The sequence below is a fragment of the Helianthus annuus genome, chromosome 15 (genome assembly GCF_002127325.2).
Source record: "Helianthus annuus cultivar XRQ/B chromosome 15, HanXRQr2.0-SUNRISE, whole genome shotgun sequence".
NCBI classification, from domain to species: Eukaryota; Viridiplantae; Streptophyta; class Magnoliopsida; order Asterales; family Asteraceae; genus Helianthus; species Helianthus annuus.
The window spans coordinates 103,209,370-103,281,458 of record NC_035447.2 but is presented as its reverse complement, the minus strand read 5'-3'; the positions used below and the strand labels follow the sequence as shown (position 1 = coordinate 103,281,458).

The following is a 72,089-nucleotide window of genomic DNA, read 5'->3' as shown; positions in this document are numbered from 1 at the left end:
TTTTTTTTGTTTAGTATGAGTGTATTAGTATAAGTATAATATTTAACATACATGATACTTTTAACACTTTCAATACGTAGTGATCAATCAGTCTTATTACTGGGTCGTTTATTTGATCACTAAATCATTTTTATTCTTAATTAATGGATTAATATGCGTTGGTGATGAGTCAAATCGATTAATATTTTAGAACCAGCCAAATTTTGTAATATACTAATATGTATATGATGTTCATATATGTGCAGGGTAGTGATTAGTGAATGAACAGCTTAGTTAAAGGTATTTTTTGCATTTTTAAGAGAGATATCTATCTTAAATTCCATTATATGCATTCAAACTATATTTTTTAATTTTTGTGTCATGCTAATGAATGTATGATATTTAGTGTCTTTGTTCGATGGTTGCGAATTTTGGCCAAATATCGAAGACATGGATGCACAAGAGGTAGGGATGCCAGAACCAGTGTCTGATTGTAGGTTCAGTTGTAACACCCCGTGTTTTCAAATGTCAAAGTCAAAGTCCACGTCAACTTTGACTTTCTTTGACTGTAGATAGTCGATTTTGTGTTTTAGTTGTATTATGTGGAGTAAGTGTTGTAATCAGCAAGAACCGAAGTAATCGAATGTGTTTTAACGCGAACCGATCTACGACTGTGAATGATAGGGAGTAACAATGCGATAAAGATAACCAATCAGTAATCAAACCGATCTAACAATCAATCGAACTCGAGACTCGAATTCTGCGAATTGTGGTATTATTATACGTGTGTGTGTGCCTTATGTGTTACTTGTGCGTGCGTACTTTATGTTTGGTGTGGTATTCAAGCAAATCAATCGAAAATCGAATCGAAACTCGAAAAGCAATCGAACTCAATCGAAACCGACATCGAAACGTGACTTATAGAAGATTGTATGTTAGATATAGTGGTTGGGATTAAAAGTAATTTGACTAGGAACTCTATCGTATCCGTATCATCGTCCATCGAAATCGAAACGTCGAAAATCGTCGCAAAATACTCGAAGTGCGTGGCGGATCGAACAGGAAGCATCCTGATCGAACAGGCCAGCCGATCGGCTAGCACCTTGCCAGCCGATCGAGCAGCCCACTCGATCGGAGCTCCCAGCCGATCGGCTGCCACTTTCCTCTTTTGGAAGCCTATAAATAGGGCTGTCATTGTCATACTTTCCATTTTTGGAAAGCTCTGACCGAACCAGCTATCTTCTTCACCTTTTCTCAGATTTCTCTCAATCCCGGTAAGTTTTCACTCTAATTCTTGTACGTTTTTGATCATTACTTGATTCTACACATTTCTATCTTTCAAAACTTGAATTCTAACCGTGAAATCACCAAGATCTAAGTGTTCTTGGGTGATGTCATCATGGTGTTCTTGAAGAACTTCAAACTTTGGCATCATTCAACCATGAATAGCTTAGATCTAACCGATTTCCACATAAACAAGTTAAGATCCATCATAGATCTAAACATCTTCATGATGTGAAGGATTGAAAGAAGGATTTCCAACTTTCTTTCAACTCTTTTACACTCAATGCTTTCAAACCGATAGAAACGGAGCTTGCACCGGCTAACTAATCATTCAAATAGTTAAAAGGTTCAAGATTCGGGTCCTATAAACAAGGTTCACCGATTTCGGGTTAAACTCTAAACCAACACTCCAAACCGTTCACCGGACGGACTTGGGTGATTCCTGTTCGAGCCAAGGGAACAAGTAGGAACGAGGGTTATCATAGTTCAACACGTTGTCAAGATACCTTAGAAGAATGACAAATAAACAAACAGCCAAGTGTTAGACGAAAGGCCGACCAGGTCGGAAATGCTGGCCGAACGGCTAGGCTGTTCGAACAGCCCAGCCGATCGGACATGCCAGCCGATCGACCGGGCCAGCCGATCGGCTAGCACAGGGTCCCACACTTTCAAGATTTCATGAGGTATAGTATTGACGAAGTAGTGTTCGATCGAACATGTCACTCGATTGGTAAACATTACTGTTCGGATCATGAGATACTATGCTTCAACACTTAATCGTTTTTACAACTCGTTCGTAGTAGAGAATGTCAGCCGATCGAACAGACTGTTCGATCGAGTGACATCCAGCGGAGGACCACTCCTGAAGTTCCTAGCCGATCGAGTGAGCTAGCCGATCGAGCGAAACGCTCGATCGACCGACTTGATCAACAGATTAGAATGATAAAATCACTATCTGCGTACGTGCCTGGTTATGCGTAAACTATTCGAACTCTATATGTTATTACTAAACTTGTGTGCTCACCTTTACATTTTATGTATTGACAATATTCTAACGTATGTGACAGGTAATTAGGATGCTTATCTGCTAGGGAAGCGAGGCTAGAATAAAGCTCTAGAGGCCAACGAATAGATGTAGGTCGTGGTCTACCTAGGGGTCTCTAGAAGCAAATAAACAATTGCCATGGAACCGTTGGAGTTGTCCGATCCGGGGTCTATGGCATTAGCTGTCTGTAGATCTTGTCCGGATAAGTCTTAATGACTTCAAGCAATACTTTTATTCAATTGGTTTGTAATAATTAAATCTGAGTTGTCGGAACGGAATTTATTTGCCTAGTTGCTTCTATGATAACTTGTTTATTTATTTGGGATACGGTATGGGACGTATCATTAAACTGAATTTGTAATAATAGTTGTTGTGGAAACTTCTGGACAATCTGTTTCGCTCAGTGCCGCGCACCGATGATTCCGCCATCGGTTGGGGTGTGACAGATTGGTATCAGAGCCATAACTATAGGGAATTAGGCAGACACGACCTAGTCCGGGTCACTGTCTTAGAGACCTAGACTATAGTTAGGAACCATCAGACCCAATTTATGTGCCTTATTCTGTAATTCTTCACTATCACTGCGCTCAGATTTTCAACTAACGTCAGGCGATTCAGTCAGGAAGAGGTGTGAAAACCGCAAACTCCCGACTAAATTTCCTGACTTATGGGGATTTTATTCCTTCATCTCGATATTTTCGTCAATAAACGAGGAGAATTATACCAAATCAAGTGTGAAACCCCCATTTTGAAGAAAGTTCTTCTCGATTTTACTAAAAACAAGGAAGAAATTGCTAAGCCAAGGGGTGAAACCCTAACCTTAGCAGTTTGTTCTGTATTTTATTCATCTCACCAAGGCTTCGATGGACTCCAACGACCTGAACTCACAAGTATGACCTAGGAGGCGCGTGTGGAATGCCCAAGAATCGAGGCAGAAACACAACCTCTAGAGTCGGAAGTGATGACAAGTCTACTGTGAATAGTCGAGTTGCCTTGGTTAGTCGATGTCTAGTAGCCGCAGACAATCTATCTCTCGATTTTATATGTTTCGAATTTGACAAGTCATCAGGTACACTTGTTGATTTTATGTGTTTATGTGTGCTTTCTCTGTTTTGTGTTTATATTTGCTTTCTCTGTTTTATTTTGGGATGATATTCGATTCTGCTATCATTTTAATCAACAACACACGACTCGTACTGTTATTCTATCCCTAATCGACACCCAGCTATCGCAAATCTAGACGGTATCATACTATGATATGCTATACGACTAAGTTAGACTATACCATACGGTGCTATCAGATACAATATCCGAACGACACGCGAACTTTGAAGGATAGGTTTCTGTTTTCTGACTGCTTCAGTAATTAAGTGCCTAGGTATTTGCGTGTTTCCGTATTTTATGCTCCAAGTATTTATGTGCTTCTGTGACCTACGTGTTCTATGTGCTTCTGTGCTTATGTGTATCTGTGATTATGTGATTATGTGATATGTGATTCGACGTGATTCTATGCTTTAGATAGTGGTAGGCGTGTGAGGTGAGATTCGATTACGTTGTGATGAGTCCTGTGACGATGTCTATTGCAGACCATGTCGTCGTCTGGATCACGTCACCGTCTGACTTGCCAAGAAAAGAGAGACCGACGTCTCGCTGCTATCATCTCCAAACAAGTGGCGAAAGCCGTGAGTGAGGTGTATGAAAATGCCAGCAAAACGTCTGAGGAATCCCGAGCTGAGAACCCTAAGGATTCAAGCAAGACCGCTTTTAGCTTAAAGCAGTTTAAGGCATGCGGGCCGAAGGAGTTCACCGGTGAGGATGGCCCTACCGCCATGTTTCATTGGTTCGACTCAGTTGAAGTCACCCTGCGACAAAGCGGATGCCCCGAAAATCTCCGCACTCTCAATGCTACTGGCGTCTTCCAGTCCCGTGCTCTAGACTGGTGGACTGCTGAACGAAACAAGCGTGGGAATGATGCAGCTTACGAGCTGACATGGGAGGAACTGAAGGCAATTATGATCGATGAATTCTGCCCTCCTCATGAACGCCAAAAGCTGGAGGATGAATTTTGGGTCATCAAGCAGAAAGACGGAGACAACGCTGCCCTCACTGCTCGCTTCAAGCAGCTCAGTATCATATGTCCCGATCAGGTCAAGACTCCAGAGATGACCATCAAGAAGTATATCCGAGCTCTGCCAGACTGTGTAGCAGATTTTGTTCACGCCTCCAAGCCAGCAACGACCGAAGAAACCTACCTACTCGCCGCTGAGATCAACGATAAGCGAGTCAAGTCTGGTTTCTGGGATGAGCAAACCAAGTCTCTGCATCAAGCCACTACGACACCCACCGACTCATCTGCTCAATCCTCCAAGTCTTCAAGAAGGAAGAAGAAGAACAACAACAACAGCTCCAGCAACAAGAGCTGTGCTGCCGCGACAAACGCCACTCCCCTGCAAGCGGTACCAGCTCAACAGCAACACCACCAGCGCTCAGCTCCAGTGATCAATGCACCGCCAGCGAAGCGTGCATACACAGGCCCTCACCCACTCTGCCCGACATGTTCGTATCATCATCCAGTGGGTCTAGCTTGTCGTTTTTGCGCTCACTGCAATCTGTACGGTCATTTCACTACGAACTGTCGCTATGGTCCTCGTCAAGCCCCAGTTCAAGCTACTGTCAACCAAGCTCTACTCCCTGCCCCTCAAGGCCAGCAAGCAGCTCAAGCACCAGCGGTCAATGCTCGAGTCTGCTTTGCATGTGGTGACCCTAACCACTTTTCCAACAGATGCCCGAACAGGGTGGTCAAGCAAGAGCCCCAGCAGCAACAGCAGCCTCAGCACCAGCAGCAAGCAGCCCGTGCCAGAACCTTTAACATCAATGCCCGCCAGGCTCAGGCGGATAACAACATGGTTAATGGTACGTTCCTTGTGAATGGTATTTATGCATCATGTTTGTTTGATACTGGAGCCGATAACTGCTTTGTGTCATTTGAATTCGAGAAGCTCCTTAGTCGTAAGCGCTCTTATCTGTCCTCGTCATTCGAAGTCGAAGTCGTTACAGGAAGAACTATTGCCGTTAATTCAATACTCCGTGATTGTACTCTCGAACTCAACAATCACATCTTCCCAATCGACCTCATTCTGATGCAACTCGGAAGCTTTGACGTCATAATAGGCATGGACTTTCTTCGTGAAAACCATGCTGAAGTTGTGTGCTTTGAAAAGATGATTCGATTCTCGCTCGCGAATGGTGATCTTCTATGTGTATATGGTGAAACAGCATCGAAGGGTCTCAAGCTTATGTCATGTATTCAAGCCAGCAAGTATCTTCGCAAGGAATACCGAGCCTTCTTGGCCAACATTGTAGTAGCGGAGAAGGGAAAGAAAAAGAAAGTTGAAGTCAAAGACGTTCCAGTGGTTCGTGAATTTCCTCAGGTGTTCCCTGATGATCTTCCCGGACTACCACCAAGTCATGATATCGACTTTCGTATCGACCTCATTCCTGGAGCTAACCCCGTTGCCAAAGCCCCTTATCGACTCGCTCCATCCGAAATGCGGGAACTCTCGAATCAACTCCAGGAATTACTCGAAAAAGGCTTTATTCGCCCAAGCACCTCTCCTTGGGGCGCGCCAGTCCTTTTTGTCAAAAAGAAGGATGGATCGTTCCGGATGTGCATCGACTATCGGGAATTGAACAAGCTAACCATCAAGAACCGATACCCCTTGCCGTGAATTGACGATTTGTTTGATCAGCTACAAGGTGCAGCATGCTTCTCTAAGATCGATCTGCGTTCAGGATACCATCAGCTATGGATTCAAGAGGAAGACATTCCTAAAACTGCTTTTCGGACCCGTTATGGCCACTACGAATTTGTTGTTATGCCCTTTGGTCTAACCAACGCACACACGGTTTTTATGGACCTCATGAATCGTGTGTGTAAGCCTTATCTTGACCGTTTCATCATCGTGTTCATCGACGATGTCTTGATCTATTCCAAATCAAAAGCCGAACACGCGCAACATCTACGTTTGGTTCTCGAGTTACTTCAGGGAAACCAACTCTACGCCAAGTTTTCCAAGTGCGAATTCTGGTTGGAAGAGGTTCAATTTCTGGGTCACATAGTGAATAGTCGAGGTATCCATGTCGATCCTGCGAAGATTGAAGCTGTCAAAAGCTGGATTACGCCTAAGAACCCATCAGAAGTTCGTTCTTTTCTCGGACTAGCGGGCTATTATCGACGATTCATTGAAGGCTTCTCCAAGATCGATGTGCCGCTCACCGCTCTTACCCATAAGGACAAGCCTTTTGTGTGGGGAAACGCACAAGAGACTGCCTTTCAAACCCTTAAACATATGCTGTGCAACGCACCGATTCTTACACTGCCCGACGAAAGCGACAACTTCATTGTCTACTGTGATGCTTCTAACCTTGGTCTCGGCTGTGTTCTCATGCAGCGAGACAAGGTTATAGCCTACGCATCTCGTCAGCTCAAGATCCACGAGAAGAACTATACAACCCATGACCTCGAGCTAGGCGCGGTTGTCTTTGCATTGAAGATTTGGCGACACTACCTGTATGGCACTAAGTGTACGATCTACACCGATCACAGGAGTTTACAACACATCTTCAATCAGAGAGAGCTTAATATGCGTCAACGCCGATGGGTAGAACTTCTCAGCGATTACGATTGTGAGATTCGTTATCACCCAGGCAAGGCGAATGTGGTTGCTGACGCGCTCAGCAGAAAGAGTTACGTGCTCAGTACCCGAAACATCCAAGCCCAGCACAACCTCGAAACCCTCATCCGAGAAGCTCAACATGCTTGCTTTAACGAGCGTACATTGAAAAGAGAGAGAATCTATCACGACGGAGCTCAGTTAGTAAGCAAATCAGATGGGATATTCTATTATCTGGACCGAATTTGGATCCCTAAGCGGACCGATTTGCGAAAGATTATCATGAACGAAGCCCACAAGTCCCGATATTCTATTCATCCCGGTGCAGACAAGATGTACTAGGACCTGCGTTATAAGTACTGAGGGATATCGCTCTGTACGTTGGAAGCTGTTTAACTTGTGCAAGAGTCAAGGCTGAACATCAAAGACCTTCTGGCTTACTCGAACAACCGCCGATACCTATATGGAAGTGGGAGAGTATAGCTATGGATTTCATAACGAAGCTCCCGCCCACGCCATCAGGTCACGACAGTATTTGGGTCATAGTTGATCGTCTAACGAAGTCAGCCCACTTTTTGCCTATACGAGAAGACTACAAGGTGGAGCGACTAGCCCAAATCTACACCGACGAGATCATTCGTAATCATGGTACGCCTCGTGACATCATTTCAGACCGTGACGCTCGGTTCACTTCGCGATTGTGGGAAATGTTTCAAGCGGCCCTTGGTACGTCGCTTAATCTGAGTACTGCATTCCACCCTCAAACCGACGGACAGACTGAAAGAACGATCCGTACTCTTGAAGACATGCTCCGAGCATGTGTTATAGATTTTGGTGGTAGCTGGAACAAACACCTGCCATTGGTGGAATTCTCGTACAATAACAGCTATCATGCCAGCATCCAAATGGCACCTTTCGAGGCTTTGTATGGTAGAAGATGTCGATCGCCTATTGTGTGGCACGAGATCGGTCACTCGCAACTAACCGGTCCTGAGATTCTACAAGAAACGACTGACAAAATCCACCAGATAAGAGACAACTTGGTAAAAGCTCGGAACAGACAGAAAAGTTACGCCGATAAAAGACGCAAGCCCCTTGAATTTGAAGTTGGTGACTACGTACTCCTAAAGGTATCACCTTGGAAGGGTGTAGTCCGATTCGGCAAGAAAGGGAAACTCGCGCCTCGATATGTTAGACCTTTTAGGATTCTGGAAAGAATCGGAAAGGTCGCCTACAGACTCGAATTACCGGAGGAACTCAGTAACGTCCACCCGACTTTCCACGTCTCTAACCTCCGAAAATGCCTCACTGATCATGATCTAATCGTACCACTCGACGATCTTCCGGTCAACGAAACGTTACACTTCGTGGAAAAGCCTGTCGAAATCATGGATCGCCAAACCAAGCAGCTCAGGCGCTCTCGCATCCCGATCATGAAGGTCCGATAGGAAGGCAAACGAGGCGCGGAGTTCACTTGGGAACTCGAAAGCGACATGAAGGCCAAGTACCCGCAGTTGTTTAAATAAATAGATCTGAAGCATCAAATTGGTAAATCACGGTGTCGTGTAGCCTTCGAGCCTAATTTCGGGACGAAATTCCCTAAACAAGGGGAGGCTGTAACACCCCGTGTTTTCAAATGTCAAAGTCAAAGTCCAAGTCAACTTTGACTTTCTTTGACTGTAGATAGTCGATTTTGTGTTTTAGTTGTATTATGTGGAGTAAGTGTTGTAATCAGCAAGAACCGAAGTAATCGAATGTGTTTTAACGCGAACCGATCTACGACTGTGAATGATAGGGAGTAACAATGCGATAAAGATAACCAATCAGTAATCAAACCGGTCTAACAATCAATCAAACTCGAGACTCGAATTATGTGAATTGTGGTATTATTATACGTGTGTGTGTGCCTTATGTGTTACTTGTGCGTGCGTACTTTATGTTTGGGGTGGTATTCAAGCAAATCAATCGAAAATCGAATCGAAACTCGAAAAGCAATCGAACTCAATCGAAACCGATATCGAAACGTGACTTATAGAAAATTGTATGTTAGATATAGTGGTTGGGATTAAAAGTAATTTGACTAGGAACTCTATCGTATCCGTATCATCGTCCATCGAAATCGAAACGTCGAAAATCGTCGCAAAATACTCGAAGTGCGTGGCGAATCGAACAGGAAGCATCCTGATCGAACAGGCCAGCCGATCGGCTAGCACCTTGCCAGCCGATCGAGCAGCCCACTCGATCGGAGCTCCCAGCCGATCGGCTGCCACTTTCCTCTTTTGGAAGCCTATAAATAGGGCTGTCATTGTCATACTTTCCATTTCTGGAAAGCTCTGACCGAACCAGCTATCTTCTTCACCTTTTCTCAGATTTCTCTCAATCCCGGTAAGTTTTCACTCTAATTCTTGTACGTTTTTTATCATTACTTGATTCTACACCTTTCTATCTTTCAAAACTTGAATTCTAACCGTGAAATCACCAAGATCTAAGTGTTCTTGGGTGATGTCATCATGGTGTTCTTGAAGAACTTCAAACTTTGGCATCATTCAACCATGAATAGCTTAGATCTAACCGATTTCCACATAAACAAGTTAAGATCCATCATAGATCTAAACATTTTCATGATGTGAAGGATTGAAAGAAGGATTTCCAACTTTCTTTCAACTCTTTTACACTCAATGCTTTCAAACCGATAGAAACGGAGCTTGCACCGGCTAACTAATCATTCAAATAGTTAAAAGGTTCAAGATTCGGGTCCTATAAACAAGGTTCACCGATTTCGGGTTAAACTCTAAACCAACACTCCAAACCGTTCACCGGACGGACTTGGGTGATTCCTGTTCGAGCCAAGGGAACAAGTAGGAACGAGGGTTATCATAGTTCAACACGTTGTCAAGATACCTTAGAAGAACGACAAATAAACAAACAGCCAAGTGTTAGACGAAAGGCCGACCAGGTCGGAAATGCTGGCCGAACGGCTAGGCTGTTCGAACAGCCCAGCCGATCGGACATGCCAGCCGATCGACCGGGCCAGCCGATCGGCTAGCACAGGGTCCCACACTTTCAAGATTTCATGAGGTATACTATTGACGAAGTAGTGTTCGATTGAACATGTCACTCGATTGGTAAACATTACTGTTCGGATCATGAGATATTATGCTTCAACACTTAATCGTTTTTACAACTCGTTCGTAGTAGAGAATGTCAGCCGATCGAACAGACTGTTCGATCGAGTGACATCCAGCGGAGGACCACTCCTGAAGTTCCTAGCCGATCGAGTGAGCTAGCCGATCGAGCGAAACGCTCGATCGACCGACTTGAAAGTTAGGAACACTTCAGTGTTCTCAAATGCTGCAATGAAAACTTCAAAAGTTCAAATCCTCAAACACAAACACACCAGAGGAAGAAACAATCCACTCGAATGGTCCAGCCGATCGAGCCAACCGGCCGATCGAACAGGACTGTCCAAACAGATATACCAGCCGATCGAACGGGCCGTCCGATCGAACCTGCCGTTCGATCGACCAGCCCATTCGATCCATCCATACTTGTTTACTTTTCCGCGTTACTTATCGTTATGCTATCGAACTATTCAGGCTAATCTTACTCTCGGCGCTCCCTTCAATCCACAATCAATCACTGTGAGTATACTCGATCCCTTTTTGCTTTTAGCACTTTTGGGTGTTACATACGTTACCTATCAAATCACAATCAAACACAAACTATTTGAACGCTGACCATTTGCATGTGCTACTTGACTAAATGAATGCTGTTTATTATGTTTACACGTGGAATGCTATCTACCTGCCTTAGCAACATAGTACTATAGTTTGGACTCAGCACCCGTTCACACGGGGGTTGTTAAGGACAAATACTTGCATGGATTACGGTGGTAATCATGTATTGCGAACCGTCTCGGACGGTCAACCCGCAGTCGTTGGTATCGATGGTCCCATGTCGATAATTAACATGCATCGTTTTCCTCTGCGTACGCGCCTGGTTATGCGTAAACTATTCGAACTCTATATGCTATTACTAAACTTGTGTGCTCACCTTTACATTTTATGTATTGACAATATTCTAACGTATGTGACAGGTAATTATGATGCTTATCTGCTAGGGAAGCGAGGCTAGAATAAAGCTCTAGAGGCCAACGAATAGATGTAGGTCGTGGTCTACCTAGGGGTCTCTAGAAGCAAATAAACAATTGCCTTGGAGCCGTTGGAGTTGTCCGATCCGGGGTCTATGGCATTAGCTGTCTGTAGATCTTGTCCGGATAAGTCTTAATGACTTCAAGCAATAATTTTATTCAATTGGTTTGTAATAATTAAATCTGAGTTGTCGGAACGGAATTTATTTGCCTAGTTGCTTCTATGATAACTTGTTTATTTATTTGGGATACGGTATGGGACGTATCATTAAACTGAATTTGTAATAGTAGTTGTTGTGGAAACTTCTGGACAATCTGTTTCGCTCAGTGCCGCGCCCCGATGATTCCGCCATCGGTTGGGGTGTGACATCAGTGACGGCGATACGACAATGTTTTATAGATCTGTATCGTTGAGTGGATTTTGGTCGAAGCATCGCGATGGCGTTGGCTGCAATTAACTCCAGAAGGTTTGTTGTGAGATTTAATTTTATTTTGTTTAGTATGAGTGTATTAGTATAAGTATAATATTTAACATACATGATACGTTTAACACTTTCAAGACGTAGTGACCAATCAGTCTTATTACTGGGTCGTTTATTTGATCACTAAATCATTTTTATTCTTAATTAATGGATTAATATGCGTTGGTGATGAGTCAAATCGATTAATATTTTAGAACCAGCCAAATTTTGTAATATACTAATATGCATATGATGTTCATATATGTGCAGGGTAGTGATAAGTGAATGAAAAACTTAGTTAAAGGTATTTTTTGCATTTTTAAGAGAGATATCTATCTTAAATTCCATTATATGCATTCAAACTATATTTTATAAGTTTTGTGTCATGCTAATGGAAGTATGATATTTAATGTCTTTGTAAGTTTGTTTCAGCTCCGGGTATCAAGTCATCAGACTTTGTAAGTTTGTAACCAATATCAATCGAATACTGATTGATATCATTGCACATCTGTTTTGCATCTTATCAGAGTTTTGTTTCCAAATTCTTTAGCTATCAACATCTTTAATTATTTTAGATGTTATGCCTTACTGATCCTGATAACTTATTATCTTGGTTCATGTCATTTTTCGTATTTGAGTTTTGAGATCAAACAAATTTTCTTTGGTTTGATAGTTGATTTTAGTTCTTTGAATTTTATAAAAGAGTAATGTAGAGAATTAACTCAAAAAGTTATACCTCCCGGAAAAAAGAAATATGAGCCTGCCAAGATAAAGTATAAATTTGAAATGGTATTCATCCCTAGGGTTTGTTTGTTGTTTTCTTCCCCCATTGCAAACCGTAGTTATTTACAGGAGACATCTGGAAGTTTTAGGTTTGGTCTGTGTGTTGGCGATCAACACTTACCTGGGAGACATAAGGCAGCACTGGTTTGGGTGGTTGTCATTTCGTTGGCTACCTTATTTGCACCTTACTCCCAAACCAAAACCCTTAGGATTTAGAAACCGGTTGTGTCCTATTAACCGGTGGTTTTTGTGTTCTTATGGGGATCTGGTTGTTGAGGGTTGGGATAATTTTTACAGGTTGACATCTCCAATTGGGCAAATCCTTATGTTATGGTGGTCTCCTCTGTTCTGTATGATAGAAATGAGGTTACTGGATCTTGGTTTATCGTTCGGTTCTAAGGCTTTGACTGCTAAGAGCTGGGTTCATCAACTGTGGAAGCAGGGCAGCTATAAAGACCATTATGCCCTCCACTGGCTAAGTAAATGGGTTGTGTATGTTTATAAAAGTAAAGACAGGAAGAATGGTTTACTGTCCCATGTGCGTGTGACTGGTAACTGTCTCAAGCCTCTTGGGGTGCTGTTTCAGAAGTTGGAATGTTCGAATATGGATATTGGTAACCTGGTTCTTAAATGCTATAATGGGATTTGGATAAATTCACTGATGTCGCCTCTCGATCATATATGGCTGCTGCTGTTAGCTGGTTGTATTGGGATGATCAGTCAGTTTTCAGCCCCTAAGCGAGGAACTTTTGAGTGCGGGTGGCATCATACAGTGCAGTCGGACTGAATAGACAAAAACAGCAGGCTTAGCTGCAACATCAGGGGTATTGCGGTCTTTTTGCAGCTGTCTGTTGCTATTACCGTTGTATGGCTGATGACATAGCTGTTGAAGACCAAACACAGGACTTTTGTGCCTACTAATTGGGCCAGGGGTAATTCAGTCATTTGGGGTTGGGTGGGCTTGCTGCAGGTTTTGAGAATTGTAGGATCGGTTTTGGCACCGTTCGATTGCGTAACGAACGTTTCACGTGCGGAATCCGTGAACGAACGTGACCGAACACACGATAACGTACTACTAATGTGATTCCATTGCTAAACTTGACGTGTACGGTACAAGAATCACAAATACAATACTTTCTCTCTCTACTTTCTCTCTCTAGAAGTCTTCTCCAAGTCTCCTCTCTAAATCTCTTCTAAAAGTCTCCCCCTTGGATATTGCCGTAGTCAATCTCGTAGTGAAAACTCATAACGACTTGTCTTTCTCTCTCTCTCTAAGACTCGAACAAAGATGTAGTCGACAGACATCTGCACTAACAGACTCCCCCTTGAATGTTGACGGAATCTTCAGTGAGAGTCTTCAACAAGACATTCTCGGATATAGTTCGGTCTTCTTCAAGAATTCTGCCTGGATCTATCTTTCTTTGGCTATAACTTTCATCAGACTCCCCCTATCACTCTGCTAGGATAGTTGTCTGGGATTTTGTTACCACCATCGAAATTATCTCCTGGCTTCTCTCTGTTCAGCTCATCATCTCTGGTTCTGATATATCTCCTGGCTATCTGTAGCAACAGAATCAGAAACCTGCAAAACTCAACCACTCTATCACAAAACAGAATAATTGTGATTCAACTTAATGAATCAACTTAATTATGTGATACTGTTTTCAATAAACCACTGCTTCACAAATTTGAAACATTTCAATTTCTGATTCAATCTACTGAATCATTTTAAACATTTCAAACGACTTAACCAACCTGTCTGTTCATCAAGTTTAGCCTTTGAGATTTCGAAAATCAGCTCTTCACCATTAGTTGTCGAAAATCTTTTTGGATTTTTGAAAATATGAAACATAAATGCAAAGACAGAAAATTTAAATGCAAAACAAACATATTTTTGTGAGTTTGTGCAAGAGGATCATATCAGTTTTTGAGACATAACACAAGCACCGTTAAGCTTTTAATCGTTTTAAGTTCTAAACGATTCACGTAGATTGACGATATAATTGTCCTCTTAAATTTTCATACAATTTTCAATCTATTCAGGATACTATTTAGGTATTTTATGAACTTAGTTCAATTCATGTGTCCCACCTCTTGAATATACTCCCGTATCCAGAATCCCAATATTCAGTCTTACAGGTATGAACACTACAATGATGTCTGTACATAAATTAGGGGAAAAATGCGAGAACTGAGGGATCTCAGGTCAGAACTTCCGTTCAGCAGAGAGATATCAGCTTCGACTTAGCAGTGTGTCCCCTTTAGAGGATCTTTTCAGCTACAACAGATGATTATCAATTTTATTGTCTAATCAACTGAGGGCTTTATGCTATATTTCAAGCATTTTGTGGAAAGTATTAGCCAAGGACTAGGTCAGAACTACCGTTCAGCAGAAGTCCCGGAATAATACCCCAGACATCATAGAGTATAAACACCTAGTATATCAGAATACGAGACCTTTCAAACGAGATTTCAGGGGTTACCTATATATCCAAGTAGTGTTCCCCACGAATGTCATAAGTTTGAAATTTTAGGTTTATATCCCGAATAAATCTACTAAATGTACAAAAACCTATCGTCACATCATCAGTGAGACCGTTTATCACATTTACATTACATTTCTTTAGCATGCTGTGATAGTCCACTGATTTACTATCATTTCCTCTTTTTCACAACAAAACTCATTTTTAAATTTTTAATGTTTTTGACATTTTCAAATTTTCTAATTTTTTAAAAATTTTTCTCCCCCTAAAATCAAAATATGTTTCAATTTTGATTTTCTGGGAAAATTTGAAACAAACTGTACAAACTTGACAACCTGATGAGAATCACTTCAATTCTCTATCCACCTGGCATAAACAATCAGAACTCCCCCTCACAACAAACTATTTTCCCATTGTGATTTCAAAACACTTAAGTTTGTTTTAATCAAAATGGTTTTTCCGGAAAACTTAGTTTGTTTACCAAACAGTTTAGGTACGGGGTTACTTCATCATCTTGTTTTCTACACAAAAATAGGAAAATCCAAGTACAAGTTAATGTCCTTGATTTACCATATGCAGTCCAGAATCCTCTGTACCACTTGTAAAACATTCACAAACACAACCAAACCTCTTTACCGTTTGCATGATTGACGTTACCGAATAAAATTCAAGAAAGATGCCGATTCATGCTCCACGCTTACCAACCTGGGAGCTCCGGCAATTCCTGCAAAATCTTCAAACACAGATTTTTAAAAAAATGCCGATTCATGCTCCACGCTTACAAACCTGGGAGCTCCGGCAAGTCAGGTTTTTTCTATTTGAATAGTTTCACCCAAGCCTGACCAGCCTTGGGTGATTTTGAATTCTTATTCAACAATGGTGGAAAATTTTTCTCATCCATTGTTAAACTAGAATTCTCGACCTTTACCTCAACACATGGCTCTTCTGGCTTTACCATTCCAGAATCATTGCCTGAATGTGGCTTGTCTGACTGTAATGAATCAGATTCATCGCCGACATGTGGCTCCTTTGTTTCCGAAGAAACAGATTCATCGCTAGGAAGTGAAAACTTCACTTTCTTCTTCTTCTTATCCTCTTTTGTCCTCAGATTTGCATCTGATGAATTCGACTTGCTTGACTTTGTAGTGGAGGGAGTTGATTCATCAGAACTTTTCTTCAATCTGTCGGGTGAACCCGAGGACAAAATCTTTTCGAGATATTCTCTCGCTTTCTTTCTCTTCTTTCTCAGTCGGTCTTTCTGCCCCTGAGAAAGCTTCACTTTTGTTTCTTGAACTTTAGGTTCTTTGACCTTCTGTTCTCTGACGTTTTGACCCGAAGCTTTCAATTCTTTGGGCTTGACAACGACTGGTATCTTCTTTGCCATTTTCTGAGAATTGGCCCTCAATCTTTCATGCGATCTCCTTGGGCAATCTCGGGCAATGTGACCTTTGATATTGCAATTATAGCACCTCCTGGTCTCATAACTCCAGTATTGGCAGTTAACAGCAATATGCCCCTGATATCCACAGCTGTAGCACACCCTGTTATCATACCAGTTACCACCTTTTTCACACCAAATGCTCAGATCATAGCATTGTCTGGCTTGGTGATATTCCTTCCTCAAATGTGCTGGTTTTGACGCTTTTGCACTGTGGTTTGTTCTGCACACAACAAATTTTGAATTTTCATTTTCAATTTTTTGTAATTTTTTCTTTTGATTGGATGATCGTACTGATGAGTTTTTTCCTTCATTTTTAAAGTTTTGATTCTGTTTTACAATCTTCTTCACAGGTTTTTGCTTAGAGCATTCACCTTTTTCAGTTGATTGCAGAACAGTTTTCTGAAATTTTTCTTTCAACTTTAAAAACAATTTTTGTTTTTCTTTCTTAACATTTTCATCATCAGACTCTGTCACAGACTCATCTGCTGAATAAAAATTCTCAGTTTCCTCATCAGTTTTATCATCACAATCTTTGACTTTGACTTTGTCAACGTTTGTAGCCTTTTCACTCATCGGAACTGAATTGATCGGTTTTGGACAAGGAATATTCAACTTGTCAGACTTAGTCGCAAAACTAATCAATTTCTTCTCAAGTTTATCTATCTTGGTCCTGGAATTCTTAGCTTCTTCCTCAAGCTGAGATATTCTCTCAAGATGAGACTTGATGGAATTGTCATTCTCAACCTTCAAACTTTCAAGAACAGACTTTTCATTTATCAAAATTTTGATCTGTTCCTGAAATTTTGATTCATTTGCTTTTAGATTCTTGTTTTCAAGCTTTATCCAGAAATCCTCATCTTCTGACGATTTCTTTTTGCTTTCAAGCTCTTTTTCTAACTCTTTGATTCTCTTTTGAGCGCTTTCACCTTCTTTTTCAAGTTCGACAATTTTCTGAATATGGGAATTTATCATCTTTTGTTTTTCAATGTTGTTTTTACTAAACACATTTTTCCCATCTTCAAGAATTTTCACTTGCCCCTCAAATTCTTGATATTTCAAAGTCAAACTGTTAAAATCAATCAACAGTTTGTCATTTTCTGCTTTCAACTTCTCACAATCTTTTTCCAGAGAAAGAATCTGGTTTTCAGCAACGTGCTTCTCGTCTTTCAACTTTTTGACTTCAAATGCCAAACATTCTATGTCTCTCACAAGTTTGTCATTGTCAGTCTTAAAGTTATCGCATGTTGAGCACATTGTTTCATTCTTCACCGATTCTTCAGCTTTTGAAGTTTCTTCTTCCTTTGCTATTAATGTACCTGCACAAAACAATTTAACGAAATCAAAAGGATTTCCATTATTATCAATATAACAACCTCGTTTGAAATCGTATTTCAGCACATGTTTTGCCCTGATACATTTAGTAACCCTTTGGTGCATCTCTTCAATCACATCTAAACTTAGATCTAGCACATTATATTCCAAAACCTTGATCAAATCTTTCTTTTTCTTTCTGGTTTCAAGTTCATGAGTTTGAAGTTTGCTGATGAATTGATTTAGAGGTAATTTTGAAAAATTTGAGTTCTCCCTTAAATTCTTCAAACATTCACCCATTCAATCGGTAATGCATCTGCAAATTTCTCCAATTTTTCAGCATTTGACGGGTATATCTCATGATCTTTCATATAACTCAATAAAACACTATATTTGTCTTTAAGATCATCCAACGTTTCGTCTTTCAGACACACGAAATATTTGAACCTTTTTGCCCATCCATCTTTGCTCACTTTTCTATAACCCTCATCTAGAAATCCGTGATGCCAATCATTAAATCTTTCGAAATAATGATTCTCTTGTTCATCAAACACCATTGTCATGTTTCTTTTTCGGATATTCGATGTTAAAAAAATAACCTCCTTTAATCTTGATTGGGTCACTTGGGCGATACATTGGCTATAATTGGGCCAAAAACAGTATTAACGGATTGTTGGCCTGTCAACAATTAACTAACAACTAAAATGGACGGTGGTTAAAAGGGCGGTGCACTTGGGTTTAGTGGGCCGATAATGGGTTGGGCGGCAAGATTTGATTGGCCTTTAAAACAGTTGTGGGCTAGTAGTGGGGCGGTGGACAAAAGTGTAGGTTGGGCGGTGGGCTAGTAAACAACAACAACAGGCCAGTCAAAATGATTGGGTAGGTGGAATCTTTGGACGACAGTGTTTAATGGGCGGTAGAACTGTTCTTTTCACATGTACTTGAACCCTATTCCAATAACCACTTTAGCCGACAACCTTTTGCAAATGTCAACAACCTGTATTTCCTTTTCAGAACCTCATGTGAAGAAGACGACACATAAGCGATCCACGATCTGACACATAAGCGGTTCAGATGTTTACCAATAAGCGATTCAGAAGTTTAAGGTGATGACATATGAGCGGTTCAGAAGATTAATTACGAGCGATCCAGACATCAATTTCGAGCGGTTCACATGAAGATTTGGAGCGATCCTGGAAAAATGTCACAAAAGCGATCCAGCTGTTCAAAAAGCGATCCACAGCTGCGAATTCGGACCGAAAAATCGAGATTTCTCCAAAACGGCTTGGAGTTTCGAGCTGAAACTTGGTAGGGTTGTAGATCGGGTCTAAACGCACATCATATTCAAAAATCAGACGAAACGGACCGTATTTACCTGTTCAATTTGACGTTTTTCAGTAAAAAACGTAAGAAACAAGTAGAAAGTGAAGAAATCGACGAAATTGGATCTGAATCAGCTCAAATCTGTACGAGAACGACGTGTTTGATCAAGCAATCGAGCTCCTAGCTCTGATACCACTTGTAGGATCGGTTTTGGCACCGTTCGATTGCGTAACGAACGTTTCACGTGCGGAATCCGTGAACGAACGTGACCGAACACACGATAACGTACTACTAATGTGATTCCATTGCTAAACTTGACGTGTACGGTACAAGAATCACAAATACAATACTTTCTCTCTCTAGAAGTCTTCTCCAAGTCTCCTCTCTAAATCTCTTCTAAAAGTCTCCCCCTTGGATATTGCCGTAGTCAATCTCGTAGTGAAAACTCATAACGACTTGTCTTTCTCTCTCTCTCTAAGACTCGAACAAAGATGTAGTCGACAGACATCTGCACTAACAAGAATTAAATACTTGGTGCACCGAATAAGTGACCTGCTGTGTGTGCTGCTACAAAGTTTGAGCTTAAAGTTTAGAGCTGATATTATGATGCTGCTGGGTCTTAATGCAACCTCAAACTACATGTATACGGCTGTTAAGAGCTTGCCGCATTAGAATATCATCGAATTCTGCAGTAAGAATGTCTGATGCTTTTAAGTGTAACTGTCAGGTTGGATCAAAATTGCAAGTTTTATTTATTTTTTTTTTTTGTAATATGTATGCGTTGGTATTTTGTGTTCTTTTACTTATTTTTTGAGTTGATTTCAAAATTTTCGACAGAACAAGACATACCAAGGCTGGAAGTTTCAGCATATCTTCAACATTTTGGACATGACTTACATCAGGTTACAATTTTTGCATCACCCATGTCTTCAGTTCTGCTAATATTTGATTTAAAGGATTATATTTAGTTCTTAATTGAGGTTTCTGCGAAAAAGGTTGAAACTTTATCCAATAATATTGATTATATTCACTTAAAAATCTTCATCACCAGCACATGTGTTTAATTGATAGGTGTTTAGGGGCTGCGTGGATGGTTAAACAATCTCAAAAGGTAAGCGGTAATGGGCTGTCAAAATTGGACAGCAAGGTCACACATTCGGGTGTGATTTCGAGACCAAATTATGTGGTACAATGCAGCAGCGAGTTAGGATTTTTTGCATTTATTTGAGAGGTGTTTCAGGGCTGAGAACTCTGTATAAACAACCACGGTAAGTGTCAGTAAGGGCTGCCAAAACAGATCATGAACGGGAAGACAACAATGAGTGTTTCGGGGCTGAATTGAGGTGTATGAATCATTGAACCATGGGTCTGTAAGTGAAGTTTGGTGTTCTATCAAGGATAGCAAGATGATATATAGCGGTGGCTTGCGATGGTCGATCAACTAGAGAGATAAAGAGTTTGTTTTGCATAAGATGTATACTTCATCTGAGTTTAATGGGATTGTAGCAGTAGAACTTGGAGCTGGCACAAGTAATCTTGATACATATTTGGCTTTTTATGATTTTATTTGTCATAGATGTTCTACCACATCAAGTGTCTGTATAAGTTATGTGTGGACCCCATGATGCTACTTGCATTCATAGAGGCTAACTAATAAGCTAAAATTGGATAAGAAACTGCAATAACGTAGATGTACAAGATAGTGATTGGATATGCTTATGTTGTTTAAACTTTAAAGGCTAAATATGTAATATTATTTTACCAAATATATAAAACGTTTTTTGGCTATGATTGAATTTGCTTCAGGTAAAAAGAGCTAGCAGTTAATAGAATTAAACCTATAACTTTAGACCATCCCCTTCAGTTCTGCAGTTGTTTGAATCTGAGACGTCAATATTTACATATTTACATGACGATAGTTCATTTATTTCTGAATCTTTACCAGGCTTGGTCGGGATGCTGCTTGCACGCATTGCTAAAACAGTCTTTCTGATGGGTATTCATGCATACACACATAGCATTTCTCCCCCCTCCCCTTTTTTCCGGTAGAGGTGGTAATATGGGTTTTAAAATGCGCTATCACAAGCGCATAATGCGCGATTACATGATGCAATGATGATGCGCTCTAAATCGCATAATGCGCTCCTGATGCGCTCATATGATGCGCACATTTTTCTGAAATCGACCACTATAGAGTAAAATTGTACAATGAGCTTAATAAGTTTGTACAATGAGATGATGAAGTTGTTAAGATAGTTCCTAGGTAGATTACTTGTACCTTTTGCATAAATAGCTTTACTATGATTTATTTCATTGATTATTGATTATATGTGTTCTGCTCAATATATGTTAAGGTCAAAATAGGTTCGGGTCAGTCAAAACGGGTTTTGCTCAAAATAGGTTAATGTCAATATGTGTTCTGCTCAATATACGTTAAGGTCAAAACTGGTTAAAAATGCTTTATTTAAGAAAATATATATCAAATAACCAAAGTTATAAAAAAATAATTAAAAAAATGAAATCTATCCGGGTTCTAAAAATTGCTATAAAATCCTTTGTACAATAACATCTCAATATCTATAAAAAATGAATCAAAACATATTTACCTAAGTGAGAAAAATCATATTTTTTATACGTTTATATTGAAAACTTCTTACATTACAAAGTTCATCTCATTGCCAGTATATATTATATGTTTGTGTTAAGCCACCCGCGAAGCTCGCGGGATCTTAGGCTAGTATAAACATATGATAAAAGAAATGATGGATTCAAATGGGAAGAAATTTTTTGTAAGAATAAAATTGACAAGTGTAGGAAACCCTTGGAATTCGTCGTGGGCGATGGTGTTTTATTGAAAGTCTCACCCTGGAAGGGTGTGATTCGTTTTGGGAAATGAGGCAAACTCAATCCGCGTTATGTTGGGTCGTTCAAGATTCTAGAAAGAATCAGTGCAGTGGCTTATAGATTTGAGTTGTCTGATGAACTCAGTAGCGTACACAACGTTTTTCATGTCTCTAACTTAAAGAAGTGTTTGTCTGATGAAACGCTTATGGTTCCTTTCAAAGAACTCAAATCGATGACAAGTTGCAATTTATCGAGGAACCTGTTGAAATCATGGACCGGGAAGTCAAGGTCCGTAAACACAGTCGAATACCTATCGTGAGAGTTCGTTGGAACTCAAAGCGTGGACCGGAGTTCACGTGGGAACGCGAGGATCAGATGATGCTCAAGTATCCTCATTTATTCAAAACCGATGAACCTAACACTGATACGACTAGTGAATTTCGGGATGAAATTCCCTTTCAACTTGGGGATGATATAGTACCCGAGGAAAATCCACAGTCATCTTAACTTATCCTTTTCAATCTTCTGTGACGGCTTACCAAATTTTGGGACAAAATTTCTTTCAACTTGGGGATGATGTGACAATCCGCAATTTCAGGTTAATACTTTAACCTAACCACGGTTAGTTTAGACATACATTTATAGCATTGCATTTAACTAGGGTTAGTTAAATGAGTCTACTTTGGTAATTCGGGGAATTACCGGAACACACACACAAGTTAATTCTCGAACGTTGGTGACTAATACGAATAATTAATATAAACGGACACGTTGCATGACAAATACGTGAATTATATGTTGTAACTGCAAACTGCAAGATGTTATGTGCTACCGTATAAAAGTTATATAGTTAAGGGTGTTTATGGTTATTAGGGAAACTATAATAAAACACTGCAACCCTAAACACTCCCCATAATCTCAATCATACGACAGTTGCATTCTCTAATCGTTTTGGCTACACAAATCTCACACACAATCATCTACTCTCTGATCTTTCAATCCATCAAGAATAAACACTAGATTGAATCTAAGGTAAGTGTTTCACGTTATATGTTGATATCTTTGTTCTTTTGATTTCATGCAAAACCCTAGACATCCAAACAATCTGTGATCAGTTGATTATGCCTGATGAATGTGTAATTATCGTTAGATTGAATGAATGGGTAATTGCTACTTGATGTTAGTAATGTTATTGACATGTTAGAACTGCTAAACTGTTGTTTTGGTTCGTAAAACATTGTTGATTGTTGAGATTAGGGTTTGATCGTAGAACTGTTACATTGAAAACTGTGATTTTGCGTTGTTAATCTGAGAATGATTGATAGTCCAACTTTGTGAAGTCACGAAGTCTGGATTATTGAAATATGTTCGAATTTATGAATGTACATATGTTCCGAGGTTATTTGTGAATCCGAGTTTATATGGGATTCATGATTAATTCCGAGTTTATGAATGATATAGGGTTGTTCTGAATATAGGTTGTTCGTTCCGAATATGTGATGTGTATCCTAGTTTGTTTATAAATGAAAGGGGATCTGAGTTTGTGTGGCAATATAATGAATCCAAGTTTATTAAATAAAAGAAGAGGATTCCGAGTTTACTATATTGTCCGAGCTTATATATGAGATAATCGGGCTGTCCAAGTTTATTGTTAAGCATTCTGAATTTATATGTTGTTGAACTATCCGATTTATGTATACACTTGATAATTCCGAGTTTATGTACACACTTGATAATTCCGAGTTTATGTATACACATGTTATTTCTGAGTTTAGGTAAAAATATCTATGTGGGTCTGAGTTTATGTATACACATGTTAATTCCGAGTTTACGCCCCGCTTGCGGTATGCACATATAATGTATATATGTGATGCGTGTCGAGTGTGATATGATTTTGTTTATATTTTAAGCCCTTTTAACACTTTAGTCAAGTTTTAAATTTATAAAACATGATTTTCTACTAACACTAAACACACATATGGGCAAGTGCACCCATCGTGAGCGTAGTATAGCGTTGGTAAGATACCGAGGTCGTCCAAGGACACAAGAGCTTTTAGTACCGGTTTATCCTCAACATCTAATCAAATCAAAAGTTTTAGAAAAGGTTTTAAACATGATAAAAAAACTAAAAATGCTAAAAAATAAATAAAAACAGATAGACAAGATGAATCACTTGGATCCAACTCGCCTTTAATGTAACCTTTGATGATTTCCGCACTTTTGCACTTTTTAAGAGATTATCTTAGTTATAGTAGTAGGCCCCTCTTTTGAAGGTGACGTTACCCTCAATCCAGTAGTTTGAGTCAGCAAGGATACAATCCTAAAGGGTCAGAATATTGAAAGATAATTAATTAAGTTATTACTGCGTAATGTGGTAGGCCCCTCTTTTGAAGGTCACATTACCCTTGGCTAAGTGGTTTGAGTCAGCAGGGATACAATCCCAAGTATCCGGGTTAATGTATTAATAGTAGTTTACATATGAGGGGATCAAGCCATTCGCACCCCCGCCATCCAATACCAGTGGGTATTGAAGGAGGTCCTAGTAAGCTTGACCCAGGTCCTTGCAGGATCTATACACTGAACAAGGCAAGAACCTTACAAAACCATTCCCTTAACCCCCGACCAGGTAGCCAACATATCTCTATATAGACCGTAGAGATATGAATGGTGTAAATCTTTTATTTTATATAGACAGTAAAATAACGCCAAGACACCACGGACAAATGAAAAGGAAGTTTCACCTTCAACATAAGAAACTAGTTATTAAAGTCATTAATACAAAACCAAATAAAAAGTGCGAAAAGATTAAAAATCAAAAGTATTGCATTAAATGTTTGTCTTCACCAAGTGATGTACGAGACTTAGGCAAACATGGCCTTTGATTGTCAAGAACTCTTACTATCAATCTTGGATCCCGAGACTACTACACACACTCTAAGGTAGATGATGGATGATGGTGGTGGATGTGGGTGTTGTAGTGGTGGTGGAGTGTGGGTGAAGTGGGAGAGAGGTGGTTTGCCAAGGGATGCCTTTGAAGTGAGCCAAGCACCCCTATTTATAGCCTGCACAGAAGCCCGGACACGGCCAAGGCCCCGTGTCCATCCTTTTTCTCTTTCTTCATTAATTGTAATTGTCTGCATTAGCTCCACACGCCTCCGTGTTCGCTGGGCACGACCCTGTGTGCAGAAGCGTATATGTACTATCAAGATTTACTGGATTCTGCGAATCTTAGCGTTGACCACGGCCCGTGTTGAGCTGGGCACGGCCCCATGCTGGGAATAGAAGCTTCTATAGCTTTGTCTTTTCTGCAGACATCTGGCCACGCCCCTATGTCCGCTGGGCACGGGGCCGTGGTCAGCCTTCTGCTCTCTTGTTTTTGCTTGGGAAGATGCTGTCATGGGGTCGGGCATGCCACGTTTATTCCTTTTCTTTGTATTCTTGTTAGATTTTGCTTCATATTTGTTACTTTTGTTCAATTAAGCTCATTTGGTCCTAAAAATACAAAAGGAAGATGACGCGTGTCAGTGTGTATATAATTTAGGTGTATATTTTAAGCACTTTTTACATTTTTTAGCCAAGTTTTAAATTTATAAACACGATATTCACTAACAGTAAACACACATATGAGCAAGTGCACCCATCGTGGACGTAGTATAGTGTTGGTAAGATACCGAGGTCGTCCAAGGACACAAGAGCTTTTAGTACCGGTTTATCCTCAACGTCTAATCAAATCAAAATGTTAGGAAAAAGGTTTTTAAACTAGAAAAATAAAACTAACTAAATGCTGAAAATAAAATAAAAGTAAAAACAGATAGACAAGATGAATCACTTGGATCCGACTCGTGTGTAGTGTAACCTTTGATTATTTTCGCACTTTTGCACTTGTTTAAGAGATTATCTTAGTTATTGTAGTAGACCCCTCTTTTGAAGGCGACGTTACCCTTAACCCAGTAGTTTGAGTCAGCAAGGATACAATCCTAAAGGGTCGGATTATTGAAAGATAATTAATTAAGTTATTAATGCATAATGTGGTAGGCCCCTCTTTTGAAGGCGACGTTACCCTCGGCTAAGTAGTCGGAGTCAGCAAGGATACAGTCCTAAGTAGTCGGGTTAAAGTTTTAATAGTAGTTTAACTTATGAGGGGATCAAAGAGTTTGGACCCCCGCCATCTAATACCGTTGGGTATTGAAGGAGGTCCTACTAAATTTGACCCAGGTCCTTTGCAGGATCTATACACTGAACAATGGCAAGACTCTTACCAAACCATTCGTTTAACCCCTGACCAGGTAGCCAACATACCTCCATATAGACCGTGGAGATATGAATGGTGAAAATCTTTTATTTTATATAGACAGTAAAATAATGCCAAGACACCACAGACAAACGATAAGGAAGAATCACCTTCAACATAAGAAACTAGTAATTAAAGTCATTAATACAAAACCAATTAAAAAGTGCAAAAGATTAAAAATAAAAATTATTACACTAAACACTTGTCTTCACCAAGTGATGTAAGAGACTTAGGCAAACATGGCCTTTGATTGTCAAGAACTCTTACGGTCAATCTTGGATCTCGAGACGACTCACACACTCTGTGATGGACAATGGATGATGGTGGTGGATGATGGTGTTGTGATGGTGGTGGGTGGTGGGTGAAGTGTGAGAGAGGTGGTGTGCCAAGGGATGAGTTGCAAGAGCTCCAAGCACTCCTATTTATAGGCTGAACAGAAGCTCGGGCACGGCCCCGTGTCCACTGGGCACGGCCCCGTGTCCATCCTCATCTCTTTCTTTATTAAATGCAGTTTGTCTGCATTAGTTGACCACGCCCCCGTGACCGCTGAGCACGACCCCGTGTGCAGAAGCATATCTGTACTATCAAGATTTGCCTGGATTCCGCAAATCTTATAGTTGACCACGACCCCGTGTCCGCTGAGCACGGCCCCGTGGTGGGCGATGGAAGCTTCTACCACGTTGTCTTTTCTGCTGACACTTGGGCACGCCCCCGTGCTCAGTGAGCACGGGGCGTGTTCAGTCTTCTGTCTTATTGTTTTGCTTGGGAAGATGCTGTCGGGAGGTCGGGCATGCCACGTTTGTTCCTTTTCTTGTATTTATGTTAGATTTAGCTGCCTTTTTGCTTTTTTTTTTTTGTCTATTTGAGCTCATTTAATCCTGAAAATACAAAAGGAAGACAAAAGCACACTTTTTCCAACATTAGTACTAAAAAAGGGTTAGTTTTATGCCACAATTGATGTAATTTATATGTTGCATTTTGTGCACATCAAATACCCCCACACTTGAATCTTTGCTTGTCCTCAAGCAAAACTCTTTATGATGTGGCTTTTTCACTCCCAAATGGAATGGGTAGAAGAGAAGGTTTTTGGGCTTGTCATAGAGTGTCGGGATTTCCAAGATTCTTTATTTAAGTTTTATTTTTATTTATTTACAATCCTATTCGTCAGGATTTATTAAAAACATTTCATAAGATAAATTACTTATTAGGGCATAATATGCCTTTTTAAAATTCTATTTATATACAAGTTCACATACCTCACGGGGGATCACTCAACACTCGGTCGAAGGTGTATTTTTAGTGAATCACTCGAGAGCGGCATGGAACTTACTTCTACCATAAGCTTGCCAAGCAATCAATCCTCCTCCTTTTTAACAATATACCTTTGTAAATATCAAGGGGACTTTTTGGGTGAAAGGTTAGGCTTGGGCTAAAGGTGAGTGGTTAGGTTAGTGGTTAGTGAAAGGGCGAAAAGCGTAAAAAGCGTCGGTTTTTGAAAGACTTTTTATTTTTCACAATTTTATTTTATTTTGATGAACCATTTATTTCAAACAAAGTTATTTTTGATGAACTTGTTTGTTTATTTGGTTTCATCATCAAAATATTTTTTTTTGAGTCATAAGAAAAACCGAGCTTTGTTACTAAAAGAAAGGGTTAAAATAAAAAAGGTTTTGGTGGGTAAAAAGGGTGTTTGTTTTTGGGTTAAGAAATGAAAAGGTTTAGGCTCAAAGGGGTTAACTAGGGGGATTTTGGGTAGGTGGTAAAAAAAATGAAAAAAATAATGGTGTAGAAAAAAAAAGGGTTAGTCCTAATGCCTCCATCATTTACTTACTTGGGTTTAAGTTGGTAAGGACCGGGAATGTATTGTCGTGGTAAGTTCTAGAGTCGTAAGAACCAAGCGGCTATTCACACAAGAAACGAAAAATGAGCATTTAGTGTAAAGATATGTATTTGTATGCTCAATAAAGGCTCAAAACTCACTTTTGTGGGAATGAGTTTTTATGTGATCAAGTATATATAATCAAATTTTAACTAAGCTTGTCATGTCGTTTCATAATTTTCTTATATTGGTTCTCTTTATCACAACATCATCGGTTGTAAATTTGTAAAAGTATAACCTTGTTAGAACTTGAAATTCCCAACTTAAACCTAGACAAGTAAAAAGAAAATGAAAATTTTTGAAAAAATTTGGGGTGATTAGCGGTTCCAATAGAGTTTTGTGTAAGGCTTGTTAATTAGGACTTGCAAGATTCAAAGTTTTAGCAACCCCCCCCCCACACACACACACTTAAATTACACATTGTCCTCAATGTGTCCCAAAAATAAGTTTTTAGGTTGATTGAATGTGTAAAAGGGTGTTAAAAGCAAAACTTTATGTTACTGGTACTCTGGACACGGCCCCATGGTGACCGGGCACGGCCCCGTGTTCAAGTGCCAGTAACAGAAGTTTGTAAAAAGAAACAGAAGCCTGGACACGGGGGCGTGTTCAGTGAACACGACCCGTGTCCAATTACCTGAACTGGGCGTTTTCTGCAAATTGTGCAGCACGGGGCCGTGTCGGGTGGACACGGGCCGTGCCGAACTTGCTGTAATGAAGAAATTTTTTCGGATGGCCCTGTTTTCGTGCATGGGGTGCTGGTGCAAGTTTCCCTTGTTATCCTTCACCATCCAGAGTGTGTTTTATTCCTGAAAATTAAAATTAAACTAAAAATTAATCTAAGCTAAACTAAGGATAGTTCCACGGAATGCCTCCATGGTGCGCCACGTTTATAAGGGTCCTTGGCTAGACCCAAAGTCAGGTCACATGTTAACCGAGCGGGATGTTTTGCATCCCATGTTGCACCGTCAGAGAGCATCATCCAAACTCGAATCAATGACCTTCATGTAGTTGACCGGGTCATCGTCCTCTACTCTCTTCCCAACCCCAAACTTCACTTCCTTATCCCCAAACTTCAAAGTAAGTGTTCCGTCATTCATGGCTACCACTGCTTGTGCAGTGGCTAGAAATGGTCTCCCTAGTATGAGGGGAACTTCGGTGTCCTCTTCCATATCTAGTATGACAAAGTCGGCTGGGTAGACGAAATTTTTGACTTTGACCAATAGGTTTTCAGCGACACCTTGCGGGTATTTGACGGATCTATCGGCAAGTTGTATACTCATCTTGGTCGGGCTTGTTTTTCCTAGGTCGAGTCGTTTGAACATTGATGCAGGCACGAGGTTAATGCTAGCCCCAAGGTCGGCTAGTGCATTACGAACGAGGGATTCCCCGATCGAGCAAGGAATCATGAAGCTTCCAGGATCAATCTTCTTTTGTGGGAGTTTGTTGAGTACAAGGGCGGAGCATTCTTCGCCTAAGTTTACTAATTGCAATGATTCAATTTTCCTTTTATGAGTGAGGAAGTCCCTCATGAATTTTGAGTATTTAGGCATTTGAGTTAAGACTTCGATAAATGGAATATTAACATGCAATTGTTTTAGTAAATTTTTGAATTTTGCGAATTGCTCATTGGTCTTTTGGCGAATTAACCTACCGCGGTATGGAACCGGAAAAGCCTTGGTAGGCTCTTGAATTAGAGGGGAAGCCTTCTCTTGTTGGGGCGGTGTTGTGCTTCCCTCAGTTGGCGGTGGTGGAGCTTCTTCGGAACCTACGGTACGATTTCTCAATGTTATGAGATGGACTTGTGCTTTTGGGTTTGTTTCGGTATTACTTTGTAACGCGCCTTGTGGTCTCTCAGAGAAATTTTGAGCTAATTGATTTATTTGTTTTTCAATGTTATGTATACTAGCTTGTTGATTTCTAAAATTCGATTCCAATTGTTGAAATCGATCCGAGTTTTTCTTTTCAGTATCGGAGATGAGGCGAGATATAGTATCTTCAAGCCTTTCTCGTCCACCTTGTTGTTGAGGGAAATTTTGTGACTTGTTTCTTGGTTGTTGAAAGTTTGTTCGTTGGCTTAGGTTTTGTTGGTTACTACTATTGTCGGGTTCTCTCCACCCAAGGTCAGGGTGGTTACGCCATCCTTGGTTGTAGGTACCCATTAGAGGACCCGATGGCCTAGGTCTGTTATCAATGTAGTTTACCGACTCTGGTTGATCATCAGTTTCTTTCATACAAGTCCAACTTTCATGTGGCCCACCACACCCTTCACAAGCCATAACCGAGACCGTTTTTGTCATTTCAAACTTTTTGATTTTTGAAGAAAGGGCCTCGATTTGGGCTTGTAAAGAAGTGCTTTCATCAACCTTATGGGCGCTCGGGGCAATAGATTTATTGCCTCGGGGAGTGTGCCACTGAAAATTGGTTTGAGCAGTTTCCTCAATTTGATTGTATATTTCATGTGGGCGGCGATTACCTAAAAGTCCCCCGGAGCTAGAGTCAAGTGTTTGTCTTGTGTGTGGCAACAACCCATTGTAGAAAGTGGATACTTGTTGCCATACCGCAAGACCGTGATGAGGACACTTTCGCAATAGCTCCTTGAACCTTTCCCAAGTTTCATACAAGGACTCCCCATCCTCTTGTGAATATGTATTAATTTCAGTCATTAATTTAGCCGTTTTAGCGGGAGGGAAATACTTATATAGAAACTTTTGGGCTAGTTCATCCCAGGTGTTTACCGAGCCAACTGGGAGGGCATTGAGCCAAGCCTTTGCTCGGTCTTTTAGTGAAAAGGGAAACATCCGAAGGCGGATGGCGTCGTTTGATGCTCCATTGATCCGGAAGATATCACATATTTCTAAGAAATTAGTAACATGTAGATGGGGATCCTCGTCCGCAAGCCCATGGAAGGTTGCGGAGTTCTGAAGCATCTGTATCAAATATGGCCGAAGATCGAAGTTGTTAGCTTCGACATTCGGGGCATTGATAGCGGCGCCGAGATTACCCACGGTGGGTCGTAGGTAATCCATGAGGGTGTCACACCCCGAAATTATCAGAGCATTGGCGTGACTGGACTGGTATCTTCATTGCACAGCGGAAGCAAACAATCTAAGTCTTTTAGAAAATGAACGCCACTAAGTACTCGACTCTTCATGGTCCTCCTATTCCAACCGTGCCTTGTCTTAGAAATGCAACCTGAGAAAGAAACATGCGAAAAATCAACAAAAAGTTGAGCGAGTTCATAGTTTGTTTGTAAAAGATTTGAAATGAATCTTTTTGAATAACCGGTTTTTGAAGTTTTGTTGAGAAAATGTATTTAAAATCATTTTCTTATCGAGTTACATTGAAACTCTGAATGAAAACATAGTTTGTGTCTCGTATAAATCAAGTTTTCATGTATAATTCAAGTATTCATGTGTACACCAAGTACTTTATGCATAATTCTAATCTTCTTGAGTACCCCGCGTACTTCAAGTATAATTCTAATTTTCTTGAGTACCCCACGTACTTCAAGTATAATTCTAATTTTCTTGAGTACCCCACGTACTTCAAGTATAATTCAAGTTTTAGTATGGTATGAATTTCATGTAATTAAAGTATTCTTGTAAATTTCAGGATTGTTAATGGGTTGCAAGGCCATTAACATGTGACACGACATAGGAAGTCACAAAACCTAAGGCATTTAATTGGTATATTCTGAGACACAAAAGCACTACTCGATTCTCGCCCTCACCGAGAGTGTGGCTGCCAGGCACCCGTTAGATCTAACCTTTTGTTCTGCGGTCTAGGTATATTGTTGATTAATGGTGCTTCTGTACCCTATTCGTGACACTATTTCTCATAACGCATCCTACTTGGTTCTCGTTCTCACCAAGTGCGTTTCTTGTTATCATTTCTCATAACGCATCCTACTTGGTTCTCGTCCTCACCAAGTGCGTTTCTTGTTATCATTTCTTATAACGCATCCTACTTGGTTCTCGTCCTCACCAAGTGCGTATCTTATATCTTTATATTTTCATACCATAACTCATGTATTTTTAAACTCTTGTATTTGTATTTTCAGAAAAATACGCTTGTTTGGAAAACCGGTATAAATCATAAGCTTTTCGTAAACCATTTGTGTTTTTTTTTTTTTTGTAACATGGTTTAGAAATATATACTTCTTGTATGCTTTGCAAAAAGTGCATGTCTTTCCACCCCGAAAACATTTAGAAAATGTAAAACCGTAAAAAGGTTGGGTTATAAACTCACCTGAATATTCATGTGCAAAGTTAGCTGAATACGACTTCGCGATGTCGTTTGCAAGACGAGGCTTGCTAGCGTGTATTCTACAATATTCCTAACATGGAATATCTAATAAGTTTCTAAGCAAAAACGGTAACTACGTGTTACCGAGCTCTACCGAATCATTAACTGAACGATTTGACGTAAGTTGTTAACTTAATGGAAATGATTAAGTTATATTCGTTTAGCTTCATTTTGTGAAGTCGTACGTTGATATATAGGAATATTCGTATGAAAGTAATATATAATGGACTTGTATTATATATCGCGTTTTGAAAATTATCAATATATATGCATATGCCGTTAAGGCGTTTGACATAAATATAAAAGAGTTATACTCATTCTACAAAAGAATCCTCGAGTTGTATTTGAAAATAAATATATAACTATATTTATTTTTATAAAAGAACTCGTTTTGTTTGTCGTACGATATCTGAAATAAATATAAAAATTATATTTATTTTTTAAGGCGAAATCGTGTCGCGTGATATTTGAAATAAATATATATAATATATTTATTTATAAAGGATTCGAGTTTATTTGAAATAAATATAATAATAACTATATTTATTTTTGTTGTCAAAATAATTTCCGTATCGTTGTTCTCGTAAGTTGTAAGTGTCGTCGAAATAACATGCATTAGTATAAAGTCGTTTGAATCCGATTTGTTTTCGTTATATAATAAGACGCGTCTTGTTTTTACGGATTTTCTTGAAAAACGGGCAGAGTTTCCTCTGTTTTTGGACGTCCCCGACAACTAAAGTGTCGTTATAATTTCGAAATTCAATCAACAACAATTCAACGTAACGTAACGACAATGTATATGTAGTTTTCGTCAAAATGTCATAAATAAATTACTAATCGAACCGGTTCGAGCTCGTTAGTCACGAAATAATTAAATTAATTAACGTAAATAATGTTCGCGTGCTAAATTCTTTACCGAGTCTTCACGCCGAAAAGTCGAAGCGCCTGACTGAGTTGACCGGGTCAACTGATGTTGACTGGGTCAACTGAGTTGACCGAGTCAGCTTCTTGTTGACTGAGTTGACTCGGTTTGACCGAGTCAACCCGAACCGCTTCCTTTCTGACCCGAGCCGACTAACTCGAACCGACCCGAACGACATCTGACCCGAACCTGTTGTACTGAGCCGAAACTAATCGTGTACCGCACCCGAGCTAACCCCGAACCATGCTTAAAATAGCTTGAAATAAAATAACCATCTCTGAACTTGAACCAAAGCTGAAACTCAAACTGGACAACACCAACTCAGCTGCCGTAAACGGCGTGGTTCCGGTGGCCTCGCCGCCGTCGGACCACCACCGTCATCAATATCATCTGAGGTCGTCTTAAGCATCGGAAAAACAAAATCAATTCTCTGTCGATCAACGCATTACACATGAGAAATTTCAAATGAAAGCGAGTAGGAGGGTTACCGGTGACTTTCGTCGGAATAAAATGACACCACCGCCGCCTTCTCCACTGCCGCCGCCGTCAGCGGCGGCGCTGCTCCGCCTCATCTCTCTCACTCTCTTTTTCCCTGCTCTCTGCCTGATTGATGTCATCGGAAGCTCATCGGAGGGGGGGGGGCTGTGTGATGTCGTCATCTCCTAGAGAAACCATCGCCGCCAGTGGTCTCACCCAAGAAGAAGAGGGTGGGTGGGGTGTTTCTCGCCTGCCAAAACGAACCGCCGGCTCCACCATTTCACCGACCGCCGGTCACTGAGGAGAGGTGAAAGGAATTCGAGAGGGAGAGTGGGACTGCTTGTGTGCACGAGAGTGTTTTGATGAACTAATTTTGTGAAAAGGTTGGGAAGATGAGGGTTTTTAAGGTCTGTGTTTTTTGTTAGCTTAGGGTTTTCTTTCAATGATGCAGAGGAGAGATGAGAACTGTGGTTGTGTGCGTGAAATGAGAGAAAGGATATGAGGGTTTTATCCTCATTCGTGTGTGTATTGACCAATGTCGTTTCCCTTTGTTCTGTGTATATAGATCTCATGAAGATCTTGTTGAGATATGATAAGGATTTTGTAGATTTGAAAAGATTTTGCATAGATTTTTAGAGATTTAGTGAGATTTTGTATAGATCTTCAAGGAATAGATTTAGTATTTTATGTGCAGGTTTAGATTTGTGGGTTTTGAGCTTAGGCCCAGGGCCCACAAGCCCATCTCATGTGTAAGTGGCCCGTAATTCCTACGAGACCCGATATCGCAATCCAAACTTCATATGCATAAAAATATTCGTGTAACGTCCATAATTATCGGTGTCGTCAGTACTTTGTACGGTATTGGTCCGTTGTCGCGTAATATTCAGCAGATTTTCCGTAAATCACCACACGCGCACTGTATAGCTGAACAAACGTTCCTGGGCACTCCAAGGGCCTAATTAAGTTAGTTAGTGTCGTAAACACTATTTATTATTACATTAATCACTTGTTAATCACGTAATTAAGGGCGTAAATTACCGGTTGTCACATTCTCTCCCTGTTAATAAAATTTCGTCCTCGAAATTTAGACTACGTCAACTCCTTAGAGTTACATTATGCGTAGGAAATACGAATAGTACCAGAGTGAACGATCATGAAATCGAATCAAGACTTATTTGAATGATGTGAATTCAAGGACGTATCGCAAGATGCAAATGAATTCTAGAAATGATCGCATCCAATAAATGTATTTAGATTCAACAAGCTCAAATGTAATAGTTTGCATGAAACGCTCGATCGTGATCAGCGCAAGCTGCAAGTTCTACCGACGCCACAAGGTGTCGTAGTGAATGAAAAAAATTTTCGAATATTGCGGTGATCGAACAAGTATCACCCGTGTTTGAAGTCAAATGGAAGCGCAAAAATAAATCAAAGCGGATTTAATCTAAATCAATAAATAAATAATTAAATCCGTGCATGAGATATGTAAACGAGATTAGCGCAAGCTTCAATTTCGTGAAACGCCACCACAAGGTGTCGAAGTTAATAAACGACTTAATGGAGTCGTAGACCAAACAAAACCTACTACGACTTAGAACAATGAAATGCTTTAAAACGAATTCGAATATGATGTGTTCAATACATCATATGGTGTCTTGAATTGAATAAGCGTAATGATCAAGCTCAAACAATTGAATTTGATTTCGGCGCAAGCCGACAATAAATACATGTATCGACAAGAAAACTTTCGGCATGGTTACAACGAAAAACCATGTATGTAACTTGAAAAGAAAGGGATTTCAAGAAAATGTGTTGACTTGAAAACAAAGAAGCCAACCATAATAATGCGGGTCATTCGAATCACAAATCAAAAATTAGATTTAGCGAAATAATATTTGAACTTCAATGAAACGCTTTATTCGAAACGAAACCACATGCGTAACAAACGATGCATGCGTACCATATGAATTTTCAAGAAATGAAGCAATGAGTATTCGCTGTAATGAAAGAAATGACTGTGATACAATGACCAATAAGAGGAGTAGAGATACGAAAATCTACTCAGTAAATGTGAAAGTCGAAATTTCAATAAAAGAAATTTAAGGACTTTACCTGGGGTTGCATGTTACGACCAGTTGTTAGGTGACATTACCATGGAATGTCAAACATAGCGTATTCGTCATTATTGAGTTAGGGGGAAATGCGGAGACACATGTCTTCTTCTTAGCATGACTCGTGTCGTTTGCAGGACCGCGCGCCAACTGCCGCTTCCTGATCGATAGTCGCATGTGACGTATTTCAACCTCCGTTGACGTATAGCTTAAGTCTCACGTATACCTGTGCGCTAGCGTTTCGTTATGCGTAGGCTGCCTGCTCGGGAAGTTAAAACATCATAGACGATATGTATAATTGTGTGTGCCCGAATTAATATTTGCAGTTCCTACGTGATGACCTTTAATGAACTTTAACATAAGTTTCCGAAGGTCTTAAATGCATGTTTCCTAAACTCTCAGAGTTTTGTGTACTGTATGCTACTATCTTGTGTACCGTGGGTAATCACCACAATAACGTATGTTTGAAAACAAAATCTTGATTGTTTGTTTTTCGGCAACGGTTGGAGACCATATTCGAGTACTATGCGTTCTGTATGTATTCAGGTTTTAATATTCTAAGTTCCCAGGGGAAAGTGAGGTTAGAGCCTAGGTATCTCTACGGAGAACCCTATTCGCTGTAACCTTTAGCTCTGATACCAATCTGTCACACCCCGAAATTATCAGAGCATTGGCGTGACTGGACTGGTATCTTCATTGCACAGCGGAAGCAAACAATCTTAGTCTTTTAGAAAATGAACGCCACTAAGTACTCGACTCTTCATGGTCCTCCTATTCCAACTGTGCCTTGTCTTAGAAATGCAACCTGAGAAAGAAACATGCGAAAAATCAACATAAAGTTGAGCGAGTTCATAGTTTGTTTGTAAAAGATTTGAAATGAATCTTTTTGAATAACCGGTTTTTGAAGTTTTGTTGAGAAAATGTATTTAAAATCATTTTCTTATCGAGTTACATTGAAACTTTGAATGAAAACATAGTTTGTGTCTCGTATAAATCAAGTTTTCATGTATAATTCAAGTATTCATGTGTACACCAAGTACTTTATGCATAATTCTAATCTTCTTGAGTACCCCGCGTACTTCAAGTATAATTCTAATTTTCTTGAGTACCCCACGTACTTCAAGTATAATTCTAATTTTCTTGAGTACCCCACGTACTTCAAGTATAATTCAAGTTTTAGTATGGTATGAATTTCATGTAATTAAAGTATTCTTGTAAATTTCAGGATTGTTAATGGGTTGCAAGGCCATTAACATGTGACACGACATAGGAAGTCACCAAACCTAAGGCATTTAATTGGTATATTCTGAGACACAAAAGCACTACTCGATTCTCGCCCTCACCGAGAGTGTGGCTGCCAGGCACCCGTTAGATCTAACCTTTTGTTCTGCGGTCTAGGTATATTGTTGATTAATGGTGCTTCTGTACCCTATTCGTGACACTATTTCTCATAACGCATCCTACTTGGTTCTCGTTCTCACCAAGTGCGTTTCTTGTTATCATTTCTCATAACGCATCCTACTTGGTTCTCGTCCTCACCAAGTGCGTTTCTTGTTATCATTTCTTATAACGCATCCTACTTGGTTCTCGTCCTCACCAAGTGCGTATCTTATATCTTTATATTTTCATACCATAACTCATGTATTTTTAAACTCTTGTATTTGTATTTTCAGAAAAATACGCTTGTTTGGAAAACCGGTATAAATCATAAGCTTTTCGTAAACCATTTGTGTTTTTTTTTTGTAACATGGTTTAGAAATATATACTTCTTGTATGCTTTGCAAAAAGTGCATGTCTTTCCACCCCGAAAACATTTAGAAAATGTAAAACCGTAAAAAGGTGGGGTTATAAACTCACATGAATATTCATGTGCAAAGTTAGCTGAATACGACTTCGCGATGTCGTTTCCAAGACGAGGCTTGCTAGCGTGTATTCTACAATATTCCTAACATGGAATATCTAATAAGTTTCTAAGCAAAAACGGTAACTACGTGTTACCGAGCTCTACCGAATCATTAACTGAACGATTTGACGTAAGTTGTTAACTTAATGAAAATGATTAAGTTATATTCGTTTAGCTTCATTTTGTGAAGTCGTACGTTGATATATAGGAATATTCGTATGAAAGTAATATATAATGGACTTGTATTATATATCGCGTTTTGAAAATTATCAATATATATGCATATGCCGTTAAGGCGTTTGACATAAATATAAAAGAGTTATACTCATTCTACAAAAGAATCCTCGAGTTATATTTGAAAATAAATATATAACTATATTTATTTTTATAAAAGAACTCGTTTTGTTTGTCGTACGATATCTGAAATAAATATAAAAATTATATTTATTTTTTAAGGCGAAATCGTGTCGCGTGATATTTGAAATAAATATATATACTATATTTATTTATAAAGGATTCGAGTTTATTTGAAACTAGTGGGAAACCCGCGCGTTGCTGCGGAGTCGATAATACGGGACGAGAATATAATTCAAACCTTAAAACAATAAAAAATTATAATATATTAGGTGTGGTTCTCATTATCCGCCTATGCAGACAATCAAACTTTAAAACGTCAACAACTTTTTTCATACGACATTTAAAAAAAAAATTGGGATACCCTAAATCTTTTTTCTAGATCCGCCACAGGATATAATACAACCTTAATAACAAGATATTTAAATACAAAAAAAAATATATGCATCGATAATTTATTAAAAATGTTGATTGATACTTCAACAATTTAAAGGTTGCAGGTAAGAAGCCCTTAATTTCATTTTCCTCTGGCTCATCTACATTCATGACTAATGTATAAAAGAATACACTAATAATATAAACAAGATAGAACACTACAAAGTCATGCTTTAAAGATTCCAATTAGTTTTAAAGCATAAAAAATAGTGGTGGCTGCTGGCCAAACTTTAAATATGTTTATTTGACTATTTATTTGTTAAGTAATTAAAAATTTAATTATTTAAACATTAGGTGAACTGTCCCAATAAAAAAAAATCCACCAGCCAACCTAAGTTTATACTTTACATGGAAATAAATAGTGAACATAACATGATCAATGTTCACTATTCAGACACACTCACCATCTGATTGCAGTTACCAGAATGTCTGCACACCATCAAATTGTCGAACACATCGTTCTCCTCGGTGTCAAACCCGACGTTGACTCTACCAAAGCCGAGACCATGATAAATGAAGTCAACGGATTGATTTCACTCAACTTCACACCCCATCTCAGTGTAGGAAAAATCCTCCAGTCTACCTGCACTTCACCAAACGTCAGTCACATAATCCACTGTCGTTTCAGGTCAACAGGATGACTTGCAGGCGTACAACCAACATCCGGAGCACCTAAGCCTCCTCAAGAATACACAACCATTACTTGATGACTTCATAGTTGTTGATTTTTTATCCAATGGTAGTCGCGATTCGCTGAAGCCAGGATCTGCGATGAGAGTTACCAACTGCCCCCTCATCAACTCTTCCAACTCCCTCTCAAAATCACCATCCCTCTCCTATTCCGAACACGCATCCGTCATACTCTCCGGCTTCTGTAACCATTGTAACCGAGCATCCGTCATCTTCTCAATTCTCACTTACCCTCCCCACCTGAATTCACCAAAATTCACCAATTCCAAACCTCATGCCCCCAAGTCAGATCAGTAAATCAAGAATTCATCCTATTCACAAACAAAAATACATATGATCAATCAAAAGAACACAAATTGAGATCTACCATAACTCAAACAAGGATCTATGAACCAATCAACCTAATAATCTATAACAAAATCGAAACTTTAGATTCAGAAACATTGAAAAACAAAGAAAAAAGAATTTATAATTGTATAAAAAGTTTATTGGGTCAATCGGAAAAGTATATATGGCATTTTTAATATATAAAAACAATGCCAGGATACATTTTTAATGTATATATGGCATCTAGGGGTAGCTTGGATGTGGTGAAAGTGATTATGTAATACTTAAATAACAAAATAAAAATGTAAGGTAATCACTGTACTTAATTGTGATTACCCCGTACCATTTGATAATCACATTTGATGTAGCTAGTATCAACCAGATTATTTAACCCATAATAATCTTGAATTCATAAATAGAAGCTAGATCTGGCAATTCAACACATTCACTTATGAATGGGCTCATTCAAGTCAGGTTTTATCTAACAGATACACTTGAAAAAATAAGAAATAGCTTAATAGGAAACATGTCGAATGGGTCAAAATTAACATTAATTTATTTAAAAAGTTACATTATTATTAAAACAACCCAAGTCTAGCATTCCTATTTAGCTTGATACAACTTAATTAACAGATTTGAACAAAAGAGATCTAAGTCAACCAAATCCGACCTAATCCATTTACCTGTTACCCAATCCATTTTGAAAAACAACCTACTCTGTGCCAGACGAAGGGCAAACCCCCTAAATGAATTTCCATGCAATTCAAAACGCCTTTGCCTTAGTATTTCCGGACGTAGATGAAGGCTATCTACAATCTAAACAGCACACGCAAATAGAAAAAAAAAACAAAGAAAAAATATGAAAAGAAAAAAAATACAGCTTTCATAAAAAAGGCAATAATTTGATTATTCATTTAACCAAAACCAGTATATTAACGATTACCAATTGTAATTGTTATTAATCCATTATTGCTGCCAATATCAAGACACTCTTTCCCTTCAAACCAATCCTTCTTCATGACTTTAATCCTGATGAACTGAAGAATAAATTAAAAGTAAACACAAAATCAATCTCCATTGGAGACAAAAATTCAAATTCAGCAATGAGCCTGACTTATGCTTGAATCAAAATGAATTGTTTTCATCTGCATAATCTAGTAAAAAACCTAAAACCTAGCCCTAATCCTCTAACCTAACAATCTCTCAGCAACTACATATATTAATCATAACTCCTAATATACATAAAAATCATATAATTAAACAATATATATGCTGTTAAAACCCTAGCTTCACCTAAGCACTTAAAAACTAAACAAAAATAAAATACACTATTACAGTAAAATCAATTGTTTCAAGAACAGCTTTTGTAGGAGGCCCCTACTGTTCACCCTTGTATACTAAGGAGTCAAAATTCATTAATTAATAATATAAGTAAAATATGATTGCCAATCAAGAAACGTGGAAATCTCAAAAATCTTACAAATGCTCTCGTGCCTAGTATAGATCTTCAAGATATGCACCTTCAATCTACAAAAAAGTGCATGTGTTTTGGGTCAAATTAGGTCGTATCATTGAAGAATAATCATGGAAAAGAGTTAAAGATTACTTGATAAGAAGAAGTTGCTACCTCGAACAGAAACCCGAGTGGGACATATGATCTTTGATTAGGGGGAAGATGATATTCATCGACATTGATAGAAGCTTTAAGAATTAAAAATCAGGTTATAGGGTAGATGGGGACGGCGAATACCAAAAGATCGCATTCAATTTCAATCGATGATGGAAAATGAAGGAACAGTAGGAGTGAAATCCCTAGGCTACCCTTTAGCGTCTTAAAATACCAAACCCTTTTCTATTTTCTCTGCTTACAAAGTGTTGTGTATGCTGCTTCCAATGTTGTACATGATGTAAAATTACATCCCTGTCCATCACTTCTCCTTTTTATAGTATTATAGATAAATATAATAATAACTATATTTATTTTTGTTGTCAAAATAATTTCCGTATCGTTGTTCTCGTAAGTTGTAAGTGTCGTCGAAATAACATGCATTAGTATAAAGTCGTTTGAATCCGATTTGTTTTCGTTATATAATAAGACGCGTCTTGTTTTTACGGATTTTCTTGAAAAACGGGCAGAGTTTCCTCTGTTTTTGGACGCCCCCGACAACTAAAGTGTCGTTATAATTTCGAAATTCAATCAACAACAATTCAACGTAACGTAACGACAATGTATATGTAGTTTTCGTCAAAATGTCATAAATAAATTACTAATCGAACCGGTTCGAGCTCGTTAGTCACGAAATAATTAAATTAATTAACGTAAATAATGTTCGCGTGCTAAATTCTTTACCGAGTCTTCACGCCGAAAAGTCGAAGCGCCTGACTGAGTTGACCGGGTCAACTGATGTTGACTGGGTCAACTGAGTTGACCGAGTCAGCTTCTTGTTGACTGAGTTGACTCGGTTTGACCGAGTCAACCCGAACCGCTTCCTTTCTGACCCGAGCCGACTAACTCGAACCGACCCGAACGACATCTGACCCGAACCTGTTGTACTGAGCCGAAACTAATCGTGTACCGCACCCGAGCTAACCCCGAACCATGCTTAAAATAGCTTGAAATAAAATAACCATCTCTGAACTTGAACCAAAGCTGAAACTCAAACTGGACAACACCAACTCAGCTGCCGTAAACGGCGTGGTTCCGGTGGCCTCGCCGCCGTCGGACCACCACCGTCATCAATATCATCTGAGGTCGTCTTAAGCATCGGAAAAACAAAATCAATTCTCTGTCGATCAACGCATTACACATGAGAAATTTCAAATGAAAGCGAGTAGGAGGGTTACCGGTGACTTTCGTCGGAATAAAATGACACCACCGCCGCCTTCTCCACTGCCGCCGCCGTCAGCGGCGGCGCTGCTCCGCCTCATCTCTCTCACTCTCTTTTTCCCTGCTCTCTGCCTGATTGATGTCATCGGAAGCTCATCGGAGGGGGGGGGGGCTGTGTGATGTCGTCATCTCCTAGAGAAACCATCGCCGCCAGTGGTCTCACCCAAGAAGAAGAGGGTGGGTGGGGTGTTTCTCGCCTGCCAAAACGAACCGCCGGCTCCACCATTTCACCGACCGCCGGTCACTGAGGAGAGGTGAAAGGAATTCGAGAGGGAGAGTGGGACTGCTTGTGTGCACGAGAGTGTTTTGATGAACTAATTTTGTGAAAAGGTTGGGAAGATGAGGGTTTTTAAGGTCTGTGTTTTTTGTTAGCTTAGGGTTTTCTTTCAATGATGCAGAGGAGAGATGAGAACTGTGGTTGTGTGCGTGAAATGAGAGAAAGGATATGAGGGTTTTATCCTCATTCGTGTGTGTATTGACCAATGTCGTTTCCCTTTGTTCTGTGTATATAGATCTCATGAAGATCTTGTTGAGATATGATAAGGATTTTGTAGATTTGAAAAGATTTTGCATAGATTTTTAGAGATTTAGTGAGATTTTGTATAGATCTTCAAGGAATAGATTTAGTATTTTATGTGCAGGTTTAGATTTGTGGGTTTTGAGCTTAGGCCCAGGGCCCACAAGCCCATCTCATGTGTAAGTGGCCCGTAATTCCTACGAGACCCGATATCGCAATCCAAACTTCATATGCATAAAAATATTCGTGTAACGTCCATAATTATCGGTGTCGTCAGTACTTTGTACGGTATTGGTCCGTTGTCGCGTAATATTCAGCAGATTTTCCGTAAATCACCACACGCGCACTGTATAGCTGAACAAACGTTCCTGGGCACTCCAAGGGCCTAATTAAGTTAGTTAGTGTCGTAAACACTATTTATTATTACATTAATCACTTGTTAATCACGTAATTAAGGGCGTAAATTACCGGTTGTCACAGAGGGTACGTTGGTCCGCCATTGGAAGTGGATCCCCCAAAACTTTCTCTTGGTTTTTAGCTTTAAGTCTTTTTCTGAGTAAGCGTTCGGGTTCTTTTAGAGGTTCTTTTATGTCTATACTAGAACTGGAGCTCATACACTACGTAGAAAGTTCAGATGTGGTGCCTGGGTTCCAAGTTTTGTAATGAAAACAGAAAAAAATGTTGGTCAGAAAGTTCACCACGGCCCCGTGCTCAGTGAACACGGCCCGAGGTCGGAGATACAGTGATTGTTTTCCAGATCCATATTACTGGGAAGTTGGACACAACCCCGTGTTGCACCGGCACGGCCCCGTGCTCAGCTCTCTGTAACTCGGAAAATAAAAACTGCCAGTGACACTACTGGGCACGGCCCGTGTCTGACCAGGCACGGCCCGTGCTAAGCTCTGCAGAAGCTGAAAAATTAAGAAAATCCTAAAAAAAATAGAAAAAATGATTAGGCCGCTGATTCCAAACTTTCTTAACATCCTTGTGTCCCCGACAACGACGCCAAAAACTTGATGCGTGTCAGTGTGTATATAATTTAGGTGTATATTTTAAGCCCTTTTTACACTTTTTAGCCAAGTTTTAAATTTATAAACACGATATTCACTAACACTAAACACACATATGGGCAAGTGCACCCATCGTGGACGTAGTATAGTGTTGGTAAGATACCGAGGTCGTCCAAGGACACAAGAGCTTTTAGTACCGGTTTATCCTCAACGTCTAATCAAATCAAAATGTTAGGAAAAAGGTTTTTAAACTATAAAAATAAAACTAACTAAATGCTGAAAATAAAATAAAAGTAAAAACAGATAGACAAGATGAATCACTTGGATCCGACTCGTGTGTAGTGTAACCTTTGATTATTTTCGCACTTTTGCACTTGTTTAAGAGATTATCTTAGTTATTGTAGTAGGCCCCTCTTTTGAAGGCGATGTTACCCTCAACCCAGTAGTTTGAGTCAACAAGGATACAATCCTAAAGGGTCGGATTATTGAAAGATAATTAATTAAGTTATTAATGCATAATGTGGTAGGCCCCTCTTTTAAAGGTGACGTTACCCTCGGCTAAGTAGTCTGAGTCAGCAAGGATACAGTCCTTAGTAGCCGGGTTAAAGTTTTAATAGTAGTTTAACTTATGAGGGGATCAAAGAGTTTGGATCCCCGCCATTCAATACCGTTGGGTATTGAAGGATGTCCTACTAAATTTGACCCAGGTCCTTTGCAGGATCTATACATTGAACAATGGCAAGACTCTTACCAAACCGTTCCCTTACCCCCGACCAGGTAGCCAACATACCTCCATATAGACCGTGGAGATATGAATGGTGAAAATCTTTTATTTTATATAGACAGTAAAATAATGCCAAGACACCACAGACAAACGATAAGGAAGAATCACCTTCAACATAAGAAACTAGTAATTAAAGTCATTAATACAAAACCAATTAAAAAGTGCAAAAGATTAAAAATAAAAAGTATTACACTAAACACTTGTCTTCACCAAGTGATGTAAGAGACTTAGACAAACATGGCCTTTGATTGTCAAGAACTCTTACGATTAATCTTGGATCCCGAGACGACTCACACACTCTATGATGGACAATGGATGATGGTGTTGTGATGGTGGTGGGTGGTGGGTGAAGTGTGAGAGAGGTGGTGTGCCAAGGGATGAGTTGCAAGAGCTCCAAGCACTCCTATTTATAGGCTGAACAGAAGCTCGGGCACGGCCCCGTGTCCACTGGGCACGGCCCCGTGTCCATCCTCCTCTCTTTCTTCATTAAATGCAGTTTGTCTGCATTAGTTGACCACGCCCCCGTGTCCGCTGAGCACGACCCCATGTGCAGAAGCATATCTGTACTATCAAGATTTGCCTGGATTCCGCGAATCTTATAGTTGACCACGGCCCCGTGTCCGCTGAGCATGGCCCCGTGGTGGGCAATGGAAGCTTCTACCACTTTGTCTTTTCTGCTGACACTTGGGCACGCCCCCGTGCTCACTGAGCACGGGGCGTGTTCAGTCTTCTGTCTTATTGTTTTGCTTGGGAAGATGCTGTCGGGAGGTCGGGCATGCCACGTTTGTTCATTTTCTTGTATTTATGTTAGATTTAGCTGCCTTTTTGCTTCTTTTGTCTATTTGAGCTCATTTAATCCTGAAATACAAAAGGAAGACAAAAGCACACTTTTTCCAACATTAGTACTAAAAAAGAGTTAGTTTTATGCCAGAATTGATGTAATTTATATGTTGCATTTTGTGCACATCAGAAGACAAAAGCATACTTTTTCCAACATTAGTACTAAAAATGTTAGTTTTATGCCTCATTTGATGTAATTTGTATGTTGCGTTTTACACAATCAATATGTGTTGGCGCTCGGGGGGCAAAGGTGAAAGTGCACTAATTTTAACATTATTTTACTAATTTCGTGAAAATAATGTTAAAAGAGGGGGATGGTTAATCATGCATCATGTGGTGGCGTTGATAGCCAAAAGACAAGGGAGTACATGCACTAATTGGCCTTTGTCTTAATTGCCGAGTGTTATGTGCCTTATGTCCAAGACTTGATGCAAAACTGCCATCGAGCCGTGGGTCTCACTGGAAGCAACCTCTCTATTCCTACGAGGTAGAGGTGAGGCTGTCTACATCTTACCCTCCTCAGACCCTACCTTAGCTTTGATATTGGTGGGATTTACCGAGTATGATGATGATGATGGGTCCGAGTTTTTCAATAGATATAAGCATATATGGGTCCGAGTATATATAAGTCCGGGTTATATGTTGGCGGGTTTGATTAAACTCATGTATTTGCTCCGGATTTATATAATCGCACCGAGTTTACCTTATATATTGTGGTTCCGAGTTATCATGGGTCTTTGATGAGTCCTGAAATATGAATGTTTGTTCCGAAATTATTTGTGAGTCCGAGTATACAAGGAGACCGAATTTAATGATAAACAATATATCTTTTATTCCGAGTTTAGTATATATACTGCTCAGAGTTTATTAATCTCTATACTTATAAATAAAAATCACTATACACGTGGCTGGTTTATAAGCCTCCCTTTTATATTTTCAACCTAAAATTGAGACACGTGGCTGTCTCTTATACATTTAACTCCCACCCAATGTTTCTGTTTCCGACTTTCCGTTCCATCATTATTCACTTCCTAATATAATTCCTATTGCTATATCAAAAACCCTTGTGGCATTGAGATGCATAACTGACGACAATCGATTGATTTTATTTAGATTATCTACAATCCAATCTTCTTCTAATCAGTTGAGAAATTAGGGTGATCCTTTTTTATGATGGTCTTCTTTGTAAATAAAACGGAGAGAGCGAGCGACTGATGAATCAATGGTGAATCACTGCTTGTCGATTGAAGAACGTATGATATGTATCATGTTTTCTTCCCCAAACTTTGATTTATTATGATTGAAAAGAATTAAAAAATATCAAATTTTAATACTAGAACACACAGTTTGTAAAACCACCCTTTTCTTTGTGTTTTATATCTGTCAGTAATGGTCAGGAGTAACGACCGGCGAACGGCGAGGTTCCGTGGTTGTGGTCAGTGGCATTTGATGTTGGGTTGTTTTTAGTGCTCGGTTGTTGCATTGTATAAAAACTGGTAGCTCTTATTTAATCACATATACTTTTAAAATTAGGGCTCTTATGTGGTTTATGCATGTTTTAAATTGATTGTAGGAAAAACAAATTAAGAAACTTGATCCAATAGGCCTGAACTTCTATGAAGATGATTATGGTACATGATGGTTATGGTGATGGTTTTCTTCATATGTCATGGTTAGTTTACATCTTTTTAGAAGTTGTTAACCATGATAATGTTGTTTAACTGACTAAGTGGTTTGTGTTAATAGAATTCTGATTTATTATTGCAGCTGATCTGGTGAAAGAAGTCGTAGCCACTTTGGGTTTTGCAGTAATTCTTGTATAGATGTGGGTAATGGCCACAAGACAGTTAATTTGGAATAAAGACTACAGTGTAAAGCCACGGTAAGGCGTTTAGATACAACTAGAGCTGGCAGTTGTGAATCGCTTAAATACAAATGGGTCGGTATGGGTGATGTTTTATTTCTAACACCTCAAATGGTTTACACCTTTATATCTATAGCGACGACCATATTTGTTTAGCTACTACATCATAATGCCTCGATGTATCTTTTGTATGTAATGTTGAAGCTTTGCATGTTCTTGAGTTTTCTTATTCTCACTCTAATTGGGTATTATGCTTTGGACTCATAAGTCTGTCGTATATTGGGGCATGTGTTGAATTTGAACCATAAAGGTTTAACAGGCTTTTTTTGTAGACATTTTATACGAATCATGGTCACCATCCATAAAAGTTGGTTCCATATGCATTAACATTCGGTTCATGCTACCAAGTTCTACAATGAAGGTTTTATTATGTATTGGGCTTTAAGCCTTTTTGTGACAACTGTCACTTTTCCGTACATTCCGTACACTAATTGAACAGTAATTTGTGCTTTAATAACTGTGCATGATCTAGTTTAAGAGACAAATGAATTTCTAATTACTGTTATATACATACAATGGCATTTCATGTTGCAAGACTTTTATCATTACTACATGCAACACGATATAGTTCTAACAATGCACAGAACAGAATTGGCACCATTATCAGACAAACTAAAAGCACTGACGAGAGTTCAGTACAGAGACAGGAAATGTTTTGAGAACCAGTGTTAGCCAGAAACCAAGTTCTACACTAGTATAGTGTGTAGGGAAGTAAGGACCACAAAACTGCTTTTCTAGGTGATAGATAAAGTGCTAAAAAGTGCCTAAAACTCACCCAAAGTGCAGAATTCTGCATAATTCAGCAAAAATCAACATTTTAACAAGTTTGTATCATGTAAAAATATGACTAAATGGTCCTGAATGCTTTCCTAAGTGTCGGGAATTAAAAGGATCACAAAAGGGTACAAAAAGATCACTAAATGGAATAGTTTGACACTTTAACGAACCGGTATCTAATCGAACAACAGGACACTACCCGAAACATCAAAATTATACTAGAAGCATTGTTTTAAGGTCTCTGAGCTAGTTATGATCCCCAAACACCTTAACACACTATATAATACATGTTGCACATGAACACTAATCAATACACTTAGAATCCTAACTAAACACTTAACTTATCATTTAATCACAACTAATACCCCCCCTTGGTTAGGACGGTCACCATGTGGCCCCCACCCCAAATCTTGTAGGATCGAGTAGTGACCCAAACGAGTCAATCAGAAGAGGTCTTATCCGTTTCAGAGGCGGAAACAAAGAAAGACTAGAAAAACAGCTTGATTCACTTAAATTTGCCTAGTATATTGATTTCACACTGATTACAGTCAAACGACACTTCGGCAGCACTTCGGTACCAGAATTCTGAAAAGATACAAATGATTTCGCTTGGAACATATATATAGGCGGCTGATTCCGCTTGAAAGAGACATATGACAATTCAAGCGGAATCACATATGTTCTGATTTCTCTTGAAAACATCACATGTTACTTTCAAGCGGAATCATATGTTCAAGCAGAATCAGATCTAATTCACTCTAAAACAACCTATTTTCTCGTACAACACGCCCTGATCTAACAATTCTAATACTAGACTTGATACAAGACGAAGTCGACAAACATTTGCACCAACAGACTCCCCCTCGGATGTTGACGAGTCTTCAGTGTCGAGTCTTCAACGTCTTCAGTCTTTATCAGTCTTTGGGCTTTACTCTTTCAATCAGCACCAATCTAACTTCCAATATCTGAGTCTGGATCTTGAGCTTTCTAATTCTCTTGATCAGATCTCTTGATTCCTTAAGATTATCAGCATCATCTTCTTCATGATCAGACATTTACTCTTTGTCATTCAGACTCCCCCTCAACTTGTGCTGGGATCGTAGTCTGCTTCAAACTCTGCTCACATATTCACAGGTTCAGGTATCTCACCCTGGCTCACCTGCATATTCTCTACCCAGAACATAAGTTTCATCAAAGATAAGATAAAATAAAGATAGAGACCCTGCTAATCACTTATAGACACAATTTGAACACATATATTTATCATGTAAGTCTCTAATAAACCACTTGTATGTATAATATTTACATTTCAAACATCCTCAAACAATCTTTCCCAAACCTGTTCGTCAAGTTTAGCACTCTGAATTTTGAAAATCAGCTTTTCAACATCAGTTGTCTAAAATCTTTTTGTATTTTTCAAAATTTATGCTAAAACACACCGAAAATCTTTTTGAATTTTTGAAATAACAGAAATGAAATGCGGTAAAGAAATATTTACATACAATATTTTTGTGAGTTTGTGTAAGAGGATCATATCAGTTTTTGAGACAAATCACCAACACCGTTAAGCATTAAACATTTTAAGATCTAAACGATTCACCTAGATTGTCAGTATATTGGTCCACTTAAATTTTCACACAAAGTTCAACTGTTTCGAGATACGAGATTAATGTTTCAAGCACTTAAACTTATTCGCGTGTCCCACCTCTTGAATATACTCCCGTATCCAGATCCTAATATTCAGTCTTATAGGTGAGTATACCTAGATGATATCTGTAAGGGGTTAGATGCGAAACCGTGAGAGCTCAGGTCAGAACTTCCGTTCAGCAGAGAGATGACGGTTCGACTTTTTGGTGTGTCCCCTTTAGAGGATCTTTTTTACAACAGCAATGATTATCAATTTTATTGTTTCATCATTTTTGCTGAGGGTGAGCTATATTTCAAGCATTTGCAGAAAGTATTATACGGGGACTAGGTCAGAATTTCCATTTAGCAGAAGTCCCGGGATAATATCCCAGATATCACTAAGCATAAAGACCTAGTATCTCAGAAAGAGGGGTCTTTCAAACAAGATTTCGGGGGTTACCCATATATCCGAGAAATGTTACCCACGAATTAAGCAAGTTTGAATTTAGGTTTATATCTCGACACAATCTACTAAATGTGCAAAAACCTACTGGAACATCATCAGTGAGACCGTTTATCACAATTTTTTACTTTTCAATTCTTTAGCGTGCTGTGATAGTCCACTGATGTACTATCATTTCCTCTTTTTGTCAGCAAAACTCATTTTTGTTTTTATTACGTTTTTGAATTTTTTTTAACTTTTCTAATGTTTTTGGTTTTTCAAAACATACTAAACTCTTGACCCACTTAAAAAAAAACTTTGAAAACAAACTATACAAGTAAATTGACAACCGATATCAAATCACCTCAATTCGCCATCCACTTGGCGTAAACAATCAGAACTCCCCCTTTCAACAAACTATTTTCCCATTTAGATTTCAAAACACTTAAGTTTGTTTTAATCAAAATGGTTTTTCCGGAAAATAAGTTGTGTTGTAACCAATTGTAGGTTGGGGTTCATTTCATCACATTGTTTTTTTTTAAGCACAAGAATGAGGATTACATCAAGTTCAAATTAATGACCTTGACTAATCACTTTGACAGAATAAACCTCTGTATCACTTGGAAGATAACCAATCAAATATATACCAAGAAAGATACCGATTCCTGCTCCACTCTTACCAACCTGGGAGCTCCGGCAAGTCAGGTTTTTAATCAAATATTATGTCCACCCAAGCCTGACCAGCCTTGGGTGATTTTGGTACACATCTATCCCACCAACATTTTGATTTGTAAAACTCTTTGGCACCTTTTACCTTCCTATCAACCATCTTACCGAAAATATGTTTGACTTTCCCATTGAAAGCCTTCTCAGCATCAAATTCTTCTTTACCAGTGAAAAATTGATTTGAGATCTCAACTTTACCAACTTTCTTCTTCAATTTTTCCTTTGATAATGAGGGAAAATTCTCATCGTTCACTACTGGAACGGAATTCACAATCTTTTTCTCAACCAAAGACTCATCTGATTTTATGGAATCAGATTCATTGTCAGAATTACTCTCAGATTTAACCACCCATTTTTGCTTGTTCATATCACCTTTTCTTTTATAAAACCGTTTTGAACTTCCACCCTTTTCAGAATTAGAATTTTTCATTTTAAGTTTCTCACTTGATTGTTTCTGATCATCAACACATTTTCTTCTTGAAACAAGGTTAGAAGAAACTCCCTGTTCTTTGTAGTTGGACTTGGGACAATTCCAAGCAATATGTCCAACTTCTTGGCATTTGAAACAAGTTCTTCTATAAACTCTTTGAGCAAACTTTCTCACATTCTTCTTTACTTCAGCAAGAAACTCTTGATTCGATTACTTCCAGAACGGTTTCTTCTGTTCATCATCTGAACTTCCACCTGCAACAAATTTTGTATTTGGTTTATAAGTTTTTTGATTTTTATAATTTTCTGATGAAGTGAAACCAAGACCTTTCTTTTTGAGATTACCATTATAGTTTGGTTTCTTTTGAAAACCATAACCACAACCGTAACCCATTTTCCTGTTGATTCTTTGTTGAGTTCTTGAAGAAGTGTACTTGTTAGGTTTTCCATTAAGATTTAAATCTTTTATTTCAGAAATATTGATTTCTGTTAATTTGAAAACCTGTTTGATCATTTCAGTTTTAACACTTCTTATTGGAAATTCATTATCAGAATATAATTTGTCTGAATCAACGTATATGCTACTTTGATTGATCCGTTATCCAAATTAGATTTTGATAATAAAAATTCCTTATTGTAAACCCTTTTAACCGGTGAATTCGGACACTTCTCAGACGAACTCGAACTATCTGATTTAGACTCCGACTTTGACCCTTCATCCATATCCATCACCTGATCGACAACTTTCTTTACTAACTCAGACTCGTGATCAGTGTCAGACGCTGTGAATGTAACATCAATATTGTCTGGTAATTCATCAATGATTTCAGACTTTAATTTGATGTTTAGAGCCTTGTTTACTTGTTCCTCATTTGGTTTCCTGGGAGAATAACTCTCAAAGATAGGAGGTGGACATCTGTTATACTTGACACTTGGTTTCTTACCAGTATCAGTATCTTCTGTTTTTTTCTTCTTGAAAGCCTCAAGACCTGCAACAGTAGGATAAACCTGATCAATCAAATAATCACAAGTAGTATAACTCAACAGTAATTGTTTAATCCTTTCACTCTCAATCTTCTCAAGTTCCAACTCCTGCTTCAGCTTAGCACAGTCTTCAATATAATCATTGATGACACTCTGCTTTGTCATTAATGTTGCGCTCATTTTGTCATTTGCTTTTTCGATTTCTGAATTTGTCCTTTTCAGACTATCAACTGTTCTGTTTAGCACATCATACGACTCCTTCACATACTTCACATCAGACAGTAAATCTTCTTTTATCTTCTCTAATTCAACAACTTTTTCAACTTCAACTATTTTCTCTACCACTTTCTCTACTTCAACGAGTTTCTCTATTACATTCTCAGTCACTGCTTCAACTTTTGTTCTTCCAGCTTCTGTCTTTGCCCTTTCATCAGCTAGTAACTTTGCTGCTTCCAGCTCTCTCTTCAATCTGTCAATCTTCTTTTGATTCAGCATTTCAACTTTATCTACATAGAAAAAAATAGAACTGTCAGGATCGATGCTTTTCTACATTTGTTAAGATATTCTTCCTCATCATCAGTATCAACATCACTTCCTAGATCTGGAAAAATCGGAATTCTTTTCTGACTAACTTCATCTTCCAGAACTCGGGCAACAAGAGCTGAACCAGGTATGTATTTGTCCCAACTAAAACCCTCTGCAACCTTTTCATCATCTTGATAAATGATTAAAGCTTTCTTCTTTCCATTGTCAATGGCACTAGAAGATGATGGTTGTTGCTCAATCTGATGAAAAATTGATTTCTGATAATAATTGTTCTTTTCTTGATTCCCGGTTGCTTCTTGATTTTTACACTCTCGTTTAAAATGACCTTTTCCTTTGCAACGGAAACAGGTAACTTTAGACTTGTCAAAACCTAACGCCGAATTTGCCAGATCACGAAAACCATCTCTGCCAGTTATTTGTTGAAATTTTTCAGCTCTTCTACATGCACTAGCTAAACACCACTTCACATCCATCAATTCAAGTTCATCTGCATCAATCTGATCATAATCTTCTTTCGTAAGCATCGGATTACCAATTCTTCCTGCGACTAGGCTTTCATACGACTCTAATATGGCGAAAAGAGATGCCATGTGTTGCTTAGCCATTTCAGGAGACAAGTTGTGACCATTTTGAATTTTTAAAGTAACATTGCACTGCAGATTTGTAGAATTCTGCTGTTGAGGACTTGATGCTATGCTGTTTGGATCAAAACTTGAGAATGATGAAGAATATCCACCACTATGAGTTGTAGTGCTGTCATTTGGACTAGACGAACCATCAGCACTAAAAGCAGTACTAATCTTTGGACTTTGGCTGGGGGTAGCCTCAAACTTGTTCCCTCGGTAGTACAATCTGACATCCTGTTTAACATTTGGATTTGTCATGATAGCTGTCTTTTGAATATCCAGCTCCTGTTCTTCAATTTTCTGAATGAATTGTGCCAGATTCATACTCTCGGACTTTCTCATGAGTTTCACAATCATCAAATAAGTTCCCCACTTATTCTGTGGTAAAGCCTCAACTAGTTTATCCACCCACTCATCATCCTCTTTCTTAATGTCCAATCTTCCCATTTCCAATACCAGATGGCAATATCTATCAATGGTCTGCTTTGTTGTTTCATGATCAAAATGTCACACCTCGACCACGTAGAACATACAAAACATGGCGGAAACGTCGGGGAGTGTTGTAACAGAATCAATTGTTTCAAATCCATGGCAAATGAAGTTTCGTTTTATTAATCAAACATGAAAGTTTACATTGTTTTAAACAAGAACCAAAGAGTACATAACATAATTTAACTAGTTCTTGTCTTGTTTTAAGTCACTAAGGCACAGGTCCGCCTAAGTATGTCTTGATAAGTCCTATGCATCATCTCCTGAAAACACATGTGAAAATAGGTACGTCAGCATAAAAATGCCTGTGAGATACATTGGTTTTGTGAAAACGGAATTCATGACTTATGTTTGAGAAAATGTTTAGTCATGAACCTCGTATTTTGCTTTGTCTTGTAAATCATTTGAAAAACGGTAAGATCAAATGATATGTATAAATAAGAGAACACTGTATGGTTAAACGGATAACCATGTAAAATGAGTTTGTATAAGATAAGTCGTTTGTAAAACAATGTTTCGGGAAAAGTGTGTTATTTGTATAAAATGTCATATGTCTCAAATTGAAATGATTCAAATAACGCTACGATATGTAATACCATACAAACACTTATATATAGGAAGTACCAGCGGCGTATCCACCATGCTTGTATCATATTACACACGCCTCGTTACTTAATCACTTACTCAAACCAAACCATCAAGATGAAATGTTTGACAGTTGTGGAAATGTTTATGTATAGTCAAATGTCTATTGTCAAATGTAAATCATGTCAACGGATACAACTGGTTTACATGGTTCAATGGCTACAAACGGTTCATATAATCGAAGGGTTAAGACGGTTCACATAGTCAAATGGTTACAACGGTTCAAAATGTAGTATAATGTGTTCATATGCCGGATGAGCATATGCAACAGAAATGCAATGTAAAACAATGTACTAAGTATGCACACAATGGGCATACATAGCATGTAATGTAAAGCAATGTACTAAGTACGCACACAATGGGCATACATAGCATGTAATGTAAGGCAATGTACTAAGTACGCACACAATGGGCATACATAGCATGTAATGTAAAGCAATGTACTAAGTATGCACACAATGGGCATACATAGCATGTAATGTAAGGCAATGTACTAAGTACGCACACAATGGGCATACATAGCATGAAATTGTATTGTAAAGTGATGTAGTAAGTACGCACACAATGGGCATACATAGCATGTAATGTAAGGCAATGTACTAAGTACGCACGCAATGGGCATACATAGCATGAAATTGTATTGTAAAGTGATGTACTAAGTATGCACACAATGGACATACATAGCATGTAATGTAAAGCAATGTACTAAGTACGCACACAATGGGCATACATAGCATGTAATGTAAGGCAATGTACTAAGTACGCACACAATGGGCATACATAGCATGTAATGTAAAGCAATGTACTAAGTACGCACACAATGGGCATACATAGCATGTAATGTAAGGCAATGTACTAAGTACGCACACAATGGGCATACATAGCATGAAATTGTATTGTAAAGTGATGTACTAAGTACGCACACAATGGGCATACATAGCATGTAATGTAAGGCAATGTACTAAGTACGCACACAATGGGCATACATAGCATGAAATTGTATTGTAAAGTGATGTACTAAGTATGCACACAATGGACATACATAGCATAGACACAATGAAATCATGTACTATATATGTACTATCGAACATAGCAAGTATATGATGTGAAAACCGGAAAGCATGAAAGTAACAAGTAGGCACATGCGTTTCACCCCAAAACAGTTTGGAAAACAGTAAAAGAGGGGTTCAATGTACTCACCTGAGGTTGCTTTGAATTCCTTGTATAATAACCAGATAATGCTAGAGATCACGGGATATCAAACGGCACCTAATAGGTAGCTATATTAATATACAGGACCAAAATCGGAAGGATCGGATAGTATGCGGGTTCGTAAACCAAACGAGTATGGAGACTCGTGTAATATGGTTTAACAAAGCCTACATACTAAAATGAAACTTAACCTAAGTGCCTACGGCCCATCACGACCCGTTTAGGTAGCTTATGCTACCCTAACGCGTCGTTCGCGTAGAACGCGTTCGGAACGCCTAACATCGCGACCACAAGGTATAACCTTGGAAGGTTATAACTATGGTCACCTAATGTGTTTGGTCGGATCCTAATGATCGACCAAATGGGTCGGGTTCGAAAGTATAAGCGATGGTTTAGATCGCTTACCTTACGACCCTATATAAGCACTAAACTAAAAGTGACGAGCTAAGCATGTTAGAACATGCTTAACTAAGTTTAGAAAACAGGTTTGGCATCAAAACAAACGGCTTTGATGCTCACGAGTAGTTTGGTTACAAAATATGCAGGAATGCACATTTTGGCCGAAACTACGACTCGTCACTGAGCCTAGATAACGTGGTAATCAGTAGGTATAGTCACTACGGACTATAACCATCGTGATCACGCTCACGTTATGAAGTTCCATGAACTTCGTGTTGACCATAGGCAGGTCAATGCAGAAAGTCAACAAAACGTTGACTTTCAGACTCGAAAAGCGAATAAAAGAGCGAAAGAATACTTACGGAGGGTCCCCGAATGCTAATCTAGATCAAAATGGCTCAGGTATGAAACAAAGGTTCCAACTTAGAGCTCTTGATCAGATTGTGTGGGTTTTTGCAAGAATGGGGGTGGGGTATTTATAGTATTTCCCGAACCGTTAGGATCGTTTCTTGAAAAACGTGATTGAATCTTGCGCGTACACTTGTCGTAAACTTGTGGTTACTGAAAATACCCCTTAGTGAGCTGAAAGGGCAAGTTTAAAACATGTGGTTGTGGTTAAACCAGCTGAAATTTGCTGACTAGCTGATCTTATCTGTTCTAGGAGTCTGACGCGCCCCGCGTAAGGATTTGGGCAATCCTTACGCGCCCCGCCTGAGGGTCACAGACCAGAATTTTCAGTTTTAGTCCCTGCACTTCAGAAACATGCAATTTGGCCCATTTTTGGCACGTTTAAGCCCCGTTAACCTCATTTCAAGGCTCTAAGATGAAGTTAAAGTGTAGGGGACTTGAAATATGCTCAAAAATATTCCGGATGTCGGTTCGTTTGGTCGTACGATCGCGATGTTCGCTTAATTACGACAGAATGCGCATAAGCGCGAAAAATGATCCAAATGACGCGACGAATGGATTTTTCTCATGCCAAACACTAAGGCATAATATTAGGATGCTTACATAAATTTTTGGATGTCCGGATGTATTCAGAACGTAAGTTATGCGCGAAAGTGCAAACTTGTGCACTTTTTGACACTTTTAGTCCCTGAATGATCCAAAAGTTTGTTTTAGCATACCAAACCCTTCAAAGCCTATTTCTAAGCTATGTAAAGGTTATTTAAGGTATGTTAAGTATATGTTGATGTCCCGGAGTATTTGTCGCATTAAACTGAGTACGTTTACGCACCAGGTTGTGTATAATTCTCCAGAAAGCGATGCAAAGTTTGAAATTGAACAAGAATTGATATGTGCAATAGATACACATATTTATACAAGATCCCAAGTATGAAATACGATATTTCATCGGCTTGGTATTTGTTTGATGGTCGCGGTGACACAGGTGTCACAGTCTTCCCTACTTTAGGAAATTTCGTCCCGAAATTTATTCGTAGGAGTCTATTTGTGACTCTGCCAAATAACCATCAGCGACATGCAAGTAATATCCTGTCATTTCCTTAACGGTCATTCCTCAGAAACGAATATAAATAGACGAAGTCATTTTCCTCAACGAGTATTCTTCAGAAATGGAAATGACGGAATAAGCAAACAGATTTTCATTTCCTCAACGGACAAATCTTCAGAAACTAAAAATGAACAGACGGAGTCATTTTCAATGGTTGCTTCATCAGAAATGGAAATGAAGGATTACACAACGGATATTCATTTCCCCAACGGATAAATCGTCAGAAACGAAAATGAACTAACGGAGTCATTTTCAACGGTTGCTTCATCAGAGTTGGAAATGAAGGATCACACAACGGATATTCATTTCCCCAATGGATATATCGTCAGAAACGAAAATGAACTAACGGAGTCATTTTCAACGGTTGCTTCATCAGAGTTGGAAATGAAGGATCACACAACGAATATTCATTTCCCCAACAAATAAATCGTCAGAAACGAAAATGAACTAACGGAGTCATTTTCAACGGTTGCTTCATCAGAGTTGGAAATGAAGGATTACACAACGGATATTCATTTCCCCAACGGATAAATCGTCAGAAACGAAAATGAACTAACGGAGTCATTTTCAAGGTTGCTTCATCAGAGCTGGAAATGAAGGATCACACAACGGATATTCATTTCCCCAACGGATAAATCGTCAGAAACGAAAATGAACTAACGGAGTCATTTTCAACGGTTGCTTCATCAGAGTTGGAAATGAAGGATTACACAACGGATATTCATTTCCCCAACGGATAAATCGTCAGAAACGAAAATGAACTAACGGAGTCATTTTCAACGGTTGCTTCACCAGAGTTGGAAATGAAGGATTTACACAACGGATATTCATTTCCCCAACGGATAAATCGTCAGAAACGAAAATGAACTAACGGAGTCATTTTCAACGGTTGCTTCATAAGAGTTGGAAATGAATAGGGTTAACTCTAGACACATGACAGAACTTGCTGTGATTTCTGTGCACTAAATTCCATAATTATGTATGCATCCATAATTACGTAATCCCTTGCACAGTCCGCACAGTTTGTTTTGTAATGTTTTGGGGAAGGATATCAAGCTTGTGATGAGGGTGACTAGACTTCCATCGGGTCCTTTTAATTAGATCCACAGGGGATCTTCTTAGTTAGGCCACCAAGGAGTCCTTTCAGCTATATTGTCACATGATATTCATAACCAGATTTTTGGATGAATCTGTTTAACTAGACCACTGAAGGGGTCTAATTATGAAGTAGTACTTTATAATCCGAGGGACTTAACTATAACATAGAAGTCCATTGAGGATTTTAAGTAATACCTTTGGGTATCCTACTATGAATCTCTTGTACACGGATGTAGGATTCTACAAGGATTTGGATAACATAATTTGGATCACACAACAACACATAAGGAAACACATAAGCACATAGTCACATAATTGTTTAACTTGATTATAATTTGTTATTAACTTGTTATTGATTGAATACGAATATGGAAACCAATCGACGGGTCTCAATGTTCACTGGAATCTATCTGAGAAGACAGGAAGATCTCCCAAAATTCGATTTTTTGATTACAAGGAATCACCACATTCGAATTAAGGTATACAAAAATTAAAGACTTACGGGAAATCCTTAGGTACCCTATTAAGGATTTATAGTGGTACTTTGGGTATTCGTCTTGTGTTGTAACCTGCGCCTTGTACTTCGTTTCCTTAGAATAAACGGGTACTTAGGAATTTCGTGGAAGACACAAGCGATTATAGAAGGGAGAATTTTGGGGGTAGTTTGTTCTTCAAGGAATACGGTTTCTTGATTGTCGGTATTGTAAGGGATATGTCGTTTATACATGCAACCATAGAAATACATTGCAATATAAATAAAAGATTTATTTATAAACGACGATAACCACTGTTTCTTGGATCTTGACAACAAAAGAAAATAATACATAAGACGCGATTATTTCTAAACGATGTTGTCTTCTAGTCAGTTAGATGCTTATCCCTGTGCTGGATTTGCATTAGCAAGCCTTGGGCAATTTCTTCGGAAATGACCCATCTCGCCACAGTTGAAACAAGAGCCTGGTAGAAAACGACCTTGAGCAGGATTGTTGCCAGCTTGGTTTGGTGCAGCTGCAGCTGGGCAGACTCTTGTTGTGTGGCCTATAAGTCCACAAGTTTGGCATTTGCGGCACTGCACATTGGCGTGATGATGGAGGCTACATTGGTTGCACAAGGGTGCAGTTCCATTGTATGGTTTTCTAGTAGGGGGTTGAGCTGGTTGGTTGGGGACGGCTTGACCATTGTGAGCGACCACAGCGAAGTTCTGAGAAGCCTTTCGCTTCTTTGACTTCTTAGGAGATTCAGTCTGTTCATCCATGGTCTTTGATTCCTCGATTGGGTTCGATTCCCCGACCGGTTTCTTGTCACCCTTTCGGAAAAGTTTACCTTTCCTGATCTTTGATTCAGTCAAGGTTGCAGATAGCTCTATGGCCTGTCTAACTGTAGTAGGGTTGCTACCAGTCACAATGTCTTGTATTGAGTCAGGGAGGCCATCAATGTACTTTTCGATTGCCTTATCCAAAGGTGTAACCATATCCGGGCATAACAAACTTAACTCCTCATAACGGTCCGTGTAGGCTCGATGCTCACCGCTAACTTGCTTAAGATTGTCGAACTCCGTTTCCAAGGCCCTGATCTCGTGACGAGGACAAAATTCCTTCATCATCAGAGCTCGAAGCTCTTGCCATGTTTGAGCCAGTGCCACATCGGCACCCCTATCTCTCATCACACCATTCCACCATGTCAAAGCTCGTTTCTCAAAGACGCTAGATGCGAATTCTACCTTTCGCTCGTTTGGACATTGAACATGTCTGAAGGTGTTCTCTAAACTCTCGAACCATTGCAGAAGTGCAGTCGCTCCTTGAGATCCAGAAAACTTTTATGGCTTAGCCGAGTTGAACGTCTTGAAGTTGCAGGGGGCATTATTGTTGTTGTTGGCTTGGTTCCATTGAGCAAAGAGGTTTGGGAATTGAGCAGCCATTTGTTGCGCGATGATCTCTGCCAGTTCGGCAGTCGCTATCTGGTTTTCGCGTCGAGGAGGCATTCTAAATGAGAGACAAGAAAGAAAACAAATGAAATGGCATTGGGTAAGAATAGGATGTTACAATTACCGACCATAATCATGGTTGAGGGTCATTTGTTTGAATCCACGAAGCAAACAAACAACACCAAGGTTGAGTCAAAGCAAATAGATCCTCCTAGTGTATCGCGAAGACATGCTCGCCTATAAGTGGACACTCACCCCAAGAGTTCCCAGGTAAGAGTGACTGGTCCGATTATGTGGATTTGTACGAACACTCTAACCTTAGACAGAAATCCCAGGGTACAGGCATTCACTCTTCCAGTTCGCACGTGTTCACACTATTTAGGACCCAAAACCTTGATGAGATTTTGAAAATTCAAAGGGGTTCAAAACCTTACAATAGAGGGTTCAAAACCTAGTAATCAATCATCCTAGAACAGATGATTAGTTTTCAAAGCGGTTTTGAAATTTATGTTCTTGTTGTGGTCGTCGCCTAAGGATAGGTGGCGGTATTGTTTTATGACTAAACGCAAGTGAACTCGCGTTAGGGTCCTAAGAAGGTTATAGACTAGGTCAAAGTATTACTAATAACCTAATTCCCTATAACCATTGGCTCTGATACCAATTTTTCTGTCACACCCCGACCACGTAGAACATACAAAACGTGGCGGAAATGTCGGGGAGTGTTGTAACAGAATCAATTGTTTCAAATCCATGGCAAATGAAGTTTCGTTTTATTAATCAAACATGAAAGTTTACATTGTTTTAAACAAGAACCAAAGAGTACATAACATAATTTAACTAGTTCTTGTCTTGTTTTAAGTCACTAAGGCACAGGTCCGCCTAAGTATGTCTTGATAAGTCCTATGCATCATCTCCTGAAAACACATGTGAAAATAGGTACGTCAGCATAAAAATGCCTGTGAGATACATTGGTTTTGTGAAAACGGAATTCATGACTTATGTTTGAGAAAATGTTTAGTCATGAACCTCGTATTTTGCTTTGTCTTGTAAATCATTTGAAAAACGGTAAGATCAAATGATATGTATAAATAAGAGAACACTGTATGGTTAAACGGATAACCATGTAAAATGAGTTTGTATAAGATAAGTCGTTTGTAAAACAATGTTTCGGGAAAAGTGTGTTATTTGTATAAAATGTCATATGTCTCAAATTGAAATGATTCAAATAACGCTACGATATGTAATACCATACAAACACTTATATATAGGAAGTACCAGCGGCGTATCCACCATGCTTGTATCATATTACACACGCCTCGTTACTTAATCACTTACTCAAACCAAACCATCAAGATGAAATGTTTGACAGTTGTGGAAATGTTTATGTATAGTCAAATGTCTATTGTCAAATGTAAATCATGTCAACGGATACAACTGGTTTACACGGTTCAATGGCTACAAACGGTTCATATAATCGAAGGGTTAAGACGGTTCACATAGTCAAATGGTTACAACGGTTCAAAATGTAGTATAATGTGTTCATATGTCGGATGAGCATATGCAACAGAAATGCAATGTAAAACAATGTCAAGATACTTTTATTTCTGATACGGCTTTGTACTCTGTCACCCGAGCGCTTCTGACTTGTCGTTGGGGCGTCAACGACATGGCACTCATCGTGACGGTGCGTAACTAAATTTCACGGCGTTTCTAGTTTGTGCTTGTGTAGCACATGGCCCCTAGAGGCGAATAGATCGATCTTAGCTCTGACTCCTGACTCCTGTTGAGATGGAATAATGTGTGTGCGCCTACACGCACCATCTCGGCGCATGGACTATGGCCATGCATGCCTCTGTTTTGGCTGGTGGGTGCTTCTATATTACGTGACTTATTTTATTGTTACATGTTGTCACGTATGTCTTGTCTCTGTTATGATATGTTTGATATGATTATATGCATCTGATTATGTTTAGTATCTGTTATCTGTTCAGTATAAGTTTTGGGATTCAAGTTATAAAAGTATTTGTTTCAGTGCCATCTTTTGTATTTGTTATGGTCAGTACCGATCTGTTTTGCTTCCGTATGCCTGCCTTACTTTTACTGTTGATTTCTCTGTTACTGGGCAACTTTTTGGCTCAGCCGTAGTTTCTTTCTTGTGTTTGTCTTATGTGTTGACAGGTAATTTGGGGAAACGTGGGGAATAAGTGAAGAGTGTATTGAAGATAAAGATTTATTTTTATTTCGGTAATGTAATGAAAATGTAATTAGGATCTTTTGTTTTAAACGTTATGGATTGGTTTTAGTTTTGATATCTGTATGAGTGACACGTCAGCCTGTTCAGGTTGGGGTGTTACAGTTATGGTATCAGAGCCAAGGCTCTTTCCTGTAGAAAACTTAAACCTCAAAAACAAAACCTGTGAGGTTATGGGTAGACGTTGGGTTAGGATTTCAACTTCTTATCAATTTTCGTACTCGTTAGTTTGTCGTCTTTCAGCATTTGTTTTGGTGTTCGCTTTAGTATTTGTTTTTAGAACTATTGCTAACTATGATTTGTTTATCGCCACACTAGCTTTCTTTACAATTTTAATAGGTTATTGAGATGCATGATAAGAGGACCGTTAGGACACTTATGTAAGGTAATTGACAATTATGGTCGCGAACATAATCGTGAATTACAGGTACATATGTGTGCTTTTGGACTCCTATTGTGTAGATTAGTATGTACCCGAATTTGTTGCGTCTTAGCATTCTAAATCTCACTTTACTTGTTTTGTTATTTTTGAATTTGAATTTATTTAGTATGCATCTATTGATCGTCTTAGAACTCCACACTTTAGTATGTTTCTTATATAAGTATATGATGTTCAAAATTCATCTCGTAACTGTTATATCTAAATTTGCTCATCATCCATACTTTAACAATTTGAGGACGAATTTTTAGTAGGTAAAATTGTAATATTTGAAAATAAAAGTTATACATTTTTTATATAATAAAATGAATAAAAAAAATCTACATAGAATTTGATGATCAGTTCTTAGATTATTTGTCTAAACTTTTGATAATTAAGTGTGTATGTATGTTTTATTACTTTTATTTGCTAAGTATTTGAAGTCCTTGTTGCTTTGGAGTATCCTCTAGTTTTATCTGCTCCTTTTAGGGATACTTGTATCGATTTGATTTAGTATCCGTTTAATTGCCGTCTCAGAAACTCCATACCTTAGTATGTGTTATGTCTAAATGTTTGCTATGTGTTAAGTCTTTTCCGTGTCCGTTATGTTTGAGATCGTTCGTATACGTACCGAGCAATTTTGAGGACAAAATTTTTTTTAGGAGGGAAGAATTGTAATACGTGAATATCTAATAATAATAATGATTTATCGATCATAATTGATGTATTTGTTAAAGTGACGAATCAATAAATAGTTGGATCAAATAAATTCTTAAATCTATTATGTGGGTATATATAGTTATGTATTATAGGATATTTCTACAATAATAACTAAATTAATATACATATGTTGTGTCATTATATCAACATATAATATATTATACGTTGGGATATATATAAGAAAAGGCTTTTTATTTTAGTTACGATAGTTATTTAGGAAAAGAGATCATATGAATTAAAATAAGAATAAATTACTTGATCAGTTTTGACTTCAAAACTCCACCATCCTCATCGGTTAAGCTATTTTTATAGCTACTCTTTCAACATTAGGTTTTCGATAACAAACTGCCGAAGTTGCGGGATCTCGGTATATATCCATTACGGATTTCCATTTTTTTTAAACCTTTGACCTTGCATACGATCCGGGATCGCTTCTGAAACGTCGAGCTTTTACACTATGAACCAGCCCCGCCGCACTCTCTGATTTAAACCGCCGCTGCCGCCGTGTTCTTCTCGTCATCAGTGTTGCTGCCACGAACCCTATTGGTTGCTGCCGTCGAACCGGTATCAACTACCGTCACACCTTCGTTCGCCACCGTGACCGACACCGCACCATTCGCATTCCGTTCAGCCACGGGGAGTTACTCGCGTTTCACAGATCTTGTCTCACTCTCGGATTTGTTTCGGTTCGACATTTAAGGTACCCAACCGATCCCTCGTCAGATTCGAAATTTAGATGTATAAATTCTGGTTGTTGTTTTGGGTTCCGGCGACAAGAGCTTAAAATATTAGAAGTGATATGTAACTGATCACTAATTTACTAATTGATATTTGACTTAATAATGTGAGCCAATGCAATGTAAAAACAAAGAAAAAAATATCCGGCCAACATCTCCGGTGGTCTGCGAAATAGTGAAGGAAAAAGAAAAGAGTTTGGTAAGCTGGCATGCAATCAGCTTGGAAAGTTTTTGGTTGGATGAAGTTGGTCTCACGTTGAATTATGTGAGAAGCTTTTCTAGGCATATTAAATTCTTATTTATTTATTTATTTATTCATTTTTTTTTGCTATTAAATAATTGTATGGTTTTTATTCTTTTAAGGATTCTTTTTAAAATATAGAAAAGTATGTTTTATTTGTTTTTTTTAGATCATAACCAAGGTTTGGATATAAGGAGTTATATTACCATACTAATATTATTTATTTTGGTTGAAAACTTTATGGCATTACTATATTGGTTTTCCAAGCATGAAAGTCGAAGTTATCTTTCCGAGAGGATGAGATAATACTGAATACTAGCCTAATAGTGTAATGGCAATCTAAATTGTCTATGTCGGGGGAATTCACAAAACCAACGAATCAGATAAACAAATCAATGTTTCGAGAATTAATGTTTGTTATATAATAACTAAAATATAGGTTCACGTACTATTTGAGGACGACTTGATTGTTTTTGCTTTGTTTGCTAATAAGGTACGGATTCTGTTATCTTTTCATTATAGTATTTTATTCAAGTCCGTTACTTTGTAGTACGGATGTTTTCGCTACTTGTCTCTGTTTCGTATTGTTATAAGTTTAGTATATATTGTAGCATGCAATAGACCTTAGACTTTGTGCTCATTATTGCATGTTCCCTCTAAACTTATGTCAAGATACTTTTATTTCTGATACGGCTTTGTACTCTGTCACCCGAGCGCTTCTGACTTGTCGTTGGGGCGTCAACGACATGGCACTCATCGTGACGGTGCGTAACTAAAGTTCACGGCGTTTCTAGTTTGTGCTTGTGTAGCACATGGCCCCTAGAGGCGAATAGATCGATCTTAGCTCTGACTCCTGACTCCTGACTCCTGTTGAGATGGAATAATGTGTGTGCGCCTACACGCACCATCTCGGCGCATGGACTATGGCCATGCATGCCTCTGTTTTGGCTCGTGGGTGCTTCTATATTACGTGACTTATTTTATTTGTACATGTTGTCACGTATGTCTTGTCTCTGTTATGATATGTTTGATATGATTATATGCATCTGATTATGTTCAGTATCTGTTATCTGTGCAGTATAAGTTTTGGGATTCAAGTTATAAAAGTATTTGTTTCAGTGCCATCTTTTGTATTTGTTATGGTCAGTACCGATCTGTTTTGCTTCCGTATGCCTGCCTTACTTTTACTGTTGATTTCTCCGTTACTGGGCAACTTTTTGGCTCAGCCGTAGTTTCTTTCATGTGTTTGTCTTATGTGTTGACAGGTAATTTGGGGAAACGTGGGGAATAAGTGAAGAGTGTATTGAAGATAAAGATTTATTTTTATTTCGGTAATGTAATGAAAATGTAATTAGGATCTTTTGTTTTAAACGTTATGGATTGGTTTTAGTTTTGATATCTGTATGAGTGACACGTCAGCCTGTTCAGGTTGGGGTGTTACATAAATAACAATGTTTTAGACACGATACGACCTACTATCACCTACAACTCGACGACTACGCAACTATAGACATTTTGCATCAACAAAAGTTTAAATGAACTACTTATGAAAATTGTTTCAAAATTATATTATTAAAACAACATGTGAAGTGCTTGATTAATGCCCTACCATGTTAATCACAAGAATTCAAAAAACTATGCTATAGACCCACAAAGACAAACCAATTTCAAGTAGCAAGTACAATTATCAACTTCTTATGACCTAGAGCCTCTTAATTGTATTATTATAGGTTAATGAAGTTACAACTTACAACCCATACAATCTCAGTTTTAAGGAAACCCTAAATAGTTTCTAGATTCTCGTGTTCAAACCTTTCTCGTATGTAGCTCACATGCTTAACCAACCCACAAATCAGTTTGTTCATTACCCATTACAGTTTCAAGCCCTAGATTAACAATCGATACATAACTCGGAGATAAATAAAATGCCCCTTATGCCCTGGGCGACACACGTGCTACAATGGCCGGGACAAAGGGCCAAGTCTAACTAGCATACCTCATTGAAAGACCGATTTAAACCACACAAACCAACAACAAGATCAATATACTGTTGGATCATTCCGGTGACCCTAAACAGTCAGTAAAGGCAGTTCATCTTCGTTTACAAAGGCGGAATCAGAGTAAACAAAGTCACAACAGCTTGTTCCTTTCAATTTCTTTCTATTACTGATTTCCTGAGTCTTTTACAACGATTCTGACAAAAATTCGGCAGCACCTCGACTCACATACACATACATGTCCGTTTGAAATGAGCATACACAACTCCTATATATAGTATCAGCCATTCCGTTTGAAGGTGACACACCTAGTTCAAACGGAACCCTGCTTCAAACGGACTGGCTTCTTCAAACGGTCAGGACATCTTCAAATGGACAGGACATGTTCAAACGGACTGACGTCCTAAAACATGACCAAACCCTAATTCAATCACCATTGTGCACTCATTTAACCTATCTAGACATAAGACTCGATAAGACGTAGTCAACAGACATTCAGTGCACCAACAGACTCCCCCTTGGATGTTGACGAAGTCTTTGGCGTCGAGTCTTCAGTCTTAGTCTTTTCTCTAACTCTGTCAAAACTCTTTCTTCACATGTTCAGAATCTTGATCTAGCTCTATCATCAGTCTCCCCTTTGACTGTTGATCCAGACTCCACCTCTCACAGACTCCCCCTCTCGGTATGCTGGGATCTAGGATCTTTGTCTGGTTCAAGCTTTAACTTTTTGAGCCACGGAGATGATAAAATCTACAACCTGTTACTCAACCAATAACATTACAAACCATTGTTTTTTTTTTTAAAAAAAAAATCACAAACTCTATCAGTTTAGAAATCCACTCAAGTATTCAGGTCCAAGTTAATGACCCTGATTACTCAATTAATCAACCAAGTCCAATTTAATGACCTTGGATGATTTCAGACAAAAACAAACTGATTTAATTCATTATTTTCAAACAATTTCTGAAAATAACAAGTATCAAGTTAATGAACTTGTTTTTTGACTTTTCGACAATCAAACTTCATCAAGATAAGCTCTCCTCATTCTCCAGTCCAGAATTTTTCCTGCATCTGCTTCAGCTTTCGAGAATCCAACGATCAACTCTCCACTTTGGTTTGTTGGAAAATAAAGCAGAAATAAAATCTTTTTGGTTTTTAATAAAGTTTCTAAACTAGGAAATGAAATACAGAAACTTAAATTGCAGAATGTAAACAAAGTAAACTATTTACAAACATATTTTTGGTGAGCGTGTCAGGGAATCATATCAGCTTATCAGACAAGTTACCAGTACCGTTAAGCTTTAATTCATACTCAGAATTAAACAATTCACGTAGATTGTCGATATACTGATCCACTTTAAATTTTCACACAAATTTCAATTAATTCAGGATACGATTTAGATATCTTAGTAACTTAACTCATTCATGTGTCCCCCCTCTTGAATATACTCCCGTATCCAGAATCCCAGTATTCAGTCTTACAGGTGAGTATACCACAGATGATATCTGTCAGGGGTTAAATGCGAGGGCCGTGAGAGCTCAGGTCGATACTTCCGTATACGCAGAGAGATGACGACTTTGACTTTTCAGTGTGTCCCCTTTAGAGGATCTTTTGTTTCAACAGCAATGATTATCAATTTTATTGTTTAATCAAGTTACTAAGGGTGATGCTGTGTTTCAAGCATTTGCGGAAAGTATTATTCGGGGACTAGGTCAGAACTTCCATTCAGCAGAAGTCCCGGAATAATACCCCAGATATCACTGAGTATAAAGACCTAGTATCTCAGAATAAGGGACCTTTCAAACGAGATTTCAGGGGTTACCTATATATCCAAGTAGTGTTCCCCACGAAATAAGTTTCGTTTTGCAATTTTAGGTTTATATCCCAAATAATTCTACTAAATGTGCGAAAACCTATCGACACATCATCAGTGAGACTGGTTGAACTCATTTAATTCTTTACAAATCTTTAGCATACTGTAACTGTCAAACTGATGTACTATCATTTTCCCTTTTTACACAAGCTCTTTTTCAATTTTCTATCATGTTTTTGTATTTTTTGAATTTTTTACTGTTTTTGTATTTTCTGAAATATATCTACTCCCCCTAAATACCAAAACAAGTAAAAAATCGACAAACCATTGCAGATTGTTTCTCATCTTCATCCGCAACAATACTCTCATCAACGCCAACAATGCCATCCGACACCGAAAGAAGCTTCATACCATTCAGTTTTAAAAGATATTTAAAACGTGTTTTATCAAAAGCTTTGGTATGTAAATCAACTTTCTGTTCGTCAGTGTGGATTTTCTCTATTCGAATCAACTTTTTCTCGAAACAATCGTGAATAAAATGATGACGAATTTCTATATGTTTAGTTTTAGCATGATGTACTGGATTCTTTGTTATATTAATTGCGGCCTCATTATCAACAAAAAGAGGTGTGTTAAAAAACTGCAAACCGTAGTCGCGCATCTGTTGTTGTATCCACAGGATCTGAGAGCAGTAACTGCTAGCAGATACGTACTCCGCTTCACATGTAGATAGCGCCACAGACGTTTGTTTCTCACACTGCCAGGTAACCAAACAAGGTCCAAAGAACTGGCATCCTGCAGTTGTTGATTTTGAATTGACTTTGCAGCATCCGAAATCCGAGTCGGAATACCCTTCGAGCGTAAAGTCGCCTTTTCTAGGATACCACAACCCCAATGAAGGAGTTCCTTTCAGGTAGCGTAATATCCTCTTCACAATAATCATGTGCGAAGCTCTCGGGTTAGATTGATATCTTGCTGCGAGGCACGTTGGGTACATGATATCAGGACGTGAAGCAGTTAAGTACATCAATGAACCTATCATGGAACGATAGAACGTCTCATCAGCCCTGTCTCCGGTGAGATGTGGATGAATCCCATGATTTGTTGCGAGTGGGGTAGCAGCTGGAGTAGAACTTGACATCCCAAATTTCTCTAGAATATCATGAACGTACTTCGACTGGTGAATGAAAATTCCCTCAGGAAGTTGTTCAACTTGTAGTCCCAAAAAGAATTTCATCTTCCCCATTGATGACATTTCGAATTTTTGCTTCATCACTGATTCGAAATCTTTGCATAGATTCTCATTCGTTGACCCAAAAATTATATCATCCACATAAATCTGAACTATCAGAAGATGTCCGTCGACCTCTTTAGTGAAGAGAGTGGCATCCACTTTTCCACGAATGAAGCTGTTGGCTGGTAGGTGTTGAGACAAAGTCTCGTACGAGGCTCTCGGGGCCTGGTGTAAACCATACAACGCTTTGTCCAATAAGTAGACCTTGTTTTTGTGGATTGGATCGGTGAAGCCCGGTGGCTGACCGACATAAACCTCCTCTTTAACCTTCCCATAAAGAAACGTCGATTTTACATCTAGCTGATATACTTTGAAGTTCTTCCAAGATGCAAATGCCAGGAAAATTCTGATTGCTTCTAGTCGTGCCATAGGAGCGTACACTTCAGTAAAATCAATCCCCTCCTGTTGACTAAAGCCCTGAACAACGAGTCGAGCCTTGTTTCGTACAACAACTCCTCTGTCGTCTCTCTTACACTTAAATACCCATTTTGTATTGATTTTCCTGTGACCATCCGGCAAATCCACTAGCTTCCATACTCCCAACTTTTCAAACTGACTTAACTCTTCTTGCATCGCAATGACCCAAGAGTCTTCAGTAAGCGCCTCTTTGTAAGTTCTTGGTTCGATCTGCGAAATAAAACAACTCAATGAAAATTCAGTTTGTAAAGGTGCTACTGTAGAGTAAAAACAAGTAAGCCCTTGGTCAATTTGACGTTTCGTGCGAACGCCCGATTGCAACTCTCCAATGATCAACTCCTCTGGATGGTATGAAAGAGTTCAAGGCATTACTTCGCTTGGAACATCCACATCGCCTTCCAGTTTAGTAACATTCTGATCTGCATCTTGTTCACCGACTTGGTTTGTTTGACTTGAGAACTGGATCTGCTCCCCCTCAGAATCTGAATCACCATGGTCAAATACTGGCATGTTCTCAGCTTCTTGATTATCATTATCTGCCGACTGATTACCAGGAGCAACCTCATCTTGTTGAACATCATCATGTTCTCCAGCATTACTAGAACCTGCTTCATCGTCATTTGAAGTTTCCCATGGTCTTCTAGAATACTCAGCTGGGAACCTTTGTTGCGACTCATATTCACGCAAAATATCCAACTCATCATAGAAGTCTTCTTCTTCCTCTGATTCTTCTCTCATGTCAAACGAATCCCACAACTTGTCATAATGATAACTCCATGAATCTCCAGGATTCTGCGGCGGCATAGTATAACCTTGACATTCAACATTTGTAGCTTCAATAATCCGCTTCTCACTTGGAACGAAGACACGTCGCATAGGACTTGCATAACCAACGAATATTCCTTCAATGCACTTCGGACCAAACTTTCCATGAGGCTCTATAACAGTACAAGGTGACCCGAACGGTTCTAGATACTTCAAATTAGGTTTGCGGTTATTGATTAACTCAAAGTATGTTTTGTTGAACTTCTTGACAGTGAGAACTCTGTTGAGCGTATAGCATGCGGCGGAAACAGCTTCAGCCCAAAAATTTATCGGTAACTTTGAATCTGCAAGCATTGTTCTAGCTGTCTCGATTAGTGTCCGGTTTTTGCGTTCTGCAACTCCATTCTGCTGCGGAGTGTAAGGAGCACTAAACTCATGCAATATACCTCTTTCATCACAAAATTCTTCCATCTTGCTGTTCTTGAATTCAGTACCATTATCACTTCGAATTCTTTTGATACGCCTTTGGTACAGATTCTCAATCTTCTTGAATAACGCCATCAAAC

General features: G+C 38.8%; 3 long non-coding RNA genes and 1 other non-coding gene across 7 annotated transcripts in view; 2 read left to right on the top strand and 2 right to left on the bottom strand.

Moving 5' to 3' along the window:
• LOC110909905 overlaps positions 1 to 285 on the top strand; it is a 1,144-nt gene extending 859 nt beyond the window's left edge. Inside the window, exon 4 of the long non-coding RNA XR_002575714.2 lies at positions 246 to 285. This is a non-coding gene — a long non-coding RNA (uncharacterized LOC110909905). The remainder of the gene's footprint in view (positions 1 to 245) is intronic.
• Positions 286 to 30,509: 30,224 nt separating this feature from the next.
• Positions 30,510 to 30,616, top strand: LOC118487729. The gene has a single exon (XR_004882672.1). It is a non-coding gene; the product is annotated as a small nucleolar RNA R71 (small nucleolar RNA).
• Positions 30,617 to 32,981: 2,365 nt separating this feature from the next.
• On the bottom strand, positions 32,982 to 34,303 carry LOC110912050. The gene is made up of 2 exons (XR_002577613.2): positions 33,663 to 34,303; positions 32,982 to 33,574 (listed from the first exon to the last, which is right to left on the bottom strand). It is a non-coding gene; the product is annotated as an uncharacterized LOC110912050 (long non-coding RNA).
• A 4,170-nt stretch (positions 34,304 to 38,473) lies between these two features.
• On the bottom strand, positions 38,474 to 42,957 carry LOC110912051. 4 transcript variants are annotated; one of them, XR_002577614.2, is made up of 7 exons: positions 42,316 to 42,957; positions 41,822 to 42,227; positions 41,099 to 41,392; positions 40,952 to 40,998; positions 40,415 to 40,508; positions 40,155 to 40,287; positions 38,474 to 39,455 (listed from the first exon to the last, which is right to left on the bottom strand). It is a non-coding gene; the product is annotated as an uncharacterized LOC110912051 (long non-coding RNA). The 4 variants fall into 4 exon arrangements; XR_002577615.2 differs by having other exon boundaries at positions 41,099 to 41,172; XR_004882382.1 differs by having other exon boundaries at positions 41,078 to 42,227.
• Between the last annotated feature and the right edge of the window lie 29,132 nt (positions 42,958 to 72,089).